The sequence below is a fragment of the Onychostruthus taczanowskii genome, unplaced genomic scaffold (genome assembly GCF_017590055.1).
Source record: "Onychostruthus taczanowskii isolate IOZ18803 unplaced genomic scaffold, ASM1759005v1 scaffold140, whole genome shotgun sequence".
NCBI lineage: Eukaryota > Metazoa > Chordata > Aves > Passeriformes > Passeridae > Onychostruthus > Onychostruthus taczanowskii.
In genome coordinates this window covers 1,131,148-1,203,236 of record NW_024498574.1, presented here as the reverse complement: position 1 = coordinate 1,203,236, position 72,089 = coordinate 1,131,148, and the positions used below count along the sequence as shown (strand labels likewise).

At 37.9% G+C, this 72,089-nt stretch overlaps 1 protein-coding gene across 8 annotated transcripts; it reads left to right on the top strand.

Annotated features, from left to right (window-relative positions):
• Positions 1–17,382: 17,382 nt before the first annotated feature.
• TMEM161B (transmembrane protein 161B) lies at positions 17,383–66,044 on the top strand. 8 transcript variants are annotated; one of them, XR_005952163.1, is made up of 14 exons: positions 17,383–17,499; positions 25,009–25,112; positions 29,534–29,614; positions 34,677–34,774; positions 36,443–36,599; positions 41,734–41,885; positions 42,402–42,462; positions 43,930–44,070; positions 47,133–47,246; positions 48,329–48,503; positions 50,548–50,644; positions 51,542–51,847; positions 63,117–63,257; positions 65,685–66,044. XR_005952163.1 is itself a non-coding variant. In XM_041398119.1 (13 exons), the coding sequence occupies exons 1-12, from the start codon at positions 17,497–17,499 to the stop codon at positions 51,817–51,819; spliced, it is 1,461 nt and encodes a 486-aa protein (XP_041254053.1). In that variant the 5' UTR covers positions 17,383–17,496; the 3' UTR covers positions 51,820–51,847; positions 65,685–66,044. The 8 variants fall into 8 exon arrangements, 6 of the variants coding, with proteins under 6 accessions (XP_041254053.1, XP_041254052.1, XP_041254051.1 ...); XR_005952164.1 differs by lacking the exon at positions 65,685–66,044 and adding an exon at positions 64,555–65,325; XM_041398119.1 differs by lacking the exon at positions 63,117–63,257.
• The last annotated feature ends 6,045 nt before the right edge of the window (positions 66,045–72,089 follow it).

Here is a 72,089-nt window from a genome sequence, read left to right as displayed (position 1 = left end):
TAAAGGGGGGTTCATGCAATCTTTTCTTCAACAGATTAACTTACCTCCTTACTTATACAACTCATTACACTTCTCTACTTAAACAAGGAGTAAACATCATAATGTTAATCACAACTTCTTCATATGAGATCATTCATGGATCAAGGAAATGTCCAGCTGTGGCAATACTGCAAAAATAATATCTGGCCTTTTTGTGAATGCAACAGGGAAAAAATATCTCTATCTAGTAGTTACGGATAGCACTTGTAGTCTGAATAAATTTGAATAAATTATATCCAGAAGTCAAATATTTTTATTCCCTCATCATTTTTTGACCAAAAAAAATCTATATCTGGCCTTAAATGTAGTACTAATTATTTTAATTTTGTTTTGTAGCCTGCTAATTGCACCAAATTGTACTCATGCATTGTTGAAGGAAGGTTAATAAACAGTAGGGAAAAAATAGACTTCTGAAATTCAAATTGCAATTAGTCCAGATTTTGTTATGTTTTTTGTAACTGTAATAAATACATTTTATGTTGTTCAAAACTAGATATTTTAAATACATTATTTGGTCCTTTGATAAATAGAAGCAATTTTAAGACATGAAATACCTGATGGCACAGTTTAATTTTACCTTTCAAAAACACAAAGCCAAACCAAGCAGATTACAAGAGAGGAATTTTTGTAATATTTTTTCCTGCAGATTAAAACCAGAAAAATAAGCAAGAAAATAGGAGGGGAGTGGAAAGAGAGGCAATAGATAAAGAGGGTGGAAGCATCATATTATTCAAAATAATCTTTGCTATAAGTTTTAATCTTGAATGAGAATTATTTGATGGGTTTATCCAGTAAATACCAAAATATATAATCAAGACAACAGAATCTTTTTTACTGGGTAATCTGAAAAACAGTACTTGGCTCTTAGCAGTGTAAAGTCAGGTAGTGTGCAACAGGCTTGTTTTGTCATAGTAGTGCTAGGAGAGACTGATAAGGAAAAGTAAAAAACCTATCATTGTGTTAATAGCTAAGTTAATGCCAAAATAAAGCAATATTTACCCTATAGGAGTAGCAGCTGTGTTGTAATATTGAATTCAGTGGTCTACAAGGCTCTTAGCAATGAACACAACCAGCTGTGCCTGGCAAGAACAGGTGACTTGCAGCACCTCAATACAAGCTCAAAATTAACTTATTTTTAATGGTTGCATAATTTTCCATTTATAAATGGTTTTCAGTTATTTTCAGTATTCTTGCAACAGACATCTGTGCTAGAATCTTGAACATTTTGGGGTTGTTTATTGTTGACTTGTTGCTGACGCTCAGCAGAAGAGAAACTTTCAGGTTCTGTTTGAGGAACCTCAGGGTTCTGTTTCAGGTAGTTCAGCCTAACAGAATTAAGCCTGACATGTTTCAAGTCTAGTACTTTGTAAAATAAACATAAGACAATGGTTTAGATTTCTAATACAACTCCTGAACTGTATGCAACTCAAACTTTCCCAGTTGCTTCACAAATCTATAAATAAAGACCATAAAAGAAGAGTACCACAGGATAAATCAACATGAATTTGAAATCTGCTGCAGCACATTAAACGGTGCGGTCTCACTGAAACAAAAGGTGACCCTGTGGCTTCTTGCAGTTTGAAGCTAATTGTTTTCATCAGGATGGGATCATCTGGATGTCCACTGCAGTGTCCCACCAGTAAGGCTTCAGTAACTGAGCTGGCTTGCAGAGAATGAGCCCATTTTGCAGCAACACAGCAGGCTCAGACACCATCTATTCTGCTCTCCAAACTGTTATGCATAATAACTTCATTGTGATAAATTGAACTTGAAAGCAACCAAAGGCTATGAGAAGGAGAGGCTATGAGAAAAACGTGCTGTCAGCACTGGCAAAAGCTGATCTGGAAAGTAGGCTCAGAGACAGGAGAATAAAAGACCAGGACCCATGAACATAGCATATTGTTTCATGTTAAAGTATGATTTCCATACCAGCGAAAATAGCAAATGTGATGTAAATTTATTTAAATAGATTCCACAGCTTAAAAGTTTGCTAGCCGCTCTTACCCAACTTTCCCAGCACTCTGATTCGTTACTTAGAGTGGAAATATAATGACATATAGTCATCATTGTAACAGCTTCTTTGCAGACACAATGATAATTAATAGCTAGCAGCAAATTTTCACATGGGCTCTGGAGCACTATAGCATTGAGCAGGCAAACACTCCCAAATCCCCCTTTTCTGCTCCACTGAAAAGTACTCTCCATGTAACTTGCAGATATGAACAAAGCCTATCTTAATTCCAATCAGCTTTTCCTCATCCAAAGAAACTTCCTCTTTTTCAGAATTGATTAATGTGCATTTTTCTTTCATCTGTTACTGAGCCTGAGACTCTACTTTTTACTAGGTGGAGACAGGAAATAATTTCAGTAATAACTGATTTTGCTTTGTTTGTCCATCTAAAATATATTTAGAGACTTTTCTCAGTTAGTTGATCTAATGCATATTAAAAAGAACACAAAACTGAAAAGGAAGCCTTAACTTTCCCTTCATTTGAAAGATCATTAAGCACAAGCACTGAGAGATGAGCTCAGAGAAACAGTTCTAGTTGTATAAGTCAAAGACTGGAGAGCAACAACAATAAGCTGCCTCAATTTATTGTATCAATTTCCATTCCCATGAGAAAATTTTAGTTGAAACTGGAATCAATTCACTTTTCCTTGCAGAATTATTCAAAGATAAGACTTTGAATACACACATTTTATCAGATTTATTAGAAATACATTATTTTTATATTAATGTTGTTTTCCCAGATGTGAATTTATAATTTTTCCACAAATGTCCTTGCCATGTTCATGGAGAAAAATTAGGGAAGTTTCAGTGTTCCTTTCAACACTTTTACTGTGGTAAAACTAAACTTGGAGGGAATAACACTTGATTTACATTAGAATAAACATAGGGCAGAGCAGCAGGATACAATTTTATGTTTTTATTAGGGTAAACACCTTTAAAGATAAAGAAAAATTTGCACCAGTGCAAAAAAAAAAAAAAAAAAAAAAAAAAAAAAAAAAAAAAAAAAAAAAAAAAAAAAAAAAAAAAAAAAAAAAAAAAAAAAAAAAAAAAAAAACAAAAAAAAAAAAAAAAACAACCAAAAAAAACCAAAAAAAACCAGCTGAAATTTATGAAGAATGTCAGTTTTGCTGACACTCTGGAAGAACTTACAAATTCCATAACTCCATGTATGTATGACATACACTGTTAGACTTTGCAAAATATTGGTGTTCCACTCATGAACTGATTATTTGATATGTCCAACCCAGGAAAATGTTCTTTTCCCTTTGCATATTAGATATAACATAGATGAAAACTGACTTTGAAAGTAACATAATATCTTGGAATAAATAGTGTTTGCTGAAATTATTTCATCACCATGGAATAATTTCATCACCATTTCATCACCATGTGAGATGAAGAAGTAAATACATTTGTCACCAATCTTCTTTTACATGCATTTTAAAATAACACTATGGTCAAGTTGTCTGTTAATTTGGTGGGTTTGTTGTCCAGAAGAAGTTAAAATCTTAACTCTTTTCTCACAATAAATGAATTTGAAAGAATGCAAAATATCTGTGAACCATTTCAATTGTTTTTTAATTCACATACAATTATTATTTGGTTTGTTTCAGGGACCAAATTTTCTAGTGAGTTGAATGGCATGGAAGATTTACATCAGAATTTGCTTAAAATTACTTGGGAAATAACACTGCATATCAAAATCTCTCATAAGATCAGATTTTTAAGCAATTTCTTTATGTTTCTGCACTTTGTAAGCACATTTGCTCCTTTTGTGTGTTTTAGAGTTTATTTTCCCTGATGTAACTTAGCAGATATATAGATGATTTAATAAACATGACGCAAAACTTGAATCAGACTCATACGATTTTTGTCAAGTATTATTAATGCTCAGTGAAGTAAAGGCTGCATTACTGACCCGGGATTCTTCTCCTCTATCAAGTGTGTGACAGTCTTTCCTCTTAACTGAAAGATACACTGGTTTAAAGAAAAACTTGTGTTGTTTTCCCTAGCAATTCCACTTTTGACTTTTAATTGAAATTACTCAACAATTAATTGAAAGCGTTAAAAATAATGCAAATTCTAGTAGCTATTAGTGACCTGTATTGAATAATACTTGCATTGGTGTTATTTAAGAGGGACTGTCATTGGAAACATTCCCAGAAACTTGGAAATCTAAGCCTGCATATGGATGAGGGAGGTCCATTCACTGGTTTATGGATCCCGTGTTTCTCAGTTGTAATCACAAATTGATCCACTGTCCTATTTCATCCACTGTTTTTTATTTGATACTCTAAAATTGGTACAAAAAATGTAAAATCTTGTGTAGTTGGTGAACTCCCCATTGTGCATCTGAGAAGCTTTATGTGTCTTGCATATTCCAGCAAATACATAGAATTCATGCACACTCCTGAAGGCTTCAGACAATGGTATGCAAGTAACTGGTATGGAGGGCTAAAATCACAGATGTTATACCCTTTCCTGGACGTGTCAGCACAAGCACATTAAACATGTCAATGTGTTCATGTATGCCAATCTGTGTCTTGGAGGACAGCAGAATCCCAGCACAGCTAGGGTTTCACAGCATTTGTTCTACTGTTTGGTGCTGTGTATGTAGAAGTTCCACAGAGGCAGGCTTTAGGTTAATGCAGGGTTAGATGGGGAAACTCCTTTCTCAAGCAGTCCCTAATCATTTGTGGTTACACGTTACTTTATTGTTGGGTTTCAGGAGTTGTACTTTTGTTAATTTTTTTCCCTCTTAAGGAATTTTCCCCCATACATGTTGCTAGGAGACAATAACGGCTGGACACTTAAGAGAGACAAAAGAAGCTGTCAGAGCTCAGGCCCGAGGTCTGGACTGGGAAAATGGGGAGGAGTACAGCCCCTAACTGTCTTGCGCTCTCAGCTTTCAGAGGACAGAAAGGCTGTGGTCAGTCACTGTGGGGAGAATTTGTCACCACTGCAGGGCCTCATCTCCTGCTGCCCTTCTTCCACCACAAGTGGAGCTCTGCTCATAAGAGCAGCATTTGTACTGGAACCTTATTAATACCCCACCTCACTAAAAGAAGGACTTTTCATCATCTGCTCAGGTGCGTCAAGGGAAAACCCCGGGATCCCGAGCTTGCCTTGTCCTGCCCTACTGGGAGCTGAGTTGCTGCTGGTCCACCCCCGCCGCCTCTTTGGCACTGCTCCAAGCTTTCACTCTACTGCAGCCCCGCATGCCAAGATGTCCAGTGGTTCCTGATACAGCTGTGGAGTTTGATATATCTCGTTTACCACCCTCAGGGATTTTTGCTCATTCTTGCCATTCCAGCTTGCTGCTCAAGGGTCCTGCTGGGGCACTGGGACCTACTGCCCCAGGGGGTTGGTGAAGCAAAGCCTCTCCTCCATCCCTTCCCGTCTGGGCCAAGCCGCCATTACAGCGTGCTCCCTGAGCTCGCACAGCGGCCCCTGGCGCTCTGGGGGAATCACCGCACCTGCCCGGCCCAGCGGGAGCTGCCAGCGCCCCTGCCGGCTGTGCCCGGAACTGCACCAAGGGGAAAGCGCCGCGGCTGAGAAGGCTGGGACTGGGTTCTGGTTCTGATCGTAGTCGCTGCCATTGTTGTTGCTGAAGTTTGCCGTGTAAACTAGTACACACTAGTATACACACTAGTAAATAACTGTTGTTCCTATTCTCATATGTCTGCCTGAAAGCCCCTTAATTTCAAAATTACAGCAATTCAGAGGGAAGGGGTTTATGTTTTCCATTTCAAGGGAGGCTCCTGCCTTCCTTTACAGACAGTGTTTCAAACCAAGACAGTTACCTAGTTTGTCAGAAATATTAGATGGATATTACTCAAGTACACAGTCAAATATTCTTAGACCTTGCAGAAGCCTAGTTAAGAATTTCAGGCTTGTATATCCAGAGTACCTTATGCTTTGTCTTCTGCAACACAGTGAGCTTCTAAAACACAGACTTCACCTATTGTCCCTCACTGCGAGGATTGTTCATTCCCCTTCTTCCAACAATCCTGAGATATTTTCATATGCACCAAATCTTTCCATGGTTTCACCACCACAGCCCTATTCATACACCAGTATATATACCTGAATGAGTACAGCAGTTGCAGGATTGCAGGTTAAATCTAGGAAAATACTGCAGTGCAGTCTAATTTTGCCGTCTTGACTCACAATGGATGGTAACTTAAGACTTAAATGGAAAACCTGCTGTAAGTTACTAACCATCAGGAACAGGGAGCAGAAACTACTGCTTCCTGGTTTGGGGAGGTAAAAAGTGGTCATTTTGTTTCTTTTTCACTCTCGTTTACTCTAAATACATTCCTTTCACATCTCCACCTTCAGTCTTTTTAAATTTTTCTGCTTTGGCAGAATTTTAATGCAGATATGTAATGTAGGTTCATCACAAAGCTGACAGTCCATAAAATAAAGTTCTGTGAATTCTTCTGCCATAGAACCTGTTCTCTCACATGATTCTTCTCTTTTTGCTATGTTTTTTTTCCCTAGAAAAAATACCCTCATTCTTGTTCTCTGGGCAGTCACCCTGACTGCCTTTTTCTACACTCTTTGAAAACTCTCTTCTGCTGAGCTCCAGGACATTAGAGGTCTGTCTGTAAGTCCCTCTTTGGCTTTGGAGCTGCCTTCCACATCATTGTCTATTTTTTGAGTTTGGTGGCAGCATATGGGCTTACCTACTTTCACAGCAACCTTTAGTCATTTCTTATAAGATCACAGTATTAGACAACAGCGTCACTCTGTGGATTGAAGGTCTCTGATCTGGTATGCCTACTAAAGTGGTGTAACTCTCCCTGTAAGACTACACATTTATAAGGGAGAAGAAACTCTATATTGTTCTGTTATTCGTGTCATAAATTACATTGTCTCATTCCAGGTATACACAGTTCTATGTTCCAAGTTAGTCTGTTTTATTATCCAGTTCCAGATCACTTGTTTCCTCTGTAGGCTGACAACCTTGTGTTGATTTAACCTAGATTTCCTATCCATATTAAAATTGTGCCAAATATGGGGAACAAATGCTTTCAATTGTCTTGGGAAACAGCCCTGTGGATCCATTGAAATTACATTTTGTGCTTAATCACAGCTGCAACAGCCTCTCTTAAACAAAGATGCCCAAAAGCTGTAAAAGAAAATCTACTTCCATTCAAAGTCCACTCAAATACCCAGCTCACAGCTTTTTCCTTCTAAATCTCAGCTCTGAAAATAGTGAAAAAAAAAAAAGTCTTACTGAATATTAACCTAGAATATGCCCCCCTTTTCCATTTTTTCTATTTTTATTTATGCCCTGGTTTCTGCATATTCTTTAGGTCATCAGTAAAAGCAATAGATTATGGTTAGTATCATAGACACAAGTGTCCTATGATATCATATTTCTTGAACTATATTTTTGGATCCTTGCTGACATTTGGATCCATTTCTCTTAGCTCCTATGAAGGCAGATGGTGCTTTCTGCTAGAATTCCAACATTCCTGTTTTCTCTTACTTTCACCTTTAACCTTTTACTTTCTAACTCTCATGGACCACTGACATTTTTATGTTTATCCAATAAAGAACCTTCTGAGAAAGGAATCTTCTCCCAAATGTAATAGAACTTATTTCTCCAAACTTTTAAAGCAAACAGTTGTCTGCAAAGAAAAGAAGCACTTGGTACGTCTTAGGAAATAAGAAAGCTAACATGCTGTTCATTAGACGCAGCACATGCTGCATCTTAGCTGAACATGCGAAACAAAGCTGAGTTTTGTTATGATGACGTGACTAAACAGTGAGGGGACCTCAGTGCCAGGAAACCTCGATGTACTGTGCTATCAGAGGAGAAAAGACTCAGAAAGGACATGGAGAAGGTATGGAGTTTCACAGCTGATGGTAAAAATGAAGACAAGGCAGATGGTTACTGGATATAAAAAAAATTACTAGGATTAGGATACAAAGGCATCAACTAACAGAAGACAATCTGTTCACACTTTCACATTCAAAAGAATTTTTAGAAGTTTTGAGAGGCACTGAAAAATTGGAGCGGATCCAGTTTGGGGGGGAACAAGTTGATCATAGTGCTGGGGAACCTGGCATGTAGTGAAACGTTGAAGGAATTTTGTTTGCTCTACCAGGGGACAATGAGGTTAAGAGGATCAAAGAATCTTGTATCTAAAAGGTATTCATAGAGTAAAAGCTGTTCTTGCTTCACAGTGATGTATGGTGATGGGACAAGAGGGAAAGGGTACAAACTGCTGCCTCGAGACAAGAAAACATACAAAGACCACTTTAAATATTGGAATGGTTTTCTCAGGGAAGTGGTAGCATCCACCTTGTTGAAAATATTCATGCCTTAGTTTGACAAGGCACTGGATAACCTAATCTAAAGACTAAGAAGTTGGATCAGATGATTTCTAAAAGTCTCTTCCAACATAGACTTTTCTATTATTCTGCATCTCATACTAGATCTGACTTTAGCATAGGGTAAACATACTAGAATAAGGATAATTTTAAAGGCTATGTTAAAAATTAGCCTGCATTTAGCATTTCAAAACAAAACATATATTTTTAAATTATCTCCTTTTAACAAGGGTAAACTGTTTGGCACTTTTTAAAAAACTGAGAGCTCCAGGCCAGTGTGCTCAATTCTTCAGCCAGCCATTCACCACCTTCACCTCAAACCTCTCTGCTTTCTTAGTAGCTCTGACAACTTGTCTGTCTTAGATGTCTATCTGTCAATCAAGAATAAGATGCTGTGATCTTCAGTTAATGTAAAAGAGTGACTTGGATTAAAATGTTTATTGAAGAAGAAATCAGAAAATATAATTTTGTAAAAACTGAATGTTAATTGTTTTGATTGTATTCCACTGTGGCTGGTGTCACTACATATCTTTTATTATAACTCCCCTTTGATTCTAACTGCTCACACCCCCTTTAATTTTGAATCCTCCAACACCTCCTTTGTTAGTTTTATAATCATCAAGTCAGCTAGCACTTCTATTTTGCTGCCTCTTATTTCCTACTCCTTATATTATCATTTGTCCTAAAATAATTCATTGGTTCTTAGATCTTACTCCAGTGATATGCTCTCAACCTCACCTCTTCTTGGAACTTATCATTCTCTGTGATCTTCCACATGAAATCTCTTTTCTCTGTTGATCTCCACTCCTCAGTTGTGCCCCTCCCAAGATCTGCAATTTGACAGTGTATCTCAATTCTGCAGTGCATCTGCTGTTTACTTCTGACAGTGTAAAATTTATTTGGATTATTGTCTACAGTTATAGGGTCTTTTATACTGTAAACTCTTGATCATTAGTTTTGCCTTCTGTGAGATCAGAAACACTATCTTCTGTCTCTGAAGTCTCATGTTCTTTTTGCCATGGAATTAAGAAGGTCAAGTGATTTCTCTCTTCTGAATGTTTTTTTTCAAATATTATTTTTTTACATCTGTAGAACAGCTGTGCTTCTGTTCCCTGTTCAAGTACTGATTTTACAGTCTTTCTACCTTTTCCTCAGCTTCACATCTTTCTGTTGTTGACTCCATGTGAGGATTGATCAAATTCTTAGAATCATGAAATCATATAATAATTTAAATTTGTTTGAAGGTACCTTAAAGAGCATCTATTTATAACCCCCCTGCCACTGGGGGTTCTCCTTTCCTTTTCCATCATGCCCAGTCATGTTCTTCCTTGTTGCTATGCTCTCATCTTGTTTTCTAAAAGCTTTACCCTACTAAAACCTTTGCTCTTATCCTGTTGCCATTTTCAGGCCCATGATATGCTCTCAGTGGAGAAGAGGTTCGCAGCAGTCATTGAACAAGATGAATGGAGCTTTCTGAAGGACTGTCTCAGCTGCTTATAACATCCTCTTGTGCTGCTCTCCAGGCCAGGACTGTTACAGTGGTACAGTGCACTTCAACATCTAATCACCCCAACTCTCTGGGATTAACTCCTCTGTTTACTCAAGAAAAATTGCAGAGGAAGACATCCAAATGCTAATGGTCTGTCTCTCCTTGTCCTGCAGTAGACTTTAGGTCTCCAATCTTTTTTCCTAATTTATTGAGTAATGCTGTTTTACCGCCTGATTCTTTCAGACACACTTTTGAATGGCACTTTCTATTTCAGCTTTTCTTCAAACAATACAGTTGGATTTCGTTTGAAGAAAAACTGCAGCAATTGCAAATTTAGAATAAAATATAAGGCAGCCTGGCACAGCCTCAGCTACAAACTGTCTAGGGACTGTAAGAGTTTTGGTATGACTTAGATCAGCCTGAAGAGGATCTCAATGACCTCTGTCTGTCCAATGAGAACACCTGCATCAGGTAAAGATCAAGGAAATACTGAAATATTTTACCTTGCCTTACCTGTCTGGTCATGATTCCTCCCCAACCAACCACTCCTACAATAAGAAATAGCAAATTGTGGTGTAGCACACTGTGTTAGTTTTGCGTAGCTTGATTTTTTTGTAAGGAGGGAAGAAACCAACTATGGAAGTAATTTTTTTCTGTGGGAAGCTGCTAGAAGCTTCCTCCATGCCTGGCAAAGTCCGTCCTGGGATGGCTTTGAAAATAAACATGCTGCTAAGCTAATTAAAGTAGTTTCCTGCAGTTTCTATGCTCATTTTGTGTGCATTTTCTGCTTTGCAATTGAAAAATCAATCTTGAATTCATGCCTAAGCATCTTAGCTTTTTAGCTTGAAAAATTTTTCTCTGATCCAGTGATTTGAGTTGCTTGTATTTAGGCAGCTCCAAGGAAAAAAATTCTGTGAAATAATGGGAATAATATAAAAATCTAGTATCACTGTCAAACTATCAAAAATAAATCAAACTTTTAATACATAGCTAATAACACTACAGTCTACAAAATGCTATAATATATCATGTCCAAGACACACTGCAATCCCAGTATTATTTCTGAACAAAGAATCTTTGAAAAGACAACCTTTCATCAGAAATCCTGGTAAACTCACACCAGTGTCTTGGTTTGGAAGACAGGTGTCTGCTTTGTTTGAAAGACAGGTGTCTGCTATGGAAGGCAGGAGTCTCCCTTGCAATGGAAAATGTAAAACCCCTCCCTCTGAATTATTATAATTTTGAAATTAAGGGGCTCTCAGGCAAAGATATGAGGATAGGGATAACAGTTCTTTACTAGTATGTGTAGCATGGCAAAAAAACATCAACTACGGCATTCCCCCACACAATGATGTACTGCAGATGTTCTGGAGTTTCACCCTTTTCCAATGCAGCCTGGATCAGTCCATGGCAGATGGTGGGGCTGTGTTTCCACCCCTGGGGCAGTCAGTTCCAGATGTACTGCATGCCCCTCCAGGTGAAAGCAAACTGAGGCCTGCATTCTGCTGCCAGAGGAATGGAGAAAAATGCCTTACCAATGTCAATAGTGGTGTATCACTTTGCTGCCTTCAACTTCAGCTTGTATCGGAGTTCCAGCATGTCCAGCACAGCAGCGCTCAACAGTGGAGTCACTTCATTCAAGGCACAATATTCCACAGTCAATCTCCATTGTCCTTCAGATTTACACACAGACCAAATGTGACTGTTGAAGGGTGAATGGGTTTTGCTGACCACCCCTTGGCTCTCCAGCTCACAGATCATTTTGTGGATGGGGATCACAGCAGCTCGATTTGTCCAATACTGCTGGTAGTGCACTGTCGAAGTGGCAATTGGTACTTGTTGCTCTTCCACCTTCAGGAGTCCTACTGAAGATGGGTTTTCTGATAGTCCAGGCAAGGTGTTCAACTGCTAAATGTCTCTGCCTCTACAGCAGCTATGCCAAAAGCCCACCTGAGTCCCTTTGGGTCTTTGTAATACCCATGTCAGAGAAGTCTATGCCCAAAATACATGAGGCCTCTGAGCCAGTCACAACAGAATGTTTCTGCCACTCCTTCCCCATCAAGCTCAGCTTCTAACAGGGTAAATTGCTGTGACCCCCCTGTAACCCCAGCAATGGAAACAGTTTCTGCCCTGACTTGTCCCAATGGCATTAGGGTACACTGCGCACCAATATCAACTAACACTTTGTATTTTTGTGGCTCTGATGTGCCATACCATCGGATCCACACTGTCTAAAAGACCCCGTTTTCCCATGTCTCTTCCTGGCTAGAGGCAGGGCCCCTCTAACCCTGGTTATAATTTTCTTCCTGGGCATTAATTCAAGAAATTACTTCAAGGGGATCCAACAGATCATCCTCCCTTCCGTAATGCCTCAGTCATGGGAGGTTGAGTCTACCTTCACTTTAGGGGATCTCTCTTGGTTACTGTTTCCCTCCTTGAGTTAACATACCCATGCAGCCAGGACAGAAGTGAGTTTCCCATCCCACCTTCTCATGTCTTCCCCATGGTCATGCAGAAAGAACCACAGGTCAGCTTGTGGGGTGTACCCTCCCTCTCTAGCTGGGGGATATTGGGTTCTGACTTTGGGGCCTGTAATTTGCACTGGTGCCGCACTGATCTCCCTCATCTCCTCCCTCATGTCCCTCATCTCCACTTTGAGGTCCTTTAACCACAGCAGAGACATGAGCCTATATCAGGCCATTGATCATACTCACATAATTTCTGAGTTGCCTGTTGGTGACTTTCTCTCAGTCCCACTGTCTCTCAGTTGTCCTTGGCATTAATTGTTGCAATGAAGTGGTGTATTGGGATGGCCCTAGCTTTGCCAGGTTACACAACATTTACCCTGTGCACCTGACCTTGTCATGCTGTCCATCCCTCCCAAAGAGGGATATCCTCCAATATTGCCACTTCTCTCTGCTGTTGGATCCCTTCCTCAACGGTCTTCCCGTGCATTCTATCATGGTGCTACTGCATTCTCTTTCTGTGGATAAACCTCTCTCTGGCACTCACTGAAAGCTGCTCCCAGAGGAAAAGGGACCCTGGCTCTCTTACAAAAATCTGATTCATACCGAGTCCTGGGTCAAGAGTCCCAAATTCCTTACCTCACCACCATTCAGTTGCACGCCTGTACCCATAAGGTCCCAGACCCAAAGTAACCAGGTTGTATAAGACTCACGTCCCCATCCTACAATGTCTTTTTACATATTACAGAGACTGTTGTACAACAGGGATCCAATGATGATCTCAGCCTCTGGCTCCCCTGTGGGTTGTGACCTCCCTCCTTTCCCATCATTATTAAGTGGGCGCGCTGGTTTGATCTTAGACTTCTGCTTTTCCACAGGGCTGACTGCTGCTGGCTGTGACTGCTCTTGAAGTTCAGCTGGAACCTGGGCAGGTGTAATGTCTGTGGGTTCCACTGCTGCACCATTAGACTCTCCCACTTCAAGGCAAGGGGAGGGTTTCCCACCCAGCTGCTGAAGTCCCTTCAGCACCAGGCCCATCTTGTGTATCTCCTTCATCAGAACCCGAGCCAATCCAGGTGTGTGGAAGAGGTTTACAGCGACTTCTGTGAGCCAGAAAGAAGTTTGATAAGAGAATCCATGTTTATCCCTGGAAGAATTTCCTACCAAAGTTGTTGACATAGAAACCAAGAAAGAAGGATAAATAAGAGAAACCTGCAACTGTCTATTCCAATAAGCATTTTGTTTGTCTCTTCTGACCAATGAGTAAAGTGTAAACTTAGGAGTTTTTTAAGATTGTATAAAAAGCATGCATGCTAGAACAAAAACAGGTTTGAAGCCTTCTGAAAATGGAGTGCTACTTTATATTGTCTCCATCTCAACTATGACTGTCTCAACTACAACAAATGGTGACCACTGAGGTGATGGGGGAGCAGCCGAAAAGGGCTGCCAGCAGCTGGGAGAGCTGTGACTGTTGGGTTGTCGGGTGAGGCACAGCCAGAGATGGGGCCCCATTGTAGCTTTTGAGAGCAGCAGGAAGATGCTGCCAGTCTGGACGAGATTGATTTTGACACCTGGAATGCAGGTAAGCTACTGGGAACAATGGGGAGCTCCAGTAAACCATAAAGCAGAATAGGGAGCTGCTGTAGGTCCCGACCAAACTTTGACACCTAAAGGTGAGCCACTGGGGAACATAATGGAAAATCAGTTAATAAGGGGAGAGAAACTGTTTTAAAGTTTTGCTGAAGAAGAAGGATTTTCAAGCTTTTAATCATGTCTTTCGTGGTGTGTTGTTGTGGAAAAATCATAGGACTTTGAAACTGATGCCAGTACTGCCTTTAGGCGTCAGAACATAGAAGCAGAACAAGAAATGTTAGTTAATGGGGAACAGCAGAAAGATAGGATTCAGCTTGAGAATGTGTTTTTCCCTGAGGAGTCTGCTGGAGTTGCTTTTGCAGGGATTTTTCCGGTGTCTGTTATTGTGGGTGACAGGTGGTGTTCCTCCATGTGTCTCTGAAGGACTGTGTTCAGCCTGTGTGACTTTCTTAGGCACAACAATTAATCGAACTGAATGCTAAGTTAAAATATGTTCTTCTTCTGCCAAAATGCATTCACAGAAGAGACAAATTGAAGAACAAGCCGAGTTTTCTGTCCCTCCACTCCCTCCCGAACTGAACAGACGAATAGTTTCATTAACTCTCTAATTTTTCGTCTCCTGAAATGCCGGTGATAAGATCTCCTGGAGGGGCCTATGCCCTTCCCCCTCCCCAGCCCGAGCCGAGAGGCTGCCAGCAACCAGGACGGGGTGCTGCGGATGTGGGGGAGGGACGCGACTGTTCGGGACACCCCTCGAAAGCCCCGGGACCTCCCTCCACCCTTGCTGCCCTTTCAGAGGCTGTGCAAGGGCGGGAGCTGCACCCAGCCGGAGGGGGCTGTGTCTGCTGCACTTGGAGGAAGCCCGTGGGGCTGGGCTGGAGCCGTCCTGTGCGGATTGTCTCCCCCCTCCTCGGCTGACGGCTGCCCGGACTCTCAAAAGTGTTGGGAGCTGCTCAGAGCTCTGTGTTGTCGCTCCACCTAGAGGAACCTGGACCCCTCCCTCACCCTTGAAAAGTTTAGAAATTTAATAAGAAACAATCTTTAGATTCTAGATAAAAAATAGTAGAAAAAAAAAATCTAAAGGGAACAATACTGAATATTGTAAAATGAAATACTTAGTTTAAAAACCTTTATCATCAGTGTGTGTGATGTATTGTATTCAATATTTGTATATTATTTAAAGTATTAATGTACATTTAGGCAATATTGATTCTGAATATGTGAGACAAATTCATGCCATGGTGTCTGTTAGAGAACCCCTGTTACTATTCAAAAAGGAATTTGTATTGTTCAACTTGTTCTTTTTGTGAGTAATGTTCCAATTGCAGTGAATTGGAGTCGTCGTACAGGAGGTCTTGGATCTACAGGATCACCTCAACTATTCAGGACTCAAAAAGTGACAGATCAATGCCTGGAAAAGAAATGCATTATTACAGCCAAGTGACATATCCAGAGACCACAATAATAGCAGGTTTGATTAACATGGGAGCAGATGTAACTATAACTTCACAACTTTTTTGGCCTCAGTCATAGCCTCTCACTCAAGCAGGTTTTGGAATCATGGGGCTGAGTGGCTCTACTACAGGTGGTCTGTCTGCCATTGTTATTAATGTAAAAAATGCTGATGGCCAACAAGCTAACATCAGACCTTATGTTGCCAATGCCCCATGTAACTTATTTAGATAAGGGGCTGCAAATGGGAGAAATATAGTCATGACCAGCTACCATCCAAACCAGGGTATGCTAGACCACATGGTGACACTTAACAAGGTTTCTATATCCAGCACACAACAAATAAGGTTACTCAAGAACTGTTACTCCTTTGTCACCCTTTTTCTCTCAATGCCCTTGGGCCCCCTGTTGGGTGCCATCTCTCTTAGTTTGAAAGACAGGGGTCTGCTATGGAAGGCAGGAGCCTTCCTTGCAATGGAGAATGCAAACCCTCTCCCTCTGAATTATTATGATTTTGAATTAAGGAGCCCTCAGGCAAAGCTATGAGGATAGGAAAAACAGTTCCTTACTAGTATTTTTTTTTTTTTTTGTTTTTGAGAGTGTAATTGTCTTGGTGTGGTAGGCTGACCCTAGTTTTGTGTCCAGCTCTGGGGTCCTCAGCACAAGAAAGGTATGGACCCCCTGGAGTGAGTCCAGATGAGATCTGCAAAGGCAATCACAGAACTGGAGCACCTGTGCAAAGGAGACAGGGTGAGGAAGTTTGCAATCCTCAGTCTAGAGAAGAGAAAGCTCCTGGGAGATCTAGAGCTCCTTTACCTAAAGATGGCATTATAAGAGCAAGAATGAATGTTTACACAGGCAGATACTGACAGGACCAGGACAAGCAGTTTTAACGTAAAAGTGGAGTGATTTAGATTAGATGTTAAGGACAGGTTCCTTACTGTGAGGGTGGTGAGGCACTGACACAGGTTGCCCAGGGAAACTGGATGGATGCTCTGTCCCTGGAGGGCCAGGTTGGACAGGGCTCTAAGCAACCTGCTCTGATGAAAGGTGTTCCTGACATGGTACAGGCTTGGAGTGAGATTATCCATACAGCTCTTTCCAACTCAAACCATCCTGTGATTCTATAAATTGCCCTCCTGTGATTCTCAGGAGGCAGATGAAGCTCGACAAAATAGAAACAGACGTTGACTGTTTTCTACAGAAATACAATTTGTCTATTCAAGCAGAATGCTCCTATTTGTTTCCAGCTCACACATAAGGGACCACAGCGACGCATTTAAAACCGCACAATTTACGAAGAAACTGTTGAGCAACGTGACTATTTCCCAGTGCTCCTTTAGGACAGACTATCCAGCTGTCTCCCTTTCGGACAGATCCAGGTTGTGGCTATTCTGCAAGGAGGACAACTGCTTCCCTTGTGCCAAGCGACTCTTCCTCGGAGAGCCGCCCTGGGTACCACTAACCGCGGCCACGACCGAGCAGGCACCCAACCACCCTTCCGCCCTCAGTCCGCACCGCCGCGCATGCGCAGCGTCGGCATGGGAGAGGGCGCTGTGACCTCGGCGCATGCGCACGCTCCGCTTCCTCCCACTCCTCCGCCGGGCTCCGTTCTCGCTGCCGCCGTGTCGGACACCTCCCCGCTTCCCCCGCTTCTCTACCGGAGGCTCCGGCGGTGCCGTGCCTCACGCGGGGGTCGGGAGCTGGAGAAACTCCGCGCTCGGGGCGACCTCCCTCATCACGTGGTTGGGGTCGCGGCGGAGTCCTGCCCGGGACGGCTGGCCCCGCGACGCCTGACGGGGCTATCGCCAAGGGGCCCGCGGGACGTGCGCCACGGCAGGCGCCTCTACCTTCTTCGCTTGTCGCTAGCCGGCGGGGGTACAGCGGTGAGGCCGCGGTTGTCCGTCGCGCGCCGTCTCAGCGCTCCGGGGCCCCGCCCGCGCAGGCGGCTGGTCGGACAGCCCTGAAGGGCCTTGTTCGCGGCGGGATCCCGGCGTGACCTCGGGGTGCGCTGGTCTGGAGCGGCGAGCGGGCGGATTTATGTGCCGGGAGTGGGGCCGAGCTGGACGGCAGCGGCGGCTGGCGGGGCCGACGCGGGCATCATGGTGAGCGGGGTGGCCGGGTCCGCTCGCCTCCCTTGGATCGGGACTAAGCTGTTGCGGGCCCCGGTTCCTGGCTGTTGGGACAGCTCGGAGGTTTGGGCGCGTCGCGGGGCGGGCGGTAGGGAGGCAGCGGAGTGACACCATCGAGCTCTGTAATTGGCGTTCGTGAGCGGAACACCGCGGTTTCGGCTGCCTTCCGCGATCTAACACCGACACGGTTCTACTGCCCACTGGTTGTTTCCCTGTCTGCTGCTTTTCCACTGGGAAGTAGAGTGAGCCACTGCACTTAGTGCTCTGTAACGGGGTTAGGATGTCTCTTAATAAATGCACAAGATTCTTCTCTCTCTATATAACTACCTGACAGTAGGTTGTAGTGGGGTGGGGACTGGTGTCTCTTCTACTGTGCATGTAGTGAGATGCAGGGAAATGGCCCTCAAGCCAAGACATTGGAAATACAAATTAGATGTCAGAAAAGAGAAAGTTCACTGTTTGGGTGGTCAGGCATTGACATAAGTTGCCCAGCGAGGTGGTGGAGTCACGATCTCTGGAAGTGTTTTAGAAACGTTTGGACCTGGTGCTTGGTGATGTGTTTTAGAGGTTCAGGGATTACAGTGGCAGTGCTGGGTTGACATTTGGTCTGGATGATCGTAAGTTCTTTTCCAGCATTGATTCTGTGAGTATAACTGTCTTGTCGGGTCTCCTTAAATCCTCTGTAAACGGAGCGTGTATGTGATCTTGGATATATCCAGAAAGCTTTGCCAGATGCTTTGTTATTCATTGCCACAAGTTCACTCTTGGTGCTCTGGGTCGTGTCGCAGCTACCATGTGTGCTGTGGCACCATGTGAGTGTTGTAGGATCACAGAACAGTTGGGGCTGGAGAGGATCTCATGAAAAAAAGTCCCACCTCAAACTGATTTTCATAGCAAGTATTTCAGCACAGCTACAATTTATTGGGCTAAATGTGGTGCACAATAAATGACCTTGTAACATGATAGAGCAAAGTTTGGTGTAATTCCTACTAACCATGTAACCTTGTTGGATATATGTTGCTTCAATAGAGCAGGCTAAGTATTTAATGAATATTAAATTATATAAAGATATATCTCTAGATATATGCTGAATTTTATATTTAGGTTTTAGTTAGCATTTAAAACACTGGAATTTATTTGATTAGCTGTGAGTGTACTTATATTTGAGATATAAGGAACAGGGTCTTTAGGTATAAAAACGTATTTTGTACGTGCCATTAATATATTTCTCTTCCATATGACTATATGAATGTGTCAATAATGTCATTTTAGCTATGGTACCATTGTTTGTTCATTGATCTAAGTCTTAAGAAATGCACTTTACAAGTATATTTTTGATAAAATATACCTGTTAACTGTTCTCATACTTAGAAGTTTAGTCATGTTGTTCCACTAAAGTAGTTTTTATAGTGTAAATTCTTGCATATTAAAGGAATTGTATTTTTTCTCATTAAGTATTTTAATTTTTTTTTTTTTTTTTTTTTTTTTTTTTTTTTTTTTTTCTTTCTGTAGGGGTTAGAATGCTTATTCAAAAGGCCTTGAGATGCTCCTCTCATTTGTAGGAGTCCGTGGGAGCTGTGGTCTAGTATGGGAAGCTGCATTTGGAAAATTGCAAACCAAAAAGTTGTTCCTTTCAGTGTAAATCCTTATTTAAATTAATTGAGTGCTTGCTTGTGTTGCCTAATTGAAAGATCGGGTCCAGTTTTTTTACTGTGTGCTGGCAGCATGGGCAAATAAACTTTGTGTGTGATTCCATGACATAAGCAAAGGCAAAACATGGTAGTCTACTTCTACACTGTTTGGAAGCTGTATTTTCCAGTTCCAAAGCAACAGGAGACTGAAACATTGATCAGTTTCTTTTGCACCAAGAGGCTTAGAAATCAGGTTATAATTGTCAACACCTGCCAGGCTGGGACTGTCAGAACTCTTCTGTGCGTTGCAATGCCAGTTATGCCATGACTTTAAGCTCTGCACAAGTGCCTCAATACTTTGTAAGACCATGGTGTTTTAGACTGTTCAGCAGAGGCACTAAAGTCTTCTCACTTTTTATACTTGAAATGATTCCTATAATGGCAGAACCTGTCCTTTAAAAAGCAAATCTTGTAGAGAGTGGGAACTTCTGTAGTTCCTACTTGTCTTATTTGTGGAAATACTGGGCAAACTAAATTTTGAAAATCTTGGAAAAGTAATAATGGAGTATTAACCTTCTTTTTCCTGTGTAATATATAAGTTCTCTGAACTAGTTTTATTTATAATTTAATAATATATTATATATATATTGGTGTTCACTGCAAGAGGTAGTCTGTATTGCCTCTTCAGTAATAATGAGAAATTTGCATTTTTATAAATGCCCTTATTCCGTCCATGTTCTGTAGCAATAACATGATTTGCCTAATGACCACTAGTTCTGTAATCTTTGTACTTAGAGAGCCTTAATGGTAAATGAAGCAAGACTGTCAGGTAAAATGCTGTTCACTGACTAAAGTTGTTTGGTTTCAAGCAAGTCACCTTGTTTGAAAGGGAGTCCACATCTGAGTCCTTCCACACAGCAGTTTATGGCTCTTCTTTGACTCTGTGGAAAGACACTGGTCAAGAGAGAAGTAACCTTTGGGTATGAAAGACTCTGTGAGGGTGAGCAGTTAGGTGATATTATTGAAACACCTTGTATATTCTTCATGCCACTTTAAGCATCCTTTTTATAAACAATGTAGGTATGTGAAAATCCTAATTCAGGGAATCCTTGATCATGACAATAGAAAAAAAAAATCTGATTTTTAAAAAGAGTTCTCTTGGTGTAGATTTCCAAAATTAGCTGTATGAATATCTGTTGTCTACAAACCATAGAATTTGAACTGCCTGAGATTGACAATTATCACAATGACTATAGGTATTCTGTGAAAGTAGTCTTTTTCACAGGAAGCATTCACTTTAAGATGTTGCACAGCAACCTCACTTTTCTTTAGCCATCTTATATAACATTTTCTACTGTTTAGGAAACAGTTGTGAACTGCCTTTATGTTTCAGGACAACACTATTTTGCCTTTGCAAGCTGGAGCTTTAGCATGGACATAAACATAAGGAGAAAAATTTGCTTATGAAGAAAAATTTATATCAGGAGAAGTCTCATTTACAGCAAAAGCAATAATGTGTCAGCTATTAAATGGTATTTCAAAGTGGATTTATCTTCCAGACTTCACAAATACCATTGCACTTTTAAAATTGCCAAAGATAGGAGTATTTTTTATTCTCTTAAAAATCTTGGTGGCCACTACTGTTACAATACCGTTTCAGTTTCTTACTTGAAAAATCAACAGCCATGTTAGTGTGTTTGTGTGCTATCATTGAAAGATATTGTTATGCCCTGTATTAACACCTGTAGGATACTCAAGTACAGTTGTGTTAAAATCTTGTTTTTACAAGACTTTCCACTTCAGAAAGTAAGCAGTGGGCATTAAATTTCTGAAGGTGAAGTTTTGAATGGGATTTTACTAACTGTTTTTCAGTTGTGCAGTTGTATCCCTACTGCAGTCATGGTGCATACAGCAGTTGGCTTCAGCTCAAGGCTCTCATCTTGTAATGGAGGAGATGGTTACTGTATGACAACAAATAGTTTCAAATTCCTGTGTAAAGCTGGGTATTTGAATTATTTGTAATAGGTATGTAGGTGGTAAAGGGAAGAAAAGACGGAAACCTGTACCCTTTTACTACAGGTAAGGAGGAATAACCTTGGGCAAGGTCAAAATAAGGAGACTGGAGTGGTGTCTTTGCATAATACAGTCAACCTTATCTATCTTTGTACTTCATGTTCTATAAATAATTAATGATGAAAGGAAAAATATTCTTTAGGTAGAAGTACTTTTAAAAATTTGTTGGTTTTTTTTTTGTTACTGTGAGATAGCTGTTGGTGTTTTGTAAGTATACTTACTATGCAGATAAGAGTATTGTAACTTTATCTTAACTGCTTATTCTTAGTTTTTGTCCTTCTATTAATCAGCAACTGTCTCCAGGTATGTACTATAAAAGACAGTGAAAAGCAAAGTCCAGGTTATACTTCAACCTTACACTTTTGCATTTTTGGCCTGCCATTTCTTTCCTACCAATTTGAAGAAATCATCAAGCTTCACTTTAGTGTAACTGCTGAAACTATTCTTGTGGACCACTTAATTTGTTCTCTGCTATGTTTTATTTAAAGCTTTTATGTAAAGTATGTTATGTTACTCAAACAAAGTAAAAAAAAAGGAATACCATGGTTGCTGGAGGATCAGGAAGTGAACACAGTCCTCAAGACTTCTGAGACACCGCTCATCAAAGATCTTCCTCTGCAGCAGAAAGACAGCCAGACTGCAGTTTATTAGACTGTGTTGTTGCTGCATGGCTGTACCATTTCAGTCTTTTTGAGCAGGAGGTTGCTTGCCAGTTTGTGTTTTGCAGAAAAACTGACTTACATAGTCAGCTTTGGGTCCCCATGCTTCCCAGTATTAGAGAGACTGACCGAAATGTCTTTGATCAGCAGAATACAGACCTTTCTCTCTAGTGTCTTGAACTTGGTTTCAAGTTTCAAGCTGCAAAGCTGAAGCATGATAAGGACATGGATGTATGTGGAATCAGTGTTGAAGGCCTTATGAAATAGTTTCAGTTCCGCAGACTATTCTGTAACTGCAGACACTTAATTTAATCTTTACAGAAATTCCTCATCTCTTAACAGTGAGTAGTGTTGCTCTTAGTTTTGAGTCAACCCAGTCACTGATTGTGTGCTTATTACTCCAACACAGATCAGGTGGTAGCTTCCAGGGTTTGTTTACCAGAGGTCCTCAAAACCTCTTGTGGTGTCAGCTTTGCCATGGAGCATCTTCTTCGTCAAACACATATCACTCTATTTCTCGTACTCTAGATTTTCAAAGTTACAGATTTCTGAGTAAGATCTGAATCCGGTGTCTTCTAATTTAGAGTGTGCAAATAGAGGATGTAAGGTATTGGTGGAAACCAGCAACTAATCTTCATTTGTGGTTCTGAAATTAGTTGTTTTGAATTTAAACTGACATTAGTGTAAAGTGAAGAATCAGAAGTGTGGGGGAATTGAACCCTGTATTTGGGGATGGAGGGAAAATGTGTTCTAGTCGTATAATATGGGGTAGTTTGGGGTATTGTAGATTTTTCTGGAGTGTGTTAGTAAACCTACAAGCAGAGTGTAAACACTTCCAGGCAAAAAGAGTTGGCAAAAAATCATGCTGTGCACATAGCAGGTTATTTTGACTCACTGTGTCATCTAATGTGTTCCTGTGACTAGTGTTCTTGGTGGATTGCAGGAAGATTAATGCAGTGAATTTTAAAAAAAATTTCTTGTGGCAGCTTTTCTCTATTACTATATTGCTTGTGATTGATTACTAACCTTCAGGAATCGAGAAAAATGCCCACATATGGCATGTATGTGTATATATCGATGTATATACATTTTTAAATTGCTTAAAGTTTAGAAAAATACCAGAGGGATATTAGGATATTTCCTCCACAAAGTCAAAATTAAATTTAGGGATGTCATTGTGGGTTCAGGTTTGGTTCTTTTTTTTTTTCAGGTGGCTTAAAACTTGCTAGATTATTTTTATTTATACACTGAAAGGTTTGTAGGTACTTCTATTTTTATCAAATACATCAGTAACTTTATTGGAATGAGCATTATAAGTTTCTGCTGAAAGGAGTATATAGGGTGCAGAAAGACATTCAGTGGCAGAGAGAAATTGTTCCTCATGGGTTCTGTTACAATGTGCAGCCTTTTTTGAGTAAGGAAATTTGTTTCTATTAGTAAACTTTTTAGTAATTGTAAATATTTTAGCTCAGGTAGTGGACCTGCTGCCCTGTATAAAAATAATTGCCTCAATTTGCATCTTTTTCCCTTCTCTTGTCTTAAGGCAATTTCTTTCCCTTACAGACAGGAAGCTCTAGGAGTAAATGAAGAGACATACTGGCATCTGATTAGGCTGTGCTTCTAATAAATACATTATTCTAGAGAAATATTAATGTAAGTTCACCCTAAGAGAGTGAATTCTGAGAATAATGATTTAGTAGAGAGGCTAGATGAAGGGACAGTGATTTCTCTCTTACATTGGGTGGAAGTGGTTATAGGGCTTAGTGTGAGATCATCAGAAGAAACATTTGATTTTAAAATTGTTTATTTTGTACCCAAAGAGTATATACTTCCTTAGCAATTTAGTAATGTAAGTATAGCATATATATTATGCATTCAGGTGGTAACACTTTTTTGTTAGGAATGTACTTCCCGTAGCTAGGGAGCTGGTGGAATTAGTTTGAGTAATCTGTATGCAGAACTATGCATAATCCTTAATAAACCTTGAGTGTTCAAATATATTCAGCTCCTGATATCAGTGAAATTGAACATAAACAAAAGTGAGGTTTTACTTTTTGAGATACCTCAAGGAGCTGATGGCACCAAAATGTAGAAGCAGTAGAAATTCCAAGGAGGGAGAAGGTGAAGAGGCTCTTGAGCATCAAAGAAACTTGATGGTATCTGATGCCCCCTCAAAAGGTGTTACTTCAAAGTATAAAAAGTAATACCTCCTTTTATTTATACATGGCACTTTTTTATGAGACATGGTAACATATTGAAAGTGTTTATAAATATTTAAAGGATAATTTGTGCTGTCTCTATCTCCCTCAATCATGTTTAATTATGGATAATAATGTATATCCAAAAACATTTCATCTGCCTATGTTTTTTAATAAAAGCAGTATCTGCACAATTTGTGTTTTACTAAAGGAGAAAGCATTGAAGGAAGAAAAGAGAGCATGCACTTTCCTTAGTGCATTATTTAGGATAAAAGATTATACTGCTGGTAGGGAGGGGAAGGTTGATGTAGAGTTTTAGGTTTAACAACTCATTGTGTAGCAGGTGTTGATAGAAGGCATTTGACTTATGTGACCGTGGGACTTCTTGAGGTGCAAGGACTGCTAAGACGGAACAGTATCCACCTGACCCAGTGGGACGAGAGCATCTTTGCCAGTAGTGTGGCCAAACTGGTATTTGACTAGAATTTAGAGAGGAAAGAGGTGATGGACTGAGTTGGTAAAGTAAGGATGAGGATGATGTGGAGAGGAGTCCTTGAAAACGACTAATCAGAGAAGACAGAAACCCACATATATGGGTAAACAAAGAGAAAATAAAATGTCTGTATATACATAATGAGGCCAGTATTATGAGGGGGAGGATCTTAGACTTCTTCAGAGAGATTAGCTGTGGTGACCTGAGAACGAATGCCTTTTCCCTTTGATGAAGTTTGTAAGTGATTGTAGCAAGTTTCAGAGATTTTTTTTTCAACTGCTTCAGTATTCTGCCCCCTCACTCCTCCCATTCCTCCCCAGTGTATCATGCCTGTTATACAGACTGTTACTAAATTATCTTTTTTTTAAAGTTACTTAACCACTTTTTTAAAACACATACTGACTTGTTATTAACTTACTTCTCTACAGGGTGTGATAAGTGTACAGTTGGTGGTTACCATGGTAATGGCTAGTGTCATACAGAAGATCATACCTCACTATTCTCTTGCTCGTTGGCTTCTCTGTAGTGGCAGGTAAGATAAGTGTGAATATGGTAATGCAATTATGCACCAGAGCAGTAACTGTAAAACATACTGATTTTGTTTGCATTTTTAAGTAATTGACTTTTATTGAATTTATTACCATAGCATTGTTACACCTGATTTGTGGGCTCAAGGCAAAATGACAGTATTGCTGTAAAAGAAGATACTTGTTTGTTGCTATCAATTGTATCAGTCATAAAGTTAACTTTGTTCACCTCTTATATTAAAGGTACAAGGTGCATCCTTTATTATTAAAAAGCTAAATTCAATACAATATACTGAAGAATAAAGGATTTCCTTTTCCTCTGCACTGTCTCTGTGTTGTTGATAATCTACCTCCTGATTAGCCTTGTGTATGAAGACTGCTTAGTTATTTATTAAAAATTCTTTTTAATACATCAAAGGACAGTATTAGTATACATTTCAGTACGCTACTTCCTTGTAACAATAGATCAAACAGACATAATGAGTTGCAAGCGGAGCATTCCCTATGTGGCTGTATCCATAATAATAATAATGAAAAACAGCAGCTGTTTTGAATATAAATCACCATGTTAAATATTTAAAGGAATCATAGGTAGTGTTTTTTTCATTTCGTAAGAAGAACACTTTGTATGATTAGCAGGTAGTGTTCAGTCTTTTGTAACTGTTAAAATTTCAAGAATATCAAATCCTTACTGCCTACTTTCTGAAGGGGTATCCTTGAATAATAATGTACTCCACCGGAGTATTAACAAGTCTTTGCATTGACTTTTTTCTCTGCATCTCATAATTATCCACTTGTTCCTTTTTAATATTCCAGATTTCATCACCAATCAAGTTGCTAATGAGAAGTGACTGTAAATGTTCTTTAGTTGTATGTTAGATATAACAGAAATCAATAATTGTCAGGTGGATAACACAAACAGGAATCATACTCTTAATTGTTGTGTGAAGTTTCACTGTTAGCCATATTGGCAGGGTGTTAATCACCTTTCTTGCGCTCTAAAAAGAACACAACACTAATTAATATGAAACTGCCTACCATGTATTTTTAAGGTGTGAGAGGTTACTGTGAGAGTCTTTTTTATCAGCAATTATTCAAATTGCATACTGTACCTTTTATGTCTAAGATTGATGTAAATTTTTCTCTGAAAATTTAAATATCTTATTGCTCTTGCAAAATAATTTGTGAGTATATGCCCATGTTCTTCACTCTTGTGAAGTTTTCAATTACTGTATCCTTGTTTTAAGGCATGCCATGTATCAGTGATAGGGAGAAGTTTGCTATTTAAATATTTTTTCAAATCCATTTCTTCATTTATCTTTGCGCATCTGCAGATTGATAAATACTTCAAGCAGGATTTCAGCACTTGTGCTTAGGTAATTCTGCTCTTACTGAAGTCAGTGGGAATTTTATTATTGCATTCCATGTTAGTAGCCTTTTGCTTTTTAGTTTTCTTGTATGTATCTGGTAGCTATTTTAGTGCATTGTAATTTCAGGCACTCTGAATAATTCCCTGAACACAGGAATTGTATAAAGAGTCAGAAAGAATCCTGTGTTCTAGAAATAAGTCAGAAGATTCACTGCAACAAGAATCTGAATTTTAATGGTAGAAAGAAAAACAGTTATTTTTTTAGTTAACCTGATAAACTGTCTTTTATCTTTTACCCATTTCTCCATAGTGCTGTCTCTTTGCCAGTGACATTTGTTAGACCTGTGTGGGTGGGGTGGTAAAGGGTTTTAGACGTGTAAGTGTGCAGGTACGGGCACATTCCTAAAGCAGTCCAGCAGTCTAAGGAAAAATTACCACCTCCTCCCCCTTACCTTTGTTAGTAAACTTCAACTAGTATTTGGTCTCCAACAGTGGTTTTTAAGTGTCTTTGTTTGAATATCCTGCTTCCAAAGGATTGGCAGGCAATATGGATCTAAAATGTTCCTTGCTAAATGGGAGGGAGGATAAACATGTTATCAGACAAGACAGAAATATTAAGTGACTAGTTTGTTCAAAAACGGCTGTTTGTGTTTACGGGAAGTCTGTTAAAAGGAAACAAAGACTTCTCAAAATCTAAAAGAATTGTTAGGATAGACAGACTTAAGGTAGTTACTTGTTAATGGAATAAATAGCTATTATTGAATCTTGAAGAGCAATTTACATAAATTTGTTAAGACATGCAAACTTTTTCAATCAGTGCTATTTTCAGAGCTTGAATGCAACTAAATAGATTTATTGAAATATCTGGCAGCCTAAATATCTGCATAGGCCTTGCATAATTTTTAAGTAATAAAACATTCTCTACCAAAGCATTGCTTTTAAGTCACTCAGCTAATTCAGCTACTATGTTTTCAGGCCATGCCAGGATACAGGAGAAAATGGATTTTTTGTTGTAGATTCGTTAATGACCTTTATTCAAATCAACTAGGGCATGTCTGTGTGTCTGCTGCTATTCAGACTTGGATATGTCCAAGCCACAAGGTAATCAGTTGTGGGATTTCAGTTTTAAGCATAGGTAAGCTAAAACAGGTATAAACTACTTTTTATTATCTCTATCTCTATGAAAATGTTTGTTCAAGTCTTTTGGTTTTGAGATTTTAAATGCAAGATGTGCAGAGTTTATCAACTGAAAAATACTAAAACTCTTTATCCTATTACTTGTAATTAGATAACACTTGCAGTGTCATTATGTAGTATAATTAGGAGCAAATTGTGGTATAATTTTGGTTTGATTTATGTTAGCTTGCTACCCTGAACAAGAATTTTGTCTGTTCTGCTGCATTAGGTACCATTTCTCTCTCTGTGCAGGAAAGATTTTCAAAAGTTTCTTTATCGCCCAGGTGACTTTCATCATTAGTATCCCAAGTGCAGATCAGAGTGATGTGGTAAATGACAAACCAGGACAATACATCTCTGCTTTTTCACAGTTGCTTTGGGTCATGCGAAGGATAGAAGTTTACATATCCAGAGTAGTTTGACTTCTTGGATGAAAAGCTTGTTTCTCTGGTTTATTTGTCTCGTCTTGAAGTCTCTTTTGCAGCAAAGTTTGCAAATCACAGATCCATGAACTGTACTACACATAATAAAAATAAATTAATGAAGTAACTTTCATTCTTACTTATACAAAATTCAATTCCTTTTTTCCCCATCCAAAACTGTGTTCATGCAAAATTTGTAATATTTGCCGTTTTCAGTTTTGGAACCGGTGGTGAATTCCTTCAACGGAAATCTGCAGTGTGCAATTGTGTGATGTTCTGTTGGCTGATATTAGCGTTCTTTTCTCTTGAAGAGTTCCCAAGATGAAGGAAGCCTTTCTAAAACAGAGCTGGGAATCAAGTGTTATTAAATGGCTTGAGATTGTTTGAGTTTTGATGTCTTCCAAATTTGCCTTTGCTAACTTTTTGAAATTGATCTGACATCATCTCTAATTCACCAGCATGAATTTGAATGGTCCTACTTGGTGAAATTTTCTTTATGTGAGGTGGTGGTGGATTCCTTTGTCATGTGTTGACCCATGTCAGCATGGGTGACAGTGGCCTTCTGCTTCCACGCACATTTCTTATGTCTGTCCTTTTTAATACTTGGTCTCCTTTACCACAGCATTTCAGAGTGGAGATCTCAGTGACATGTGGAGATCATAGTGACTTCCCACATCTGGACAGAATATGGAAAAGGCTTGTTTCAGCTGCTAAGGTTTTTGCCATACTTAGAAATTTAGGTAAAATATACCATCTTAGACACTTAACCATCTCTGTTTGTCCTCTTCAAAATTTCCATACCATTACTTGCCTTTTAAATGAATGAGCAGTGAATGCTGCATTGATCTGTGAAAGTGGAAAGACTCGTAGGCCAACTATGTGTAAATTAGTGATTTTTTTTAATAGCACTTTTTCTAGTAGAAGTTGAAGATATCACTGAGAAGGTGTTTAAGGAAAGGAGTGTTGATGTTATGATTTGCTCTGCTTAAGAGAAAACATTGGTAATGATTATTAGATAATAGATATTTCAGATTCTGGAAAATTACTGGGTTAGGCAGGGATATCATATACTTTATTAAGTTGTTTACAGTATGGTTCTAATGAGTAATTGTAGTGGTATAATTATTCTAGTGAACTTTCCCACCTTGTATGACTGTGTTTGCTCTATTTGATGATATCTTTAAAAGTTGGTGTTTAGAGAACTGAAGGGCTTTCATGTGAATGGCAGAGTGGCAAAGCTTTATCATTATGTATAAATGCCTCATTTGCTGTAGAGAACTGAACTCTAGTTGTTGTTCAGTTCAGGCAGGGTTGGTACTGACACACAAAGGTGTCTTGCTTAGGAGTGACAAATTACAGGTATCTTAGTAAGTATATAAATCTGTGTTGTTATGCAGTTAGCCATTCTCTAAATTGCTAATAATGGTATTATTTTACTTGAGATTTTCTTTTTCTCTAGCTTACGGTGGTATCAACATCCCACTGAAGAAGAACTGCGGATTCTTGCAGGGAAGCAAAGAGGAAAAAGTAAAAAAGATAGGTAAATACTTGTTTTAAGCTTGCCTTCCCCCTGCCTTTTGGGTTTTTTTCAGCATGATATGGTTCATGTAATAACTTTACCAGCCTACTTTTGTCTTAGCATGAGTTAAAAGCTGCTAGTTGCATATGACTGCCCTTCTTGCATTAATTGTCACAGTTCTTTATCAAAACATGTTTTTTCAGTTTAACAGAGTTGGACATTCCCAAATTATGCAGAACTCGTTAATTTCCATCTGTAAAACGGTCTGTGAAATGCTGATTAATGGCAAGTTTTTTAGTGAATGTATGCATTTAGATAAAAACTGTGGAAACAAATCTTAGGATTATAGCTTTTCATCTTGAAGTGAGAGAAGAAAGATTTTAATATATTAGTTCAACATAGGATTACTATAAGCCACTGCTCTTAACACAGCTCTGAAAAAGGTAAATGGGCTCCTAGGATGTGTTATATGAAATATTTCTAGGGAAGAGAGAGGGAAATATTAATCCTCTTGGACAAGACACCAACGTAGAACTTTATCTGGATTGCTGTGTACAGTTCTGATCACTTGTGTTCAATAAAAATTAATTTTGTATGTGAACAGGTGAAGAGAGCTGCCTAGGATCATTCAGGAAACAAAGTCTGTCTTACTCAAGGGGGCTAAAAGAACTGAGCTTCCTGAATCTATCAAAAGACAACTGAAGGGATGAAATAGCTGTCTGTCAGCTTGAGCTGGAAATAGATTTCTGGTATTCAGACATGAAACTCTGAACAGCCGTACCAGAACTACAGCTGTGTCAAGAACTGAGACATCTTGAGGTGGTGGAGCTGGCCATGTTGATGAAATATTTCTAAATTGGCTTTGTTTAGAACCAAACAATCCACTCTGGTTTTCTTTTTGACAACACAGGAAGTTTTTTCTAGCTCTGTTTCTTCTATCCCAGTATGAACTCTCTTACAAATCTTAAGATTTGAATTAATCTCTGCACTGCCCATATAATCTGTTAATTTTAATTTAATTTTTCTTCCTGTTTCCTAGCTCTTAAGCAGCATGGTTAGCAATCATATTTGCCTCATTTAGGTTGGAAAAGACATCTGAGAGCAACCTTTGATCACATGTCAATTGTGGCCCTAAGGGCCACATCCAGTCATTTCTTAAAAATCTCTAGGGATGATGATTCCACCACATAGTGCCCACGAAGGGCAGCCCATTCCACTTCCATGACAAAATTCCTCTTGTGGTCCATCCTGAACATCGCCTAGCACAGCTGGAAGCTAGGTCCTCTTATCCTGTTACTAGTTAACATTGAGAAGAGGCCATCCCCCGCTTAGCTATGGCTTTCCCTGAGGCGGTTGTAGAGATCAAGAAAGTTCGCTGTGAGCCTCCCTTTCTCCAGGCTTCCCCAGCTCCTTCAGCTTCTCCTCATCTAACTTGTACTCCAGACTCTTCCCCGGTTCTGTGGACCTGGACTTGCTCGAGCACCTCAATGTTTTTCTGGTTGTGAAGGGCCTAAAATTAAACACGGGATTCTAGGTGTGACCTCAGCAGTGCTGACTACAGAATACAGTCAATGCCCTGGTCCTGCTGCCCACGTTATGTCTGATACAGGCCAGGATGTCCTTGGTCTTCTTGGCCCTCTAGGCCCAAGTTGGCTTATGTTCAGTCGCTGTTAACCAGCAGCCCCAGATCCTCTTCCACTGGGCAGTTCTCAGTGATTCTGCCCCATCCTGTAGCACTGCATAGGATTGTTGTGACTCAGGTGTAGGACCCAGCAATTGGACTTGTTGAACCTCATGCTATTGGTGTCAGCCTATCGATCCAGCTTGTCCAGCTCCTTCCCCAGAGCCTTCCTGCCCTTCAGGAGATTAACATTCCCATGCAACTTAGTGTTTGGAAATTTACTGAGGGTGCCCTCCATCCCCTTGTCCAGATGATCTATAAAGATCTTGAACAGGACGGGCCCAGTACTGAGCCTTATGGAACACTATTAGTGACCAGCTGCCAACTGGATGCAGCATCATTCACTGCCATTCTCTGGGTTAAGTTATTAATTGTAAAGTAATAATTTTTTTTTTGCAATGTTCCTTAAAATTAAGAACCTCTTTTTATCTTAACAGTTTTCTGTGACAAAAATGAGAAAAAATAATTGTGAATAAGAGCATAATTTATAATTATCCATGTAATCAGTGATATTTATTAATATGTGAAATAACTTTAATTATGTAATTATACTTTTAAGTCCACCCATAGGAGCCCTAAACTGAAAAATACAATTGCACTGCCACATAATAATTGTGCCTTTGCTCTTATTACCTTTCCTCAGCCTTGCCATTCTTTTGCAATAGTAGTAGTAGGTGGTTGTACCAGGGTGAATGTTAATCAAAGGGGAATATAAAACTTCAAAGAAACTAAAGCAGTAATGTGGAGGCTTAAGTGATGTTTTCTTTGCTTTGCTTGTTTAACAGCTGAATGAATAATTATTTTTTCATGAATGAATGTACCTCTCTGTCCTTGAAAGAAGTGATGGGTTCATGAAGAACCATAGTTAAGTGGGAGTTGTTCCTGTTGAGTTGGTTTGGATTTACTGATTTAGGTTGCACAAAATGGAATGTGTATCTTCTGATTCATCCCAACAAGAAAATGTGAAACAGATAATGTAGGAGAAATAAGGATGCATCTGTTTGATACACCCCATGATAAAGAATACTTTGCAAGATAAAGAATCTGCTTTGTCAAGACTGTAGTCTTGCAAAGTGTAACACCTGCTCCTTAAATACACTCTTAGTCTGAATTAATTTAAAGAGAAATGATTAAAGGAGATACAAGGATCTTGTTTGAAGATTTGCCTCAGAAACAGCTGTAGTGTGAAATTTTCGTTAATTTTATTCAGTGGATATTACCCTTCAGTGTATTACACTATAGGCTTTAGGAGCACAAGAATATTAGGCAGGTTTTCTGCTTCTGAATAGTTTGTATTATATAAAATTGTTAGGCTAATGAAAAGGTCCATAGCTACTGTAAATTACTTTGAGCTACAGCATTCAGTGGTCCTAGGTATGTTCTGTCTGTGCCTCTTGGATTGTGGTACTCTGGGATAATTAAAGTGTAGGAACACCAAGTTTTGTTGATCTGAAGTGGCTTCAGTGGTAAAAATGCTCATCTCACTCAAGATGATAGTACTCCTGGATACAGGCAGTAGGAAAATAATCAGGAGTACAGTACATGGAAGTACACAGGAGCTTGCAGGTAGTCTAGTCCTTGGGCAGTATTTGGGACTTCTTGTGTAGATTTGCACAACTGAATTTTTTGAGTAATGCTTTTGATTCCTGTCCTGGTTTAGGGCAAGTTTGGGAGATAACCCCCAAAGGGGCTTCTCTATGAAAGCAGATTCAATTGCCCCTTCCCCACCAACCGGTTCGGGAGAAAATATCTCCTTGGAGAAAAAGTGGAAAGAAACCTGTTTATTAAACAATAGAACCCAAATAATATTAAACAATAAAACTTCTCACTGCTCCAAAAAAAAAACCAAACTCAGAACAGTCGCCTTCCTGGGTTGCAGCTCGGCTCACTCAGTTTCTGATCAGTCTCTCTGGTGCTGGAAATGCCGCGGCCCAGGCCCGGCCAAGGGGCCTCAGGTGGAGCTGCCGGTGCTCTTCTGAGTGTTCAGTCCAGAGCAGGCTTGAACAGATCCAAGAAAAAGGAAAAATCACAGTCCAGGCAACTTCTTTGCCTCAGCTAGCTAAAACTAACTAAAAGCAAAAAAAAAAAGGAAAAAAAAAGGAGCTCTGTCCTGCTGTCTGTACATCCGCAGACAACACAGTCCAGGAGCAGGAATGTGGAGGAGTGAGTGCAGTCTGAAAACAAACTGCGCGCTTCTTCCCTCCCCTCTTCACTCTCTGGAAGAGTCTTAAAGGTGTAAAACTTATTATTCAGTATAAACAGAACAAGACGATTTGGGATAAAAGCATCATATAATCAACCCAGGACAATTCCTATCTATAGTTTGTCCGTTACAATTCCTGTACTTCAGGTTATACTAAGCATTAATATAACATGAAAACATTTTATTAATGTTTTCTGCTTATATTTTCCTCTCACATATGAGCTGAGATGAAAGCATTCCTGATAACTAAGTTCATGATTGATTTGATTTCTTTTTAATGCTGATATCGCAATAATTTGTTTCCCTATGGAAAATCCACCTCTCCTTTTCTAATTTCAGAGGTGGTATTCTAAAATGTGGCAGTTTATGTTTTTCTTCTAGCCTTTTAGAGTTCTTAAGTTTTAAATATGATTTTTTAATCTAACAAAGCATCTTTTGGTCTCCTTTAATGATTTTTTTTTAATAGTGTGAGAAGGAAGTTTTACAGTGGTTAGTAATGCTGGTCTACCAGACCAAATTCTTTAACTTTGTTCATCTTCTTTTAAGAGTGTGCTGGGTTTTTTAATTTGATGTCTTCTAGTATGACTTAATTTCAGGGAAGTTAAAATCAGTATATTGGTATAGTTTGAGAGCACCAGATGAAAAGCACCTTGTGGTCTAAATACACATCTTTTTTAGATTAGAAAGATACCTTAAATTGCCTTTGCTTGATGGCTATTAGGTTGGCCCTTTCAAGGATCTAGGTTAGGTCAGCTCATGTACTGTTTGTTGTGACAAGGACTAATGCAAGTTTTTTTTTTGGTTTTTTTTTTTGTTTGTTTGTTTTTATTTTTTTTTTTTTTTTTTGACCTTGGGAACATCCTGTAGCTCTGAATAGATAAAATCAGTGGGCTGAAATAAATACTGTCCCCAGGATCTTGACCCAATGCATTCTCAGATTGAAGGATCTGGAAGTCATTTAAATCCACAGCAGTATATCAGAGTCTGTCAAGTTATAGCTGCGAGCCATTGACATATCTGGTTGTTTTCCAAGATTTGAACTTAAAGTGCTGCTTTTAGTTAGAGACATGAAAATACTTGTATTTGTAAAAAAAAAAGCATTCTGCATTTTTCTAAAATTTTAAATGTCATTCTGTATAATAAAATTTTATTTTGTCATACCCATGCTTGTACTATCTGTTTATTTATTTATTTTACAGAAAATATAATGGTCATATTGAAAACAAACCCTTAACCATTCCAAAAGATATTGATCTTCATCTGGAAACAAAATCTGTAACAGAAAGGGACACTGTTGGTAAGAGTATGCAGCAATAATACATTATTTCCAATATATCCTGATTCTTTCTATCAAGAGTTTATTTGTAATTAATGCTGAAATATCTTTTTTGTAGACAATGAATAGAAGCAAAACTGGTCATAAATGAGAAAGCAGGTAGTAGGGCTTAGTCTCCTTTATTGTTCTATGAGTGACATTTAATAGCAATGTTGTGGAAAACGATGAGTAGACAAAATCCAGCATAAAGCACAACTGTTGTATCAGGAATCCATAGCAATATGAGACAGCACTGAAAGAATCACATAATTGTCTATTCAAAATAGAGTTTTTAGCTTGGTACAAGAAAACAACAATTGGCAGATGTCAAGTCATACTTTCTGCTCATCTAACATAGGGTATGTGCTGTAGTATTGGAATGTAAGCCCTTTCAGCCATACATCTCAAGCATTCCTGTAAAATGCTTAAAAACGGCAAGTGAAAGTACAGAAATATGCAGCATTAAGTGTTTTGGAAGGTTTTGGAAGGAAGCAGAAAGTATGACTATTATTTTTAGATTTCAGTTTTTGACTATTAAATCATAGTCATTCTGTACAGGAAGGTCATACATGAGTATGTGTGTGATATGTATTTTCTTTCAACCTACATTTTTATATTTATGTGTACTCTGGATAAATATGGAAAGAAAGAATGTATATTCCTATGCAGGAGACTTCTCAGCTTAAATTTTAGGAGACAGCATTTGTGTAACAGAAATTAAGTTTTTGAAGTAAATTCACAAGTTTCAATTAGTGTTACTTTCGTGAAATTATGTCATGTAATTGTCAACCTGAGTGATACAAGATAGGGTTTGACTGTGTTTGAAAAGTAATAGATATACTTTGTTTGTAAATCTAACCACACTGTTATTTCAAAATATGTGTAGGACTTGGAAATACTTAAGTTTACCCAATTTCATATATTTGCCAAGAGTAGCTTATAGTCAAGTCAAACAATCAGTTTTCTCACTTTCAGATTATGTCCATGTGGGGAAGGTGTTTGAGGGAGACAATTTGTGTTGTCACAAATGGTCTTTGCAGTTTCCAACACCTATGGGAACTCTCTCCATAACATCCAGAATGTATGCAACACTGTATGATCCCTGGAATTTTTACAGTGAAGTTTACACAACAACTATTGCTTTATAGGATGTGTTAACAAAATCTCAGTGAGCATACCATGAAGTGTCTCAGATGGTGGGGTTTGTGAAATAAAAAGAACTGTTTATTTGTAATATAATAAATAATAGCCAGTGTGATGTCAATCTTTAACAAAGGGTCAAAACAAACCCTCTTACCTGGAATTGCAGCCAGACTCAGCTGGAAAACTGTTTACTCTCTGTGTTGCGAAATCTAAATCAAGTATGCTTTTTGGATTTAGGATGTTAATGTATAAAAGCTGAGGTGATAAAATAGTAAAACTATTTGAGTAGTTATTAAGTATTGGATGACAGAAGTAAAGAACGAAGTTCACATCGTTGAGTAACATTTTCATTGCTGCGTTTCACTTGGTTGATCTTGGTCTACCTAAATTTCACTTTAATACACTTAATACACAATTGAAAACCTCTTTTAATTACTGCTCCATTCTGTATACATCAGTAACTGCCTTAAAACATATCTTTAACACTCACAAACTTATATTTTTCAGCATTGCATTACTTTCCAGAATATCAGTGGTTGGTGGATTTCACTGTTGCAGCTACAGTAGTGTATGTGGTGACAGAAGCCTATTACAGCATTATGAAGCCCTCACAAGAAATGAATATCAGCATAGTGTGGTGTCTGCTTGTCTTGGCTTTTGCAGTGTATCCTTTTCTGTTTTGTTGAATCCTCCTCTACCTGTTCCAAATAGTTTACATCATTCTGCAATTCATATAAATCTCCATGCCACTGATGGGCAGGATACAAAAATATTTGGCGTTTGTAAAAAGAGTCCTGTAAGCTAATGCCATTGTTGAATCATGTATATGCTGTACATGCTCTTTGCAAATGCTGATATCATTAGCTTGCTAACATGAATACCAGACCATTTAGGAAAAAAATACATGTATGCAAATATAGTTAGTGCTCATCTGTAGTATGTAGTGGTTCTAAACTGACTTGACTTTGCTCAGTTTGGCAATCAGAAATAGTAATGTGTACAGAAACTACAACTTTTGAAGAAATTTGGAAATTTAGTGTGCTCTTTTTTTTAATGTCTTTAATATGATGCTTCCTAATCAGACTAGCACAGTGATGTGTATACTAGTTTACTGCAAAAATACATGCGTGAATTCATAATTTTAAAATACATTCAAGGTATTCTTACAGAAAATAAGGTATGTAAACAGTTGTAGAAACTGAGCTCTGTGAAAAGCTAAACTTACCTCTGAAACTGAGGGAAACAGAAGTGGAGTATTTAGGAAATGGGCATTATCAAACCATAAAATATTTGTTTTGTTATGTGGAAGACAGTTAAGTTTTAGTTTTTTTTTTTTACTGGAGAAGGCAGTATCAGACACAGATGCTTGCATGGTAATTAACTGTGTACTACATATGAATCCAGATACCCGCTTTAGGGAAGAAAGTTGCAGTTTAAAGATATGATCGGAGATAAAGCAGTGGAATGGACTAAGGGCTTTCAGGAGAGCAGATTATAGAAAGGTGAACTGGAAAGAGAATTGCTACAGCTCCTCTGCTCCTTCAGCAGCTGAGAACAGATAAAGTGCTAAGTTACAGTTGATAAACCTCTTGAATATTCAAAATCGTTTCCTCTATATAAATGCTAACTTTAGAGATTCTTAGTGTGTTGTGGTTTGTTCGGTTGGTTTGTAATATTAGCAGTAGTTGATGGTGTTATGTAAAACCTTGAACTCTAATGTTTGTTTACATTTGGCTAAGACTTCTGAATTTGCTTCATGCTTGCCTGTCCTTGATAATTATTAAAATGTGTGCTGCCTTTATAGTATGGACAGGAGTTCTTTTCTAAGTAGACTGAAGCATAAATCGTATAATTTCTCCAGAATTTTTTCCTTGTAATGTATAAAAACTTGATAGAAGAGAAAGTAAACTCACATTTGGAAAAAAGAATGTCAGTAGCATGCTTCCAGATCAGGTATTTCCCCTTAGACATGTCAGTGAACAGATCTATGGACTAAAAGGTGATTTTTCTAGTCTAGTGTGAGAAAATCAGTGTCTGGCTCTTGGGCACCTTTTAATTGTATTATAGCTATAGTATAGGTAATGTATAATTGTTACTGCACATCCTTTGTTTTATATTTTTGGTGTGAGGTTGAGAATTTTAGTTTAGTCTTTGCAGAAGGAAAGAGAAAGAGGTGGCTACTGTTTCAAAAATCAGAAGTGATAGCCAACACTTATCACTCCCAATTTTTAAGGATAAGGGGGAGTTTAATAGAACTAATGAAAAAAAAAGCTTCCAATACAAAAGCCACAATGTACTCTTAGATTTATTGGTTACAATGCCCTGTTTGCTTCATCTCTTGTATCTCAGGAGTAGTCAATTTAAACAACAGTACAGTAATTGCAGTTCTAGGTGAAGCAGAGTTGTGAATTATATGTTGTAGGAAAATCCACCACAGTAACATTTTCTTACCGTGGTTTTGTACACTGTTCTATCATTGCTTTATTTGGTCATCAACTCAGATGACCAAATATTCAAAAATATTTAAGTTGCCTGTCAGTGCAAGATTTTTGTTTCAGTAGTGTGAATGTGCAAGCTGCTGTTAGTATGTGCTTAGTACCTGTATGAGGAATTAGTGGCAGTGTAGAAGGATGCAGTACCAGGAACCATGGTCTGAACCTTTTATTAGCCTTAACATCTCCATAAATGAGATAGCATAATATATTCAAGGCATTACAGCTTTTGGGGTGAAGAAGGTACAATACAGAGGGTATTGGTAACAATTCTTGTGGTCACTTGGAACCTAGTTAGATGAGATTTCAGAAGAGGTTCATTCCTCTGACATCAGGCTTTTGGGATGCAGAGAATACTTAAAACTCACTCAACTACTCACTAACTCAATATGTCAAGATCAGAAGTGATTCTGTGGTAATGGAGGATTCAGAAAAATTTGGTTGCCTACATATTTTTGATGGAAAGCAGTCAACATGATATGTCAAAGTCAAATATAGAGCAATTTTGTGTTTTGTTAACAAGTGTTTTTTCTGTTTCATGCCAGTGTGTTAAGAGGTGAAAAGTTGTACTAAGGATACAAAGCAAGTTTGCAGATGATAGGAAACTGGGAGAAGCTGTTGACTCCCTTGAAGGCAGGGTGGCCCTGCAGAGCAACCTCGACAAATTCAAACCCAAAGAGATACGGGCAATCACCAACCATTTTAACTTCAACAAGGGAAAATGCTGGACTCTGCACCTGGGATGAAGCAACCCTGGTTGTATGGGCAGACCAGGGAACAGGAGTCTAGAAAGTAGTGCCATGGAAAAGGACCTGGTGCTGCTGGTTGACAGAAAGTTGAGTGTGAGTCAGCAGTGCTCTGGCAGCCAGGAGGGCAAACTGGCCCAGCATGGCCAGCCAGACAAGGGAGGGTATTGTCCTGCACTAAGAAAGATATTCAACCATTAGAGAGTGTCTAAATAAGCCACAAGGGTGATGAAGGAGGGGAAGCTGTATGAAGAGTGGCTGAGGTTACTTGGCCTGTTCAGCCTGGAGAAGAGGAGACTGAGGCGAGACTCATTGCAGTCTACAACTTTCTTGTTGGGGAAAAGGAGGGGCAGACGCTGATCTCTCCTCTGTGGTGCCAGTGACAGGACTCAAATAAATGGCCTGAAGTCAGGGGAAGTTTAGGTTGAATATTAGGAAAAAGTTTTCACATGGAGGGTGGTTGATCACTGGAACAGGCTCCCTAGGGAAGTGCTTACAGCACCAAGCCTGACAGAGTTCAAGAGGCATTTGGACAGTGGTGTCAGGCACATGGCATGATTCTTGGGGATGGTGCTGTGCAGGCCCAGGAGTTGGATGATCCTATGGGTCCCATCCAACTCAGAATGTTCTCTGTTTCTGTGAATTCACAGTTTTCATATGTTTTAGTAGGAACAGAAGATTGATCTTTTTCACTTCAACATATGAACCATAAAATTCAAAAATTCCATAATCACAGCAGTTTAAAAAATAAAATTATTTTTGTAAAAGGGTGTACCATAAACTCTACAATGCTGCAGCTATATCTAATATGCAACTGTATATAATATTTGTGGCCAAAAAAAAAAAAACTGAATGAAAGGGGGAACTGGTGTGGGCATTCTGTTAACTCAGTACTAAATACTCCCAAATTATTCTTTCAGTAGATCCTGAATATTAGGTCTTGCAATGAAAGGAAGTGATGAAGCAAGCCATAATTCTTCAATCTTCTCCAACCCAAAAATAGAAGCAGTGGTAATTATTTAACTAACAGAGGGTTTCAGTCATGTATAGTTTGAATAATCATGGATCTATTTATTGAGTACTGAATCTGCACTATAATTGTAATTTATTGTTAGTATGCTTTATTTTTCCTCCTTGAATTTTCCAAATCCTTCAGGCACAATCCATACTTGAAGTCCTGAAGTATCTAGGGGGTCATAAATCTGATGATAGGTTATGTTAGGTTTGTTGATCACAAACTTACTAAGTCCTTTGTATAACTTCAGGGTGTTTTCAATTTGTGATTAATGTCCCTAGCTGTAAAAAGGGCCTTGGTTTAAGCATGTGTTATTAGAGAAACAAAGTCCGGAACACAGTCTGTGTGATCTATTATGTACTTCTTTTTGTGATGACATAAGTCTTCCTTTTGATGTATCAGTTCCTTCTGTAAAGTATAAGGGGGTCTGAAGATGATTACTATATGAGATTAGAATTTCTAGATGCTATCCTTAGACCACATTGTGCATATTAGAACCTCTCTGCATATACATAAAATTCAGCAGTGTGTATGTTAAATGTGTGCTGCCTGTTGCAGCATAATCATAGTTTCTTGAGAGATTGATGATTGTTCAAATGTTTTACTGAATACATACCTCTAAAAATGTTTTCATGTACTCTACATATTAATTTTTTTTCAGTATTAGAAATAGGCAAATACAACTGCACTATTGCATAGTGGAGGAAAAAAGTGGTACAGGTTACTCTTAAAATCTTTTTTTCCCTCTGTGTCTGTATTTTTTTCAAATAACGTAATGCCTGGAATTATCTCCAAATTCTTTATTTAAATCTGGACTGGATATTGCATACCATTTAAATTACAATGAGCTACAGTTCGTAGTAATAAGATTTGACAGTGTATCATGAAAAGTTTATCCTAATCTGTTATACTTTAGAACTGATTTAGAAATGTGTAAAAAAAGAATACCTCAAAAATATTTTTAAAACACCCTGATAACAGAGCAGGTAATTTCTTATATGTTTGTCTTTGTGACAGTGGGGCTAGATAAAAGGATTTGATACATCACACAAGATCATAGAGGGGTTTTAAGACTGACTTTGTTTTTCCAAGGTGAACATGGGATAGATTTTGCTTTCCTAGAAAGGACTCAGTGTGCTGTTGTCCTAACTCTGTTTGAGCTAGAAGTCTCAAATGTGTGCGTAGTTGAAGTGCTTGAGGACATGGCTTAGTGGTGAACTTGCTAGTGTTAGGTTGATGGTTGGACTTGATCTTAAAAGTATTTTCCGAACAAAATGATTCTGTCTGAAAGGAGAGAAATATAAGTTCATCTTTCCATGTGTCTTCTTTCTTACTATTAGTAAGCCTAGATAAAAACTCTGGCTAGGTATTATGTGATTATTATGCTTTAATGTGTTCTGTAATTTAACCTGAAATTGGCGGAACACATACTACCTTCAAAAGAAATAAATGCACACCATAGAACAACCGTGTAGATTACCAAAATACAAGACTATAATTCTTAGTTTTACAAACCTAATTTTCCTTGACTTTTTTATTACGTAGTAAGGTACTGTTTTCATTGACTACTCACTATTTCAAAGTTGAGGATGGAGGTGAAAGATCAGTCTGTGTCACCTTTGGTTTTTTCTTCTTTGTGAAAGCCATGGCAATACTTATTGTGACAGAAAACTATCTAGAGTTTGGATTGGAATCAGGTAACTCCTTTCTTTAGTGTTTGAAACAGCTGTAGTGATTGCATGATCTGTAAAAAAATATTTTCAGAGTTTTTGAGAAAATTTGTGTTAAAATGAATGGTGTAAATTACATGCTTCTAAGAAAATTTGCTTTGAAATTAAGATTCTAAATAATATCCTGTACATTTTCCTGCTGTTCTCTTAAATAGTCTAATTTTTGCCTAGCTTGTTTGTTTTGTTAATTCTATTTGCCTTCCAGTTACAGATTTAGCCATTTTTGACTTTCATAGTAAAGTGTAGCTGCTTTACTGGAAAAGAATATTAAAAGTTATCTTTTTTCATCTTTCCAAAGTGTCCAAATGTTACAGATGTTGTTAATCAAATTCTGTTGTATTGTGGCCAACTAATTAGCACATGAAAGAGCTCTGCTAGACATATGAAAAATTGTTTAATAGATTACTTGGTACCCACTGTTTTATTTTGCAAAGGAGATTATTCATTTGTACTGTAATAAAATAAATATATGTTTCCCTGCAGGATTCTCAAATTTCTCAGAAAGTGCTATGCAGTTTCTTGAAAAACAAGGTTTGGAATCCCAGTAAGTTTCTGGAAATGCACTTGTCTGTTTATATGTAAATTTATCACTTGTCTGTTTATATGTGAATTTATGAACCATTTGGATTTTCTTAGCTTTTGTCTAGCATGTTTTGCTTTTGTATATGGTCATAATCCCTACAATAGTTTAAAGAAGTTAATGAAAAGATCTGAAAGTACCCACAAGTAACTGAAGTTGCATTAAAGTTTTCATTTTAATATGGAGATAATTCCATTATTGACATTTTGATTGTAGTTCATAAAATATAGTTCAAAGTTGTAAACACATTTTCCACAGTGTTTCTCTTCAGTAAGGATTGTTTAAATATTTTTGTCATTCCTATGGCATATAAAAGGAGTGTGCAAAAGCTACAAGATGGAGTTTGTGTTAAATTTCACATTAAGAATAAGTTGTGTTGTTCAGTCCTGTTTTCAGGTTGTAGCTGTGTTCCTATCACGCAAAAACATCTTCTTTCTACAGGACATTCAAGCCTCATATAGACTGTTGAAGGAGTATGCCATAGCTCGTGATGTTACGTAAATACACAAACACTGTCATAGGCAGCCTTTGTATCTTGCAAAATGGATATCTCTTACAGTTCCTTATACATGCATGCTAAAATTTAGGGACCATTTCATCACTGGGAGCACAACATTAAATTTCTTACTTGGTTGGTCTCAAGTATCATGCAGAAGCCATGGCATATCTTTATTTTTGAGGAACAGAAGTTTCCTCAAACTAGATCAGTGTAATTTATGAATAAACTTATGGGAAACTGTTAACTGAGTCCCATGTGTTTCTTAGCCTTTCTTTAATCTGCTTTCCTAAGCTATTGCAAAGTCACTACCTTCTGTATTCATTTTCATGTTAAGTGTTTGTTTAGTTATAAACTATTGCAGTGCTTTGCCTTTTTTAGCAGCACCTGAGTTAATGATGGTGTCTCCTGATAGATTAGGTGACATAGATTAAGAAAGAATCTGAAGCTCATTTGAATCACTAGATTTGGTTTCGTTCCTCTTTGATCTGTTAGTTACATTTCACTATAACCATGATGTTTTTGTTGTTTGTTTGAGGGTTTTGTTTTGTTCTCTTTTTTTTCTTTGTATAAACCTGTATTTATTAATTATATAATTAATTTTGTGATTTCTGTTATATAATTTTTTGCTAATTACAGTATAAAATTATTCTTTGTTTTTCCTTTACTAACAAATTAACATCCCACTGTCAGTAAATTAGGTTTTCTGTTTTTCTAGGAAATAAATAGATTATTTGGTTGGTTTTGAAAGTATTTTTTAAAATTTTAATTTCTGATTGGTTTTTAATAATACTAGTATTTTGGAGGAAGCCTACAGAATACTGTTGGCTTTTTTTATTAAATGTTAGATACTGTTGGGTTGAAAGTATACTGATACTCCCTGCTCCCCCAACTTCTTCCCCAAGAAAATGCTTATTTCCTTTCTTTTCTTTTAGGGGTCCTGTGTCTAAACTAACCTTCAAATTGTTCCTGGCTGTTCTGTGTTCACTTATTGGTGCTTTTTTGACATTCCCTGGCTTGCGACTGGCTCAAATGCATCTGGATGCTCTGAATTTAGCAACAGAAAAAATAACACAGTAAGAGAAAATATATGCAAATAGGTATATGCTACTCAGTCTTAAATCTTTTATGTCTAAAAATAAACTAAGCAAATTATTCCAACAAGGAGGTAGTGACTTAAGACTTCTGTTGCTGCCTGCTTTTCATATCTTGAGCAGATTTGCCACCTGCCACTTTCTGCTCAGCCTGTGCTCTGCCAGTCTGTTACATCCTTTGCCTTGTAATTAAGAGTTCCAATTAAAGGAGCTTTCCTTTCCTCCTGCAAGAACTCCACCGTGAATGTCTCTGTGTCCAGCTTTCCTTCCCCCATCATGTCTTTCTAGAAGTTAAGATAACTTTCAGGAGGTACAAATGTGACCACAGACTGGTTTTTTTCACCTTCACTTAGAGCTGGGCATTATTCCTTTAATAAGTTTACATAGGATAAAATGCAGAAATGACCCAGAATATTTTATTAGGGTCATACGTTAATACCAATGTAAAGGAGTATTTTCATTTTCAGCCATCCTTCCATTTGGTAGTAAAATGTTCTGTCCAATTGAACTATTTCTCTTGAGCATTCTCTGGTTGAGAGGGTGAATCTCCAAGTGGCTTTCAGAGGTCTTGACTGTTGATGTTTAATAGGTGATAATGACAGCTTCTGCAGCATAGGGCAGTGTAGGTATTCAATCTGGTAAATTTCCTTAGAGAACCACTATGTTTTCCAGTAGGAAAATAATTTTTTGTTCAAACTTCACTTTTTTTCTTTCCCTTCAGGAATGTTCGGCTTACAAATTAATCTGTTTCATGTGAGTCCATCAGTCTTGGTAAATTTTATAAGCAAGTACACTTGCACTCAATGTAGTTGTCTGTGTAGCAGCCAGCTACTGGTTTTTTTTATCTGCTGTTACGTTTCTTGTCTGTGTGTAGACTGATTGAGTCACTTCCTAATCTGTTCTTTCCAGACATATAAACTATCTAGTTCTTAATTGCTATGGTTCTCAATATTTTAAAATTCTTTGTGTCTTTCTGTAAGTATTCCAGCATCTTCCTTGATCAACAGACATAATATCCTAGGCAGAAATATAAACTCCCAGAAACAAAAATTCATGAATTAAGAACTAGAGGGAAGTTGATATCCACTGAAGTGTGGTTATGAAATTTAAGACTTCTGTAGACGATATTGGAACTGGTTGTTGAAGATAACTTTGTTCAACACCACCAAGTTATTTTTGAAAGTCTACCGATACTTTGACTATTCAACTGGAACAGTATGAAAATTACATTAAATGGATTAAAACTTGATAAGGTATCCATATAATTAGGTAAAGGCATTATAAAGAATATTTGTCAAGTGATAGGTTCTAATAAACCTGAAGAATGTAACTTTTCCTTGCTGATACACTTGTTTGATAGTGACTAAAGGAGGGGGTTGTAAATGAGGATGACTTGTCACTGATAGAAAGCTCTCTAAGTTGGGTGCTAAAACAGTGTCTATCTCTGCAGTCAAATACATACTTTACTTAAAAAACCCCAACCAAAACAACTGCAAAGAAAAAGCTCACCAACTAAACAAAATACAAAACCAACAAAAACCAAAGAAAAAACCATAATCAAACCAAAAGTGCCCACATCTCTTAAGGTGCCCAAAAAAGGCACAAATCTCCCTTAAAACCCAACAAAAGAACCAGAACTAAACAATTCAAAAATACCCAAAACAAAATGTATTCCTTAATGGAATGGAGCACTTAACTTGGAGGGAACACTGACCAAAAAAAGCCCCAAAACTTAAAGGTTAATGGTCAAGTACCACGTCACTAATATGTTCAAAATTATTATTATGATTCTTTTATGAGTGTAGGGAGTAAGTTCACTGTTTTTGAGTAAACAGAATAAAAATCATCTGGTGTCCCTTTCAGCTTTGAGAACTGGTTTGATTTTTTTCCTTTGGCAGTGGTATCCTTCCCTGCATTTGGAGTCTTCTTAACAAAGTTGTACAGTTTTCATACATATTTCTTCCTTTGCCAGCATCTGCATCAAGAGTATTTCAACCTTCCTGTCTGTTCCATTAAAAAAAAAAACCAAAAAACAAAACAAAAACAAGAACAAAAAAGATAGAGATTCCCACCACCCTTTGGCACATGCCAGTCCATCACTCTAGTCTGTTAACTCAGTAGGATCTCCTAAATAAGTAGAAGCTCAGATAAAAGGCTTTCACAGTCTAATTAAATGCTTTGGACTAATCCTTGGGGCTGTTGCATTCCCTAGCACCACTTAATAGCAGGCAGGGGTTGTTTCTTCATCTGAAATCAAAGATCTAAATTTGTGTGTGATGACAGCTTCTGTAACATGCAAACATTTTAGTGGTTTTAGGAAGCTTGATAGTTTGCAATCAAGAAGGTCTTGTGTTCTTTAGAACAATTTTTGATTACATAATTTTTTCTATAGTGTAGAAGCACTGCAGTGAAGGTGAAGACAAACCTGATTCAGTTAGTGAGGAAATACTGCACTGGTGAAACAACCCAGTCCCTTCAACTGTTCTCATTTCATTATAGTAATGAAAAATGACTGGGAAAATGGGTTTAGAAATAGAGAAGAAAATTTAGAAGTTTAGAAATAAAGAAGAATATTAATTTAAGGGAGAACTCCAAAAACTGTATCCCCTTTTTAAATTCTGCTGCTTTGTACTCAAAAGTTACTAAAGAGTACTACTTTTATTTTTGTTGTGCAGTTTCATACAATATTTTTTTTGGTCTGAATATCTTTAATATAAGTACCAAGTTTAATTTAATCAGGGTTTCTAAGTAAAATGCTTCATTAAACTGTGTAATCTGACCTCTGACAACTGTTTCTCCTGTTCTTTTTAAAGCCAAAATCCAGTATGATTTTGCAATATATAATGTTACCGTTTTGTTGAAATGTAAGCCATACCTATAAAATAGGGAAGAAATTTTATTATTTATCTTTCTCCCAACTATTTTAAAGTTAATATTTCTGCTTTTGAATATTTCTTATATACTCTATATATTCTTATATACTTTCAACAGTATGGTAATTGTTTTCATTTACTAAGTTCCCTGTTTTTTTTTTCTTTTTTCAGAACATTGCTACATATAAACTTCTTGGCACCTTTATTTATGGTTCTGCTGTGGGTAAAACCAATCACTAAGGACTACATTATGAGCCCACCATTGGGCAAAGAGAGCATTCCTTTGTAAGATTTCCTTTAAAAGTTCTTTTTGGGGTATTGAGAACAAAACATTGTCTTAGAGCTCTTTGCCAGTTGAAGAAACATGAAAGAGTTTAATACCATCTGCTGTCAGGTATTGTGGTAGGTGCAGCTGAATTATAAGGAGCTTCTGTTATTTCAAAAGAATGAGTTGCAGAATTATGAGTGTTAAGGTGGTGGTTCCCAAAAAATTGCTGTCTCTTGACATTTCCTTGGCAGTAGTGCTTTGTTTTTTGTAGGGGTGGAATACCACCTCACTACCTGCTGGAACCTCGTGTCTTGCATATTAGTGTAGGAGAGAAGTGGTTTCAGTGAAAACAGTCAAGATCTGTTGGCATGAGAACTAAGCTAGGAGGTTTGTCTTAATATTTACATACTGATGAACTGGTATTGAATTGATAGGTAAAATATTTAAAATATAAAAAGAGAAAGAGTTCCAAGAAGACTGGTATCTGAAATAATGTATAAGTATAGTTGATGGTCATTGTCACAATTAGTCTTGCTAATTCAAAATAGATTTGAAAGAGATACGATGGACTGATAAATTTCTTGCTTTTTAAGGTGAGATAAGCTTCTAAAGTGATCCTGTGACCATTGAGCTATTACATAAAACACAACAGATACACATATTTTTATATATTCTGTTCCTCAGTTCGTCTTAAAATGAGTGTTGAGCTATTACTGGGTGTCTCAGGCAGCTGAAGTACCCATTTACAATCTAGTACTATTTACTGTCTACTCCTGTGTGTCTGAAAACCTGTAATTATCTGAGCAACCTTCGTTTTTAGTGTCCTGCCTTCATTACTCAGAATTTAGGCAGTTAGGAACTGCTCTTGTTTACAGACAAATGAATACTAATTTGGATTTGTGCTGTAGGGCTACTGAGAAGTAGTAGGAAAGAGAAATAAGGCAAAAGTAAATATTACTTGCATATGAACTTCATAACTGTAGTTTGTGTGTTAACTGCTTTTGACAATTTGCCTCAGGATTACAGATGATACAAATAAATAACTGTAGCAGTAGGTGGTTTTTGGAAAACAGCATTACCCTTTTTTTATTATCCACAGAATGTCAGAAGATACATTTGATACCATCAGATTGTGGATTATAATCCTATTGTGTGTTTTACGGTTGGCTATGATGCGTCATCATTTACAGGCCTATCTGAATTTAGCCCAGAAAAGTGTGGATCAGATGAAAAAGGAAGCTGGTAGAATAAGTATGGTTGATTTACAGAAAATGGTAAGAATGGTGGCACTGAGATTATATATATTTGTACTATTTTGACTGTGCAAATAATTTTTTTCCAATTTGTTGTCTTCTGTGGCAGCAGAGCTCAAATCTGAATGAAGCTTTCTAGACTATATCTCCTGTAAAAATAGAATCATTACAGAGAAGTTCTGCAAACCAAAATATGGAGAGAAGTATCATCTGTGTTATGCATATAGTTTGTCCTTGGTTATTTAGAAGTTGTTATAAAAGATCCCTTCCAATGAGTGGTGATCTGTAACTACAACATGGGAAAGAAAAAACTGAATGTTTATAGAATGGTAATATACTGTTACCAACTATAATTTTTAAATTGAGGGAAAATTTATGACAAGGTGGTTATATTTTGGAATAAAATGACAGATGTTTGATTCTGTCAGACCACTTAGCAGTGCACCAGCCTAATTAAAAAATTGCCTATCATATTGTGGACAAGGCGAAATTTCTGAGGATTTTTTTTTAAAGAAAAGTAGTAAAGCATACCTTGAAAAATGGGTCAGGTGGAATGGCTGTTGTGTGTTGGCTGCAAAATAAATTTCTAGTGCTGTATGATAGTGCTGTCTAATGATCCTGCTGAGTTGGGGTCTATTGCAGGAGGAATATTTGAAGCATGGCATAAGACAGAGACTCCTCTTCTAGGATTGTCATTATTACATGTAGTTACACTAAGTGTCTGAAGGTCATAGTCTGAAGGTGCTGTAGTTATTTACAAAGTGGCTAGGAATTTGCTCCAGAAAAAAAAAAAAATTAGGAAGTGCATGTAGTAGCAGCTGGTTAGGATGGAACTGTGCCAGTTGCTATAAATGTGCCATTTTAATACTGGGAATTTTATTCCTATCTGTAAAACACTTGCGCCTTCTCCGTGTGGCATTTCTTATATCCATTTCTGCAGTATCTTCATACATTCTCTTTGAGAAGGCCATAGTCACTAGACATAGTCTTGTCTTGTTTTACTAATCATATCTGCTTTACCTTTTTTAGGAACTTCTGCAAGTGAATTCTTTCCTGTCTGTCATTCTACAGTGATCATTACTTTTTAATTGGTTATTTTTGTCATATTACACCAATTTTTTGACAAATTTCGTCTCATGCTTTTTCTTCTGTCAGTGTTCTTTCTCGTGTTAGTTTTTTGATGCATGCTCATTAAGAAGCCCTTTGAGACTTGAAAGGTGTTCCCAAAACTGTCATGTCTATCTTCATCATTTTTGCCAACCTGCATTCTGTTATTTTATAAAACACGGGTAGTTTTATTTCACTGCTTGCTTGCTGTTGATTTTACTACTTTTTTCCATCTTTATTTGGTTTAATCTTTTAGGTCAATAGCTTGTATGTAATGTTACAGTATTGAGAAAAATGGAACCTATGGGAGAGCAGGGGGAGGGATATATCTGAATGGACTTCGATGAACCATAGTGTATGAGTGAAATAAAGACCAATTAAATGCTGTTATTGATCTAATGAAAACTCAGCTTGCCATTGTTTTAAAATATAAGTGTTTTCCAGTTGGAAATCTTAAAAATACCTCACTTTTGAAAAAGGACACTAATATTGACCAAGCTTTCATTTACTTCTTATGGGGCTTTGGACTGTGACTACTACTTCATTTTTGAAATGGGATTTAGTTGGTAAATGACTGGGAACTTGAAGAATTAAACATATAAATTTATTTTTGTTTCTGGTCTATTAAAGTAGGAATCATTGAATGATGGCATACAGTTTGCAGAAGCAACGTTGATTCTCTTTTTTTTAACAGAATTGATGTTTTTAATTATTTTCTTTCAGCCCTTCTTCTCAGATTTGTAAATGTCCTGAAACTGGAATTCATTATGGGGATTTCTTCATTAGGTCTTTTGAGGACAGTATGTCACATGCCAAGAATTACTAGAAAATTCTTAAAACAACTTTAATGCATAAATACTGGGGTTTTTTAATAAATTGTTTTTTTTTCTAGACATATTCATAAAGGTCTGCTTTGATCAACCAGGAATAATGAACTTATACTCTTTCTTTTTTCTAGGTGGCTCGAGTATTCTATTATCTCTGTGTAATTGCACTGCAGTATGTTGCACCATTGGTAATGCTTCTTCACACAACTCTGCTCTTGAAAACACTAGGTAGGCAAAATTGGACCAACAGTCGTTTATTCTGTTCCACAGGGCTTTTTTATTTTCACCTGATTAAAGAGAATTAGAATTTATGGGTACTTGCAATACAACAATTCCTTGTAGTTTCTTATACTTTAAAACATTCGTATGTGGTTTTTAAGTAGTTATTTCTGTTGCTGCATTTGATATCTTCAAATTACATGCTAATTTGTTTTATTTATTTCTGAGAAATTACATAATGCAACCAATTAAACTGTTTACTTCTGTTGAAATACTTGTCTTTTTAGAAGTATTTTAAAAGTGAACTGCATAAAGTATGATTGATTTAACTTCATGAATATCTTATAAAGGAATTTTTCAACTTTTTTATCATTGGTAGGAAATTGTGAGATAGGGGGTTCATGTAGTTACTTGGAGATCTGAAGTAGCGCTGGTTTGGGTTTCTTTTCCTTTTCCTTTTTCTTCTTTCTTTTCTTTCCTTCCTGTGAGACATGTCTTTCATAGCCTGCCATGCAGTTGTGTCATTCTCTTTGCAAAAAGGCAGTGGTTAGATATAGGCTTTAGTAGGTTGTGATTCATCCTGCCTTGGAGTAGACATCTCCATCTGGTAAGATCAATCATACCCAGGACATACAGAGGTCTCAAGGTTGCTATATCACATGTAGATGTTAGGATGTCAAAATACAAGATGAATCCTATCCCAGGATGAAGTAGGATTGATTCATCCTACTTCCTGGAATGACCAGGAAGTAATGCAGATGAATATAGTTTGTATTTACTAAGTTATAAAAACTTAACTTTTTTTTGGTGTGTGTATTAAAAATATATCAAAGACTACAGAGTGATTGAATTAACATAACTTGAATTTAATTCTACAAAAATCTGTTACTTGTTTATTTTTAACAGGTAATTATTCTTGGGGCATCTACCCAGGATTGAATTCCGACACTTCAGTAGAAAACAGCCTGCTTCCCAATTCTGTTTATTCTGAGTCTCCACCTGCTGATGGAAAGAAGAAAGTAACTGTAGTACAAATAACAATGGCTTTGGGAAGCCTAAAGAATATTTTCACTCCTCTCCTGTTCCGGGGACTCCTGTCTTTCCTCACTTGGTGGATTGCTGCTTGCCTTTTTTCTACAAGCCTTTTTGGTCTCTTCTATCACCAGTACCTGACTGTGGCATGAACAAGTCAACTGACAGAGCAAATGTGAGGTGAGATTGTAGATACAAACCCAGGTACCCAAGAGGAGATGAAGGGAAAACTATATATGTGAAGAGAAAACATATCATAATTATTTTTACAGACTTCCTTGGTGTTCTCAGGGTGAATAATCTTAAAATGTTTAAAATTGCAACTGGGTTTGTTATTTTTGTTTACCCAAATGTTAGGAAAATAATTCAGTTATAGTCGTGGGACTGACTGACATTATTGTGTTGTTGATGGTGGTAAGCATGCTGAAAAGATGTGACCTCTGAGTACCTTGGTTTCCATAAACAGCAAGCCAAACTCAAAAATTTGTTTTTTAGGCATCAACAGTCACTGTCTGAACTGCATTTTAAGGGTACTGGACATAGTGACGGTGGCTATTGATTAAGCTGCCTATTGACTAAGTCTTGAAACTGAGCCATACAAGTGAAAGGAGAGAGAGGGGATTTAAAAAAAATTCTGTTGGACAGCTATTGATCACTTTTCTCCTTGGAAAATTAAAAAAAATCCAACAGGACAAAAGAGATACTGTATATTACAGTAGGGAAAGTTGTATAAAATATAAATTTAACAGGAGCCGATGTGTGTACCTGACAGGTATTGCTGCCTACATATTTTGCAGGAGTGCTTGTGCAGTAAGAAGAGAGTTATAGCAAATATATTATTTCAGTCCCTGCAGTCATTTTGAAGTAATGGCCATCTGTATTGGTGCTAGTATTGATCCACACATTGTGTCTGGATCTTTTAAATTTCTTCTTTTGAGGTCATAGATAAATTCCATTGAATTTACAAAAGAACAGAAAATAATTAGTGACACCAGTCAAACATTTCAAAACAAAACAGTTTAATCCTGCTGACTAATACTGTATGTATATATGTAATGTACATGTATATTATATATCAAATATATAATATATATGAAGGTATGAAATATGGAATCTTTATTTTAAATTCCTGAATGTATCTTACAGTGCTATGGGAGAGGGGTGTATGTGTATCTAATAATTTCAAGATTCCCTTTTGAAATTAAACATTTAATTTTTTCTTTTTTTTCTTTTTTTTTTTTCTTTCTGAGTTCAGTTGAAAGGGCTATTTGGTTTTTGTGCCTCTTTAGAGGTACTTAGCTATACTAAAGAACATACACTGTCTTGGAAGTAAAGATCTACTTAAACTGTTAATCTTAAAATTTCTGTTCTGTCAAATCATCATCTTCTGCCACTTTAATCTGTGCTAACTTGACTACATAATGATAATTACTATATCTTGGCTTCATAGATTTTCCGTATAATAAAACAGCTATGTAATAAGAAAAATATCAAAGTATTAACGTTACAATTTTTGCTTAACTGGATAGATAGATTCCAGTCATAAAATTATTTACAGTTTTTCAAGTGTTTTGTGTATTTGCAAAACAGGAATGGGGATTTATATTCAGTAGCTTTTTTAAACAGTTAATATTAAACTTCACAGCGTCAGTGGGTTTTTTTTTTTTGCTAATACTAGTTGTTTTTATGTTACTGTTCTTTTTCTCTTGAATTTGTGTACAGCTTTGCATATAATAAGCATTTATAAATGGAAAAGCTTAACTAAATTTTTAATATGTAGCAAACCTACCATATGGGAGAACAAACTCAATGAATGCAGAAAATCAAGATTTTAAGCTGGTGATAAACTATCTTGCTGTGTTGAAAACCTTTTAAGTTATTTATTAGTTTATTAAGTTGCATTTATTGGAGAAAGATTTGTGTACACCAGCCTAGTACCTATTGCATGTGTTTGGGATGTCTGAGAACACCTTGCATGATGCTACTGGTTTCATTGCAGTATTTCAGTGTGACTGGGACTGCAAGCTTTGTTGTTTTCACACCAACTTTTTGTAATAGGGACAATGGCTTAACTGTGAATTGGCTTAAAGAATAATATTTAACCTCATAGTTTCAAATTTCAGGCATTCCGTGGAAGTATTTTTCAGATTAATAATTGAATGACAGAATATGACAGGTCGAACAATACTGCACCCATTTTCATACTAGCTCAAGATATATCATTACTACAAGATACATCATTGCTAACGGAATTAGTAAGGCCAGCTTTTAGGTTGGAGTTAGGGTGTTCAATGCCAATCTTTTGCTCTGAAAAATAAAACAATGCAAAACAGTTTGCTTCTGATAGTGAACTTGCCTGATGAAGCTCACTATATAGGAGATGTAACCTGTTGTTGAAATCTGAAGGATTAAATTTTGGATACTTCAGAATACTTCAAAATAATGTTAAGCAACAGTTTTTGCTGGCATAGTCATTCTGAAAGCTTATAAGTAAAAGTGAACTGTAGTTACATAATAGTGCATTCAGCAAAAGTAATAAGGATCATGTAGCTGAACTTCACAAAGCTTTTGCTAAGAGCTCATGCTGATTTACTGTTCAGACATCACACTGATCACAGTGAAAAATAAGCACCTAGTGTTGCAAACATGAAGTTCAGTGCTTCAGACCATTGTTCTGCAGAATTGAATGGTTGGCCTTCTGCTCAGCAGTGAGTGGGAGATGGTCTTTCTTTGGATCCATTTAATCCTGACATGAGTCCAGAAGGCTTATGAAAAATTAAAATATGGTAATAAAAGCCTTTGAAATGTGGTGACAATGAAACCAGAGGGACCATATTGCTGAGGTTGTGAGCAGTGCTTCTGGCAAGTATGTGATACGATCAAAAATATGTTTTAAAGTAAAGCAGCAACCCTGATAGTCCTGACTTCCATATATATTGTGTAAGGTTCAAAGGAATATCTGCTTACTTCTGTAGTAAGTTCCTTTGCAGCTGGGAAGTGCTTTGTTTGTTTCATGGAGACCTTTATCAGCACCTGGTGATGGGGGGAAAACATCCTGCAGAAATGGAAAAGCAGTAAAATGTGACTGAAAGGTAGGTAGGTGCTACTCAGGTTTCTTAAACATTTTGTCTTGCTTTTTGCCCACTACTTAATAAAAAAATTGTAGAATGGTTTGTGTTAGAATGGATCTGGAATGGATCGCTTTTCACAGACCAGGTTGCTCCAAGCCCCTCAAACATGGCCTTGAACACATCCAGAGATGGGCAGCCACAGCTTCTCTGGGTAACCGTATCTAGTGCCTCACCACCTTCACAGGCAAGAGTGTCCATCTAACACCTAATCTAAATCTCCCCTCTTCCAGTTTAGAAGTGTTCCCATTTGTCCTGTCACTCCCTGCCTGTGCAAAAAGTCATTCTCCCTCCTTTTTATAAGCCCCCTTTAAGTACTTGGAAGCCACAGTGAGATCTCCCTTAGTTTCTGAGAGATTTTAGAAGGAAATGTTCCTTCGGCAAAGAATCCATGTCTGTTTCTTTCTTCTTAAATTCAGATCTCCCTTCCTTTCTTGGTGATGTGACTTCTATTGCCGATCTACAGCGCTGTCCCTACATTCCCTTCTCAGAACCAAGTAGGCTAAATTTGTTCAAGATTGTATTTTGACTTGTGTTTAGTTTAAATGTATCTGTTTTTGAAGGATTAGTTCCTTTAAATAGTTTAAATAACTTAAAATTCCATCTGAAATATGAACAAACTTGTTAACATTTGTTTAAAGTGTGCACTTTTATTATGTGGATCCCTTTAGACAAAGGGTTAAGACAGTGAAAAATCCAAGTCTTCCAGCAATGGAGGTCCAGTCATAACACTTGGGCTATTTCTGAGCTAAGAGAAGTTGATTAAGAATAGGAGAATAGATTATAGAAAGCCTGTTCTTACACTTGGTAGGTGACATTTTCAGGCTGCACTTGTCCTCTTTTAATTCCTTCTCAAGCTATAGGTTGTACCAGTTTCTGAGGTTTTGTTAGCTGTGCAGTCTTTCCCTCTTCCAGAATTCTCTTGCATAAAGGATCCACAGATTAAATAGTAGCATCAGTACAAGAGAACATCCTTGTACAGAGGATACTTACAGAAAGTTAATTTCTGTTGCAGTTCTTCTCCTCATTTGGATCACAAGTACTTCAAGGTGTTTAAACAGTGATATGTTCTTCCCTGGATTGTAAAGTCAAATTTGTCTTAAGAACAAAAATGCTACCAAGACATCAACACAACATGTAGGCGGCATAACTCACTCTATGTAGTGGTTAGCAAGTATGGAAATTTCAGCTAACTTTCAAGAAACAATTCAAAGTGCTGTGCTTCATTACAGTAACTACACCTAAGTGGTAATAGGCATTTTGAATATATCAAATAGAAAATTGAACACATCTGATCTTAAAGCTGTTGGAAGATTCTCCAAGGTAAAAGGCCTTATGTCTCTTTATTATCAAATATAGCTGTGCTTTTCACAGAGATAATTTTTATCAGTTTTTAAATAGTACACTTTATGGTTTTTCTCATGACACATTTTGCACATTAATTTGTTCGACACAGCCTCTCCACACCTTAACCCCACAGTTAATTTTGTCACTATAAATTTCCTAGATACTTTTAGTTAAAGAATTGAGTGCCCAGACAAAATGGAGACACTGAACAAGTATGAGGCCAAAGAAAACTGTGTGTTCTCTTGTGTTACGCCTGAGCAAAATCTTAATGGAGGAAGGCAACAGCAGGTTACTTTCATCTTAAATCAGATATTAAATGTGAATTATGAGTAAGACTGTTATTTTTAACATCTGCAGCCTAAATCCCAAATGGTAAATAAAGAGCAATATTTTGATGTCACAGATACCTACTCTAAAGAGCATCTAGGCAACATATTATTAGAAGCCAGATGTCTGATCTCACTAAGTAGGCTGATTCAGATTGGTCTGTCTGTGCTTCACAGTGATTTTAGTGCCTCCTTCTTTGGGAAGGCTTGCCATGCTTTATGACCTGTGCAGCACATACAGTCATATGCTGTATGATGAAGTAGATGGCGTGTCTCATTTGCACTCCTGAATGCAAGACTGAAAGGTCTTCCTCCTCTAGGTGAGATCATGAAGCCAACATGTCATTTCCAGGCTGCTTTTTACTGACATCTGTGTATGCTGCACTTAACTTTTTCCAGTCTCTCTCACTGTGGACTACCAGGAGGGTAATATTGCACTGGATGTTGTTTTGCATGCAGTGTATATGTATTTTTATACCTTTGATTTCAATGGTATTTTTAATGGAAATTATTTTTAATCCTAATACTATGGATCATATTTTCATTTTTTTAAAATTAATATCGGTGCCTGCAACTAGAAATCAAAAACTTCTACATTTTTTTAAGCTTGATGTTTAAGCTGAAGTATTAACAGGTATGCAATTTTATAGCGAAGTCCAAAATCCACCTGTAAATACCAGATTTTTCCGTGAGGTTATACATCAGTCAAGACCCTTAGAATTTGTAGTTGCAGCATTTTTTCTCAACAACCTACTATCCATATGACCCTGCTATCTATAAAATACATGTCTCAAAAGAGCTTTGAATAGCTTTTTACAAACTCCTTAGTAGTAAGTCATTATTCTTTTATTGTGCTGCAGTGTATTTTTAAAAACCTGGCTTAAAATTCCTGTGCTTAAAGTCAGACTTATTCTCTCTTCCTCTGTTCATAGTAACTCTGCCTCCCGTATTTGTTCTAAGTTTCCAGAATACATATTCACAGTATTTTTCATAAAAACATAGGACAAAGAAAAAGGCACCAAAAATGGTATTTCATAACTGCAGTTCATACCCATGTCATGATGTGCCAACAGTTTTTATTTTTCCTATCTTTGGTCATTCCTTTGTTCCATTGTTAGCAGTATGTAGGGCTTTCTAGGAGGAATATACATGGAAAAAATTCTGTAATAGAAGTTACTGAAAGATGTCTAATGTTTCAGTCTTCCATTTATGTGAGCAAATATTAATACAAAGATGCTATTAAATAATTTCAGCCTAAAATTTCTCATAAGGTAGACATGTTACAAATTGCACAGGGAATATCTTCCAAGTTGTAAATATTTTAGTTTAAATCTTCTACTTGTTTAATTGCTGCTGGGAACACACAAATTCAATGTTGTTCTTCAGTTAATAGTCTTTTTTATTTTTATCTTTAAGTGAAAAGCACATAATACTTTCTACTCTAGAATATAGACCTAAGACAAAAAGATTTCCCTACCTTCATTTCAGTATTTGCCAAATGGAAAAGACTCTGGTGTTATGTATGTAAATTTTAGCTTCCTCTTACTGCTACAATACTGTAAAAATATGATTTTTATAGTTACGGCTTTACAAGTACTAAGACTGTCGTGCTTCACAGTGAGGATGGTGTCAAGTGGTGTTTGCATTATATGGATCTGATGTTGCATTAACTGCTGTTTAAAAACAAATTGGCTCCTATACTTTTAAATATTCATCAGGATCTGTGATCAGAAGAGCACAACACAAGGTGAAAAAGCTCACATTGGGGTGTTTTTTTTGGTTGTTTTGGGGGTTTTTTTAGTGGTGTGGATAATACTTTGGTACAACTACTACAGCTAATAAACAACCTCCAGTAATATTCTTTTTGTACACTGTAAAGTGCCTAATTGTGGGTGATTCTGGTAGCCCTTGAAATAGGGTTTGCTATGAAATTTTTTTTAATACATTTTTTGGCTTGTGTAATGTCCATGTGTGGTTTTGTGCTGTTACATATTGGAAACAAAATAAGATTTTGAAGAAATATTTTCCATTCCTCTTACTTAAATGGTAATATAACGATTTTGCCCATATCTGACTGATAATTGAACACCCCTAATTTAAATTAACACGCCTCCCTCTGCCACCTCTGCATTGTTTTCTTTATGACTGAGGGGCAAGTATTTACAAGATTTGGAATGGTTTGACTTACAAAGTTCTGTAGTGACACCTGCGTGTTAATTGTAGCCCAGGCACGGGGGTGATTTCAGACAGGTAAGTAGTTCTGCTTGGGCTTAGAAAGGCAACACTGAAGGTTGCTGAATCCTTATGGATTTGGAGCATAAAGAGTACCAATTGTGATACTGCTGACTGACACCAAGCTTCCAAAAGTTACACCTGGTAGAATTTTGTAGAATTCTGTTAGAGTATTCAATAGTGAAACCACCCTTACTTTAAAACTGCTTGTCCACCTTCAGGAATTCAAGAGCTGAAGGTAGAACCTGACTGGTTCAGCAAGGACATTAAAAAAGTGAGGAAACAACAGGCCCATGCTCCTGAGTTAATTATACATTCTGCATGTGAAGTGCTTGTAAGTTGAGATGGTGTTGCTGGTTCAAATCTACCAAAGGAAGCCTTCTTCTGAGGAAGGCTGGTCACAGCATGTTGAGCTTTTAGCTCTAAAAAGTGGCTGTAGAAATCCGTACTGTATATAGTACACTGTTTGGGAAAACCTGGTACAGTAAGCTTGCTAAATATTTCCTTACGCTATTTGTAAGAAGTTACATTACATTTTTTACTGTAGGGCATTTAAGAAGCTAGTTTTGCCTTGCTCGTTTTATATTAATATGAAAATAATGAATTGTCTTTAAAATGCCTAAATTTCTTTAACAACAGTAAATATCACAAAACTGAAGCAAGGTTATACTTTCTTATTCCCTATTCATTTTGCTGAAATGTTATAGTTTAACTCTGCTTTTATAATGCACACATTATTAAAATGAAATTTATGTCTATTAGTTGCTCATGGTAATACCACAGCAAATCTAAGAGAAACTGTGATATCTGCTGTTTATCAAGTGGCTCCAGCTTGCTTACCTTTGTAAAGCATTAACCCGTGTTGGACATACAATGTCTATTGCAGTACTGTTCCTATAGTATTTTAGTATCCTTACATGTACTCTGCATGCCTTGCACTTGTGCAATGTAAAGAATTTTACAACCCCATTATTTTATATAGTATTTCCCCTGTCCAAAATAAGACAATTTCTAAAGCCAAAGATCAATAAATGTTTATTGTCTACCAGTGTGCTTTTTTTCCTACTTTTCTGATATATACTAGTCTTTTTCAGCTTGCAAAATCTCCAAAGAGCATGTAATAACCAGACTTCATATCATTCTACTAGTCTAAATTGTTTACTTTTAGAAATAATTGAGTAGGCCATTTATTCCCCCCTTCTTTTGGGTGCAGCAGAATAAATACTTTTTGCATCTAAATGTAGGTAGTGTCTTATTCATGTGAACAGCAGTTTAATCACAAGAGATTTCATATGAGTGTTTTCATTTTTGTGTATTTCAGAATTTAAATTTTTGAGCGATTTCTAGAGAAAGATTGGCTGTGCACCATGATAAGTGGAGGAAATTCGGGGTTTTACACTCAAAGGATTTGTCGCCCTTCCTAGTAGGAAATCACTTAGAAAGGGGTTGTGTTTGCTTTTTATAAAAAGAAATGTACATGGTCTCTCCTATTTGCTTTATCTTAGTAGCACTAAGAAAGAGTATACTTAATAATCTTAGTAATTTTGTAACCATCTTGAATTTGATTTTTGGAATGTCAGATTTGGTTATGCATGCATTTTATTTAGATGTGTGCAACAAATGCAGGTGAATTATGCCAAAATTACTCAAACAGTTCCGTTGGTGTAAAAAAAAAATCCTTATGGAAACATCCTTCTTTAGCCTAAACCCAAAGTGGTACCAAAGACCCCTTCAGCAATAGCCATCAGTTGTGTTACAGAAGCAAAGTGTGGCATGGTGCTGAGAAGAGCCAGGCATTGACATTTGGGATGGGGATTTGAAAGTCTACAAGGCATATAAGCTGTGGGACCCTTCCTGAAAGTGTAACAATGCTGAGGTTTAAAGTGATGGTTAAGAGGAAAGAACAGAACTATAGTGGGAGATCTGCTTATGTCTCAGAAGGCAGCTTAGCCTTCTGCTTTTTCCATGCAGCCTGAAGCTTTAGGCTGCCTTTGGAATCTACAATCCCCTGGACTTTGCAGTAGAAATGTTAAGCCCAAAATACAACAGTGAAAGCCTTGGCAGTATGCTTCTGGAATAAAAGCAAGCCTTGGATTTCAAGAGTCACATGAAGTCTTGATTTGAGTCCACCAGGTCCACACTGTGTAACTCAAAGGACTTAAAAGGTCTTCAGCTGACCTCTGCTCATGTCGTGTGCAGACATGCATGAGTCAGTGTAGTTCCACAGGGAGTACTCAATTTTTTGAAATGTTTATTTTAGCTGAGTATGTGCAGTGGGAGTGGAAAGCCTGGAAATATCCTCCAGACAATAGGATAAGCATCTAGCACCTGTCCTGTGCTGTCTGGTCTAGGTAGGCTGAGAAAATGTTGAAGGTGTTGCTGATTTGATTTGGATTTTATGACAAATTTTCAAAGAATATGCAACACAATTATTGTTGCTTGCATTCTTAATAGGCTATTACCTGGTGGACTGTGAAATGGACCAGAAAATCCCTCTTTTAGAGGAATATTCATGTTCCATCTAAATCCATGTTAAAAGAAAGTAGTTTTTTTTATATATAACTCTGGAGTTGAGATGAGAGTTTTGCATTCCAGGGGGTGCAGTACTGATGAGTCTGAGGGAAGGCCAGCTTTTCAGTTCGTATGTCTCTACTTAAAGCAGATAGGAAAATAAAGAATTTTTCTCTCTGAATTATGAGCTTTACAAGCTACTTTCAGTGGTTCTGGATAATCAACCTCTCATATCCCTCTCAACTGTCAGATTTTAAAGCAGCTTTTCAATAAATACAACATTTGTATGATTTCCCAAAGTTGTCATTTCTGTACAGAAATATACTGTGTAGAATTTGTGCATTGTCAGAAACTAAAAGAACCCAGACTCTCAGCTGGAGTTAGGTTGGTCTTCAAGCATCAGCAATGTCCATTTGCTTCCCATTCATCTGGCTTATATTGTGAATAGGACAAACCTTCAAGATTTGGTCCTATAATCTGTTTTTTTCTTTGAGTGAAGTATTGGTATCAGCCTGATAAGAAGAGTAGAATACAAAAATCTTCAGCCCTGACATCTGTATCTTTTCTGGATTGCCATTTCCTCTTTCTCCATAGAGTGGGATTTAGCTGTTGCTGCCATTTCACAGACATCATGAGCTCACAGAATTGGTAAAAGGGACATAGGGAGGGACATCAGCTGAGTTATATATCAAGGAATTTAGGCTGCGATTTACAAAATGAAAACAGTTGTTCTGGACAGGGATTTGTTTTCCACAGGAAACTACGATGTGCTTATCTGTCATTTCAATGCATGCTGCTAGACATTCTTATGAGGAATAAGTGTTACTGAAAAACACAAGGGCCAAGCTGATCATATTGTGTACTGCAGAACAAGTGGACTGATGCTGTAAAATCGCAGGATGAGGTGGTGTGTATTGTTTTTCATGTGAGAACCTGGGAAAACTACGGCACCAGGGATCAACAAATAAACTACTATTTAATCAATTTCTATTCTTAGGCTTGGAATTTTGGAACTTTTGGATTGGCACCACTGTGGCTGGTTTGCCACACTAAAGGCACAAATCTAATTCTTTAAAACAGACTGTGCATTGTCACTTTTTTTATACTGCATTGCTTTTAATGCTTTCAAAATGTTTTAGTGGTAAAAGATCTTAAAATTTTGCTGGCATCTAGTAAAAAAGTAATATAAAATTGAAAATAAATATAAAGTAAGGTAACACAAAAGTTTTGCTCTGTCTAAAGACTGCTATCTTAAAAGGCAACCATCCTGTGAAAATCCATTTTCTAAATGCTGCTGAATTCTCCTCCATTGACCACAGTTTTTAGCTGAGGAGTGTTTCTTTCAGTGGAGCAACTTCCAAATGTGTCAGACACGGTGGGCAGGCAGCCCAGGCACATGCTTACCATTTCTCTTTGCATCCTATATACCTTGGTCGTCCTCTCCCACAAAAAGGTCCACCAGGCACAAATGCTCCTACATGAATCTGTAATTACAGATTTGCAAAACTATTACTCACCCTGTGTATACTCATACAAAATAGTACTGTGTTTATGGTCTTTTCATACCCCCCCTTATGCTACCCCCCCCCCCCCCAAGATAATCACCTCTCATGTGCTAATTAGGCAGCCTTATTTATGTAAATCACAATTAACTTGTTTTGCAACAACTTTGCAGCTCTGATTCTTACCTGGATATTTGAAAATTCTCAGCTCCTTTTAGACAGTACTAATTGCAAAACAATTGTTTCCCATTTTTTTGTATGTATATGTGTTTTTATTTTTATTAAGTGTAGTACTTACCACTTTGTTATGTTTCTTTTTAAAGAAATACTAATTTTAGACCATTTCTCCAATGCACCAAAGTTACTTCAAACTAATTTTAACTTTTTTGTTTGTTTTCTACAGAAACATACTAGGATCTTACAGTCATAGAATAGTTTGGGCTAAAATGGACCTTTAAATGTCATCTAGTCCAGTCCCCAAGGTATTAAGAAAAACACTGAAATGTGTTGCCATCAGAGAAGTGCGTGCATACATGCATTATATGTAAGTTTACATGTATGTCTTTTAAGATATAACTACCAACTCCATGGTATCCAGTGACTTTCCTCAAGCATTCCTGATTATGTCTATACATTTAATTTGTCTTAATATTCCCTAGTCTTTTTTTCCTGTATCCTGGTCTGCCATTTTGAAAAACAAACAAGAATATTCCAGTTAATGCCTCTTCCTGGTCTGAAAATATTGAAAGCCAGACATGGTTAAGAGAATAAGGGGCATTTACCTTTGTATTTTAAGAAGGATACTTATGGTGCTCTGTTTCACCAAGGTGGCATGTGCTGCAAGCACACATACGATAGACCGCATGTACAATTTATAGACCTCACAAATTAGCGCATCTAACAAGGCTGCCCCAATGGAAGGCCTGGATGAATGGCATGATACTCCCCCATCCGAGGAATACCCTTCTGGATGGGTCAGATCTCTACAGGATATGTGCTAGAGGGGGCCTCAGTTTCTCAAGATAGTATAGGGTTTTCTGGCATCCTACTACAAGGCCTTTAGGGTGTTTGGTCTTCTGGCCTAACAAAATACTAGGACTATGCAATTACCAGACTTAAGGAATTACAAGTATGCATATAAGAATACTGAGGATACATGAAAGTTATATAAAATGTATATGAAAGAAAAGGCAGAAAATCATCCTGGCATCCCAGGAGTTTATTTGTTTAATTTCCATCTTAAATGACAGCTATAAATTTTCCTTCTTATTTCTGTTGTCCCTTAGACATTCTCAGCTTTCTTGGCTTTTTCCCCTATCTTCATGTGGTAGATTCTTACTATGCTTCCTCTTATTTTTGTGCTGTTTGTCTGCTTTTGAGTTTGATTATGAAAGAAATGCAGCTTTCTTCTTGCACCGATTTTCTCATTCCATGTTGCTACTTCTCCTATCCACTGTTATTTATCACCTCTCTTCACTCCCACTAGAAAAGTTAGCTTTCTTAGACAATGTAGAGAAAAAGCTGTTGCAAGATTTAAAACATACCTAAGTCACTCCACAGCATGAATTTATCATTTTGGGAAACTGTATTAAGTCCAGGCTTGCTGCCTTTTGTAAATACCTCTGATCTCTGGCAGCTCCATAAGTTCCTGATGTTTGCATCTGTACAAAACACAGTTATTCTAAACTCACAGAAAAAGGACTTTTGTTACAAAATTAATAGTTGCTTTCAGCTTTACTGTTATTTTTACCAGATTTTGATTAACACAGTGCTTTCAGTCTATGTTCTCTTAGCTTGCTAATCAACACAAAAAGCTTGTAGGTGTTTTCTCTCCATTGCAGAGCTGTACCAAGAAAGGCAGCATTTGCCAGGAAGGCAGTATCTGTGATGCACATTAAATAGAGATAAATGTGCCCGAAAATCAGCTGCTGATGCCTGTGATGTCGAGCTATGCTAAATAGAGCAGCTCTTCAGCAGGACAGAAGAAGTACCCTGAAAGTGGTTTCTTTGCTGAAGTGGATTTAGTAGTATTCCTGCTTTTTAACAAATAAATTAGGTATATAAACATCAACCTGAAATACTGAGCAGTAAGTTTTGAAGTGGGCGGGATACGCTGCTTAAATAAAATTTATTTCCTCAATTTGCATTCAGTCTCTACAATCCTGTTTTCTATCTTCTGTATCTTTTGATTCAACTACATAGAAGAGTCAAGATTTTATTTTTGGCAGAGTCTTTACTGGGAGGCACATATATATATATCTGAGAAAATGACAATGTACAATATTTATATATATATTGTGTATATGTATATGTGATATATATGTATATTTATAGATATAGATATATATACAGTGTACGATATATATCTTACATCTCATTACAACGTACAAGTGCCTCATAGACTTTAAAATTAGATTTTAAACTGTGTTTTAAACTCTTTTAAAATTACTTGACTGTATTTCATGGTTGTGGTGTCTCTTTAACTTGTCTGCTGCTGGGTGTAAAAATTAAGTGTAAGGTGAAAAGGAAGACATGGAATCTGAATGCTGAAAAAAGCCACTGGTCTTGCATGTGAAAAATGATCACTATGTGTTATGAATAAAGTTACCTATTTTTTTTAAGGTTGCAGAGTTAAAACCGGTTGGACCAGTTGCTGTTAAGTTAGCTTCATTGTTAAGAGTTCTTCTTCAATTACCTGGTAGTGGTTGGTGATTAGCCATTGTCCCCCTGGTGCTTGCCAGGGAGCGACACTGGGACCCTGCAGCAGCAGGGCATGGGAGTGGCATCAGAGCTAGTATGCAGATGAGAAATGCATTGCACCAAATCTTACAGCTTTCCAGGAAAACCCCTAAAAACAACGAGCCAACATAGAATTAGGGGACCTAGGTGATGTCCAAGGATGGGCGTGTAGTCCCAGTGCCTGCTTGGATCCTTTTTGCTTCTCACCCTAACCTGAAAAGATGTTCACTAGGGAGAGGACCCGAAGTGTTGAACCGAAAAGCGGAATCTGCGAATCTCCCGTGAGGACGCAGTCCCCAGCTCTGCCTGCAGACCAGAGTACAAAGCTGCATCATCATCCTCTTCTTCATGCCACTCCGGGGAGCAGCGGTGGCGTGGGCGTGACCCGTCGATTTCTCCCCACCTGAGCTGATTCTCTTTAATAAAGGCATTAAAAAGGAGAAAGATCTCCTGCCCATTTATATCAGCTTGGGGACTCGTCCGGGATAGCCATGCCTGAAGAGGGCACCAGGACTGGGACAGCCGCCCACCCTGGACCTGCAGGCCAGCTGGCTACCAGGACCAGAGAAGATCAGCTCGGGACAGTGACACCGAGGAGCGCCAGATTGGTGAGAGTATCCGGTAGTGCGAGAGGGAGGCGAGCGAGTGTTGTGTGAGTGATACGAGGGCCAGCAGCTTGGCCCCTCGGAGGGAGTGTGGACCTCTTAGTACCACGGTTCCACACCCCCACAAGGGGGCTGGCCAGGAACAGGGGTAATCGAGTGGAATTGGTGACTGAGGTGCCTCCAAAGGGGTAAAGAGGACCCCCCCCTCCTCCGGGCGTGCGGAGGAAATAGTTGTGCGAGTGGCACGTATCCCAAAAGTCCTGATACAGGTCCTAACGAAGGAAGTTAGGCGATTCAGAAAATCAGGCAGTTTTGGTTTTAAGTCCTGACAACTGCGGTCAGGCACGAGGTCTGGCAGAGGAAGCCTATCTCAAGTTTTTTCAAGCCCTGAAGTGTTACGTCCTGACAGGGGAAGGTCAGGCAAACTGAAAATTAGGCAATACTTTTAAGTCCTGACAAGAGAGGTTAGGCAAACTCACAAGTCCCGAGAAGGATTTGGGCAAGTATAAAAGTCCTGCAGGCAAACAAAGTCTTGACAAAGGAGGTCAGGCAGACAGTGTCAGAGGCCAGGGTCTCGAGGATTTTTTTTTATTTTGTTTGTTGAGTATCTGCGAGAGAGGCCAGGGTCTCAACAAAGTCCTGACGAAAAGGGTCAGAGAAATCAGAGTTTCGGCAGAGGAAGCTGGGACTTCTTAAATAAGAGATATTTCCTTTAGGGTAAAGGCATCTTGTGATATTTTTTTGAGGCTGAAAAAAATGGGAGGGTGCAACAGTAAGAAAAGTGGCCAGACTGAGGAATATAGCCCCCCCACAGTCCCCTAGGTGAACTGTTAGAGAGATGGGACTCTATAGAAGCCACAGAAGGATTAATAAAGTTATGATTCATTACTGTTAAGAAGTGTGGCTGGAATTAGATGTGCAAGGAGGATGGCCATGGTGTGGGACAAAAGAGAAGTGGATGTGTCAACAGCTGAGTAACTATCTGACAGCTCGAGAAGATACTGATCCCAAGCAATTATTATATGCAGCTTGTTGGTTGAATGCCATCAAGGACGAAGGAGTGCGAATTTGCAGGGGAATGAAAGAGGGGATGCTGGACTTAAAGAAATCAGTAAAAGATGGGACCCCCTAGACTACTTGCCTTCTGATGTCCCTTCACCTTATAACCCTCTCCTTCAAGCACCTCAAACGGCACATCCACCTCTTCCCCCGCCTGCCGTGGGGGCCACTCCCTCACCACCCCCTTTGACTCCTTTAGCTGCTTCTTCACCACCACTAATAACTACTTCACCTGCTGCATGCTCCACCCCTTCTCCAGCCCCACTTAACGTGCACTCAAGCTCTTCTCCCCCTCCTACAGCTTTCCCTCCACCTCCCCTAACTGGGACACAAATACTTCCTTACCTAGTAACCTCTTATCACCAGGTACAGCCGTTGACCTACAGCAGGTCCAGGCTAATGCTAATACCCCTCAAATGAGTAGTTCTGTGTCTGAAGATGGGCCATACTGCAGTACCTGATCCAGGACCTCCAAAGTAGAGACTTTTTCCCCTTAGAGAAGTTCCTATGGGAGGAGTAGCGGGAGGTGTGGGTTTTGTGAATACTCCTTTAACTGCTTCTGAGGTGAGAGGATTTAAGAAGGAGTTAGGGAATTTAGTTGAAGACCCTGTGGGCATTGCTAACCAAGTGGATCAGTTCTTAGGCCCAAATATCTACACTTGGGGGGAGATGAATTCTATTCTAAATATATTATTTTCCCCAGAAGAGTTCTGAATGCTTAGAGCCGCTAGCTTAAGAATTTGGGAAAAAGATAACCATCCAGGACCCCAAGTGCCATCAGGGGAAGACAAATTGCCACTAGTGGATCCCAATTGGAACCCTAATCAGGAGGGAGGGAGGAAAGCCATGATGGAGTACAGGTCTCTGATAATTCGAGGGATCAGAAAATCAGTTCCCAAAGGAACTAATACAAAATTGGCATTTGAGGGTGCGCAAGAGAAAGATGAAACTCTGCTACTTGGCTCAATCACCTAAAGTGGAACTTTCAATTGTATTCTAGAATAGATCCAGACACCAAAGAGGGTGAAGTGCTATTAAAGGTCCAGTTTGTTACTAAATCTTGGCCTGATATATGGAGAAAACTGGAAAAGATTGAAAATTGGCAAGAAAAAGACATTAATGAGTTATTGAGGGAAGCATTGAAAGTTTATTTAAGGAGGGAAGAAGACAAAGCTAGGATCATGGTCGCTATAGCTAGAGAAAGTGTGGGGGCAAGCAACTCTTTCCTAAGGCCCCTTTCAGGTACTAGTCATTGCTAATTCTGCCGTGCGGACCAGAGAAAAGGGTTGGACCCCCATCATGAGAATTAAAGAACCAGTCCCACCCCCGAACATTGGACAAGACTCTCTTTCTTTTCCTGGATGGCTCCTTCCCAGATGTCCCTGGAGTGGTTCCACAATAAACTGTGGGACTTTTGTCCCAAGAAGAAAGAGCACCTCTAGGCTTTTGCTTTTGTCCTTGTCAGTAAAGCTGGGTTCCATAGCCAAACCAGACCCCCACGAGGCTTTCAACCTTACAAGAATGTGTATTTTAGAAAGGATAGCATCCTCTGTATCACTTCACAAATAATCTGAAGCCAAAGTCCTTTTCATTGTTAGAAAATTAGGTCAGTTTAGGACATGAACTCCAGGAATTACATTTACCAAGAGGATTTTTGTCATTCACATGGGCATAGACTGTTAGTTAATATTGTAGCAGGTCTTGGGTAAACCCTACAGGGAGAACCATACTAAATTCAGTTCAAATGAGGAAAACCCAGCTTTACTCCCTGTGAAGCACTTGGAGCTATGTGGAAAATTCATGACTGAACAGACACACAGACAGGACCTAAAACGAATTGTGGCAGCATAATGAGCTACCAAATGCTGGCTGACCAATCCTCCCTGATCAGGTGTATCCTCTTTGCCATTCCAATTATGAGTAATTAACTCACAGTGCAAGAGATTCAGCTGCATTTTAACACCCCTCTTAATGAACAAATCTGTTCCTCAAAAAGCAACACAGAGAGATTTTTATACAAGGTGAGCAAGTTAAGTTTTTTCCACCTTCCATTTTATCAATTTTACTGTGAAATTCTTTCCATCTTACTGCCATAACTAGCACATAAACCGTCCATGTAAGTAATTAGGAATGGTTAGTATGCTTAAGGAGGATAAAGTTGGCTGAAGAATGGTACTCAGAAAACAGCTATTCATGTACTCCTGTCAAACCAGGAAGATAAAATCAGTGAGACCTTGGAAATTGGTGCCTGGGGTCTGATAGCATGTGGTTTTTAATTTTCATTATGGACTTGGTTGACAGAATATAAGGTATGTTAAAGCATCATCAGGCAATTTCTGCCTGAGAGGTACTGCCAGTTGATTGGAGACAGGATTAGATTTCAAAATTACCTTAACAAGTAGGATATATGATTAGAAAGAATAAAATTATCTTCATTATAGGCAAATGCCAGGTATTGTCCTCAGGAGGGAATAATCAGACTCATAATGGACTGAGGGAAAGAACTGACCAGCTGAAGGAGCCGGTAATGTATAAGCATAACGTTTGGTTTCCCATGTCTTAAAAATTTGCCTCCAGGTAAATTGTAAGATGTTCAAAAGGCAGCCCCTGTAGTCAAATTCTAATTATCCTATGTACATCTGGATGAGAACTACCTCTACATCCTACATCTGAACCATCTGTACAGTCAGAATATACAGCAGTTAGCTATTGTGATTTAAAAAATATTTTAAAGGATATTTGCTTGGCATTATACTAAAAATACATCTACTCTGTACAGAGTAAGTAGGACTGCTTTTAAATGCTTTTTTATTGAGGGATAGGAAATAATTCAGGTGAAATAGGCAGTGGAGCACCTCTTTCCTTAATTTCTTTTTCAAGAAAATATTAATAGTATCAAAACCTTTTTACCTTGTTTGTTTCTGTTCAAAGCAACTCTTTGAATATCAATAAAGCATCAGTCTTAAGTACCTTAATGAAATATGAGTGTAAATGGATCAGAGGTCTAAGTTCAGATTCATGTTCTTGCAGAAAGGAAAGCTTATTAATAAAACTACAGAATCACTGACCTCAGCTGTTACTGCTGAAGATGTAGAGGAACAATCTCTCAATTAATTTGACAAAAATATACACTCTTTATAATTTCTATGATAATTACACATTTTAAATGCAGAAAAATACCTGGCCAACAAGCCTGATCTTTTTTTAAATGTCCCCAAAGTAATCAGACTTACAAGCCTGAATATGTCAAACTAAAGCCGATACTTAATTTTAAAGTGGAGGTCTAGTCATATTCTAACCAACTCAGGGGGTTTTCCGAAGTGATACTGGCTTTTTTTACACTTCTTTCAGTATGACAACCCCAAACCCTAGCAAACCCGCCCTTTGTATTGATAGTTTTTGCCTGTTTAATAGGTGGCTAATCATGTTATAAGTAAGCAGTTGCTGAAAGAGAAGCAGTGACAAGCACAAAAGGGCTGTGTGCTGAAGAGCATCTCTTTCTTCAAATATTCCTTCCCATGCTGCTGAGAAGGAGTCCAGTCCAATCTCTCCAGGCTAAACATGTGATTACAGTGGAGGACAAAATGTGCTCACTGATTCACAATAAGTGCATTAAGGAGGATTGCTTTCCAAAGGATTTGTTTTCTGTAAACCCTAAATTTTTCCCTGCTGCTTATCTATCTCCATTTCCTTCCCTCTATTTGGTACACTTGACAATGTATGACATTATTATGTGTGTGCTGATGGATCAGCCAACATGTGCATGCTGTTTGACTACCTGTATGTTGCCTCATAGAAAGAACAAGGATCTGAATTATAACTGCCTTTGCCTCACAGGGGAGCACTAATTTGGGCTTGCATTTTCCATCCTGCCCCTCCTTGGCTGGCTGCTGACAGCAAAAAGAGGATGACCAAGTCCGTCACATTTCCCACTTCAGTTTTGTCATTGATGAATCCAGCTCACTTTCTGCAACTAGCTGTCAATTCTTTACAGTATTCACAATAAATTAGCATCTCTGAACAGTCTAGCTGGCTATCAAAACTGACCAAAGTAAGAATTATACAGTGAAAACTAACAGACTGTTAATACAACCACATATGTGTTATTTTCCTAAGAGTCAGGCTGATAATATGTGTACACCTGCACTTATATACAAAATCAATGCCCCAAATATGGATAAGATATGAGTTTTGGTGATTTCATACATTACCATCTGTCAAATAAGCCGAGAAATCAGCTAGGAGCACACAGTCACCCTGTCCCTACTGTGAAAATAAAGCTGATTAGCTAAAATTTCAACATAATTCTACAAAATTTTACTTTTGCAGATTTGGGTCTAAGTTCTCCATCATCCTCATTCAAACATTTACAATTCTGTTCTGTTTTGACATGAAGATTTTTTTCAACCTGGAGCAATTTATGGAGGAAAAAAATGGCTTTTGTAGATGTGCTATATGATTTTACACTGCTGAATTTATGTTTGCTATGTGGCATGGTGATCCTAGCCCATCTTTCAGAGATAATGTTCCTTAGTTAAAGGAAAGGGAAAGATGATCTTGATACACAAACAAAGCACAGTACGCATTTAAAATTTCTTAAAGGACTGTTTTGAAAGGCTTATCCTTTTCTCCATTTCAACAGGTAATTTATTTAACTACAAGTCAGCTAGTAAAGTGTTGCATATTTTGGAATATTTACCAACATTAACTCTTCTGTACTGTTAACTGTACATTAACTCTTCTAGCATGGGAGCCCACAATGATAGGATCTCAAACAGATAAATACCAGAAGCTAACAAAAATACAATAATGAGCATTGAAATACAATTTTAATACATACAGTGAAATATAGCCTAGCTCTTGGGCTGGTGCTTTTATTTCCATAATGTTCATCAGAAACTCCAAAGCCTAGAAAACATCTAATAGTCCTTTAATGCCCATTGTGCAAAGTTTGAGATAGAATATGTTTGTGC

Excerpts from the sequence above, each read along its gene's own strand:
- TMEM161B (XM_041398119.1), top strand. Across the intron at positions 36,600-41,733 it reads CTTGTCTTGGCTTTTGCAGT|TAAGGTACTGTTTTCATTGA; the intron begins GTATCCTTTTCT and ends TTTATTACGTAG. Across the intron at positions 47,247-48,328 it reads GGCAAAGAGAGCATTCCTTT|AATGTCAGAAGATACATTTG; the intron begins GTAAGATTTCCT and ends TATTATCCACAG.